We start from the raw sequence: 60,948 nt of genomic DNA on the forward strand, positions 1-60,948 counted from the left end.
ACACTTTCTCCTTTTCTTCGTGTGGTGCACTCTAACACTTGGTCTGTTGGATCTGTTATAAAAAGGGACTGTCAAGTATCTTGGTTCAAAATCCATGGTGCTAGCTGTATTTGAGTAGGGGTGGGAGGAGCATTCTTTATATAGGGAGATGGTTAAGTTTTGGGTTGGTAGAAAAGATCTTGGTAGTACCAAAGATGAGCATATTGGAAGTGGCCACAAATCTTCAAGGCAGCTGTCTGTTCCCTGTGCTGTTGGGTGTGCAGTGAACACCTGCTTGCTGTTTAGCTCCTTACTTCAAAGATGTATGTGAAAATCTGTCTGTTATTGAATAATAACTGCTGAACTGTTAGTTGGCAAATAGCCCAGAAAAGGGATTATTAAAAACTAAATTTAATAAAGATGTCTAGAATCGTGCTTTAGTGGAAGGTTTCATTTAAAATATTTTGGATGCTTGTGGTGACCAGTATGATAGCAGTGTAATGCTCTCATGTAGCACCAGCTACATGTATGCGTATGTCTAGATAGCTGAAGAGGAGGAAGGGGAAGGAAATCAATGAACTGTTTACTATGTTAGTATTCTGTTGTGATTCTCTGCAAGCACTATGCCACTGCTGCCGAGTTGTAAGTGAAATCTGAATTGTGGAAAAAATTATTTTTTCAGCGGAAATAACCCTGAACATCAGGGCTCTGAAAGATACTGCAGCCACTCTTCAGCCTTGCAGGCACACAGGTCTGAAAGAGCAGCTGTCCTCGGGCCGCATCCAACTCGCTTCACAAAGATCAGTGAAGAGTGTCTCTAAGGCTGGAGACGCAAGTGGCGAGGGAGCAGTTTCATCTGAATCTGAGAGATCAAAGGAGTTCAGAAGAGAAAGTTTTTCCTTATTCCTGGAAGGAGATAAACGGGAAGCACGAGGAGTAGTTAGAGAGTCTGTTTTGTAACACTTAACCCTGCTGTAATGTCGTTAGTGTTCGTCTACATTTGGTTCCAATTATACATAAGTACACTTTGGAGTTAAAATGTATAATTTTGTAACTCCTTAAACTACTGATGTTGCATAAGCAAAAGTTCCTAAGATTTAAGCTGTGGCACCCCTCATCTTTAATCTCTTCAGTGTGTGTTTGTGTGTAGCTCTTGCCATTTTCTTCCTGGGACTAAGTCCATGTGAAGGGCCCTCCTGTCCTCCAGTGCATGTTTTCATGAGAGGGCTCTCCTCGTTTGAGCTAAACTTGAGTACATATCTCCTGCTGAAGAAACTACAGGATATTCTTTAATGGGAAGTAATACAGAGGTTAAAATAAATGCTTTTCACAGCTTCAGCGAGCCCAAAATAGCTTGTGCATGTTTCTCTTGTGATAACTTCAGGAAGTGGGGTGATTCCTTCTTCCTCCCTCTCTTTAATATTTTTGGTGAATGCTGTGCTTAAGTGCTGAAATCCTCTTGCCATGAAGAGCAGGCAGCACGGAGCAGGCTTCTCTGAATTTTCCTGGACCCTGACTTATCAGGACCAGAAGTGAGCCCTAAGAAGAAATTGCATTCCTTAGCTTGTTGTACTGCTTCCTACGAAAATTGCCAGTAAGGTCCTTGGTGGTGAGGGTGGCTGACCACTGAAACTGGTTGTCCAGAGACATTCTGGAGTCTCTGTCCTTGGAGATGGTCTAAAAACTGGACTGGATGAGGCCCAAGCAATCTCCTTTAGGACAGGTTAGCCCTGCTCTGAACTAGATGAAATCCAGTGGTTCCTTCCAGCTGGCTATATGCTGTTTCTGCTTTACTGGATAAGCGTGGCTGCTTTTGCCTGTCCCCAGAACATCTGGGAATAAAAGTGGTCTCAAGACACCCAAAAATGGCCTTGAGAAGTCTAAATAAAGACTTCAAAAATTGGAATGCATAGAGAAGCATAGTGTGGGGAAGTGTCTTTGCCCAAAGTCTCATAGCAGCAGGTCAGTAATAGTGCTGGGAGAGGAACATAAGTCTCCTGACTGACAGACAGTGCTTTAGTAGCTAAAGGATGTTGTCTTTAAACATAAAACCATCTCCTTTCCCCACTCAACTACTTTCAGATCACTTGGCAACAGAGACTACTTTTACCTTCTGAAAGATCTTTTTTTTTGCTTTATCTGTCATATTCATAGGGTTTTCAGTACTAAAGAACAGTTTATTGCATTGACTTTTTCAGGAAACACTGAGAACATCAGATCTGGAAAAGAATTTGGTGAAATAAAGACAAGAGCTGCAAAGGAAATTTTTAGAAAGTGATGTTATTCCCAGTTTGCTGCATAACAATTAATCTCTTATTTTTAAGAGAGGAAAAGAGCAGAGGAAGCTGTACACTGAATCCAAGTTTGAATCTCTTTGTTTAAAAAAAAAAATCACTTGAAGAAAACTTTTTAAAATCTGGAAGCTGAGAAAGAACACAGATCAGCATTTTAAAGAGTACTATGGAAGAAGTTAAGCTGTGAGTTAACTGCATCTGTGTTTCAAATCCAAATGCTACGAACAAGGCACCATTCAGATCTTCGGTTATAAGTTATGCTGAATTCGTTATGCTGTGTTTGTTTGAATTCTGTTGAGAGGAGAAAAAGAAAATCATGGCAGATTAAAAAAAAAATCATTACTCTTGTTTTGGTAACTTGTTTTTGATGTGATGAAGCAGGATTCTCCTTTCCCATCTTTTTTTTTTTTTGCCTAGCACTTATGGAGGTTGTCTGCTAATTATTAGCAGCTGTGAAACTATGGAGTTACATAAGCATAACTAAAAGTCAGTGAAGCCTTGCATCATTCAGCAGATCTGTCCATTGCTTATTCACCACAATAACAGATTGGTTTTGTAACTCACTTGACACAGGTATCTAAATACTAAGAGGATATCAGCAGGCATGGAAAGCTGGGAAATCCTTTAAGTCATAGAAATCAGATAGGATAATGTGTTATTTTATTGTCACCACAACCTGTTGTCCAATTATACACGTGCATTGCTGTTCTGTGAAGAGCTGTGTGTCAGAGTAAAGCCCTGTAACAGCTGAGCCTGCCAGCTACATAAAGCTGAATTGTCTGGGTAGCTTTGCTTGGGAGATAGCTATGGGTGCTATGCCTGGCTGCAGTGGAAGCAAGACAAGTGTGAGTGCTTGTAAATGTATCCCAAATTAGCCATGCTCAGTGATATGGCTGAATACAACAAACTTTTAAACATTAGAAAAGAAGTCTTTCCAATGGGACATGTGTAGAGCTGAGAGCTTGGGATTTCTTGGCAAGGGAAATACCTGCGGTGCGCATGAGAGCGTGCTGGTGTGGACAGCCCAAGGCTGGCAGGTCCAGACTCTGCCTCCAGGTTTGTAACGCTGGCTCAGCACACCGCAGGGCTTGGTTAGCAGCATGAGTTTCTTCCCACTGAACCTTGAGGGTATATAAAACTCAATCTACTGTAGTTCTGAGTATTAAATCATAGACTATGTAATGAATTTTCTGATCAGACTCTGGTTTTGGTTTTAGATTATCTTTTTGTCTCGTCTTCTCTTTTGCTGGTTTAAAGATTTCCATAGGCAAGAGAGACTGTGAAAGGGTGAGTGCAGTGTTATCAAATGTGCAAAATATGATCCTTAAAATACTTCTTCTTGGGAATTAAGAAGGTAAAATTAATTCCAGCAGATACAGTGTCCCTCCAGACCAGTCTGTGCACCCAGTGGCTCAGAGCTGTGCCCTGGCCCCTTTTTCAAGAAGTGGAAGAGGAGGTTGCCTGAGCTTCCTTTTTTTTTTTCTCTCAACTCTTTTCTTTTTCTTTCCTCTCTTCCTTTTTTTAAAGCAGTGATGTGAACAGTTAAGTTTGAGAGCTGCTGCCCTAGATCAGCGGTGTCTCTGCTATTTCTGCTGGGAACAACAGACAGTGCCTCATTAGCTCACCCCACTGGCAGGCTCTGAAAATGGTGGGACCTTATAGCCATCCTCAAATTACGCTGGTCCCCGAGGAAACATGTAGGTGCTTGGAGGCAGCTTGCAAACTCCAGCTGCTGAGGTAGCACTCCAGAGCCGTAAGAGGGTGGCATGAATCAGGAACCTTCCCTTTATGAGTAGCCTAAACAGGATGGTAACTGGTTTTGTAACTAGCATCAGCTAGGTAGCCTTTCAATAGAAAGACATGGATGAAAAATATTTGGGGGAGGGTGGGAAGGGAAGGATTGCTTATTCTCCCCCTCACCTCCTACCTGAGGAAATGTTCCTCAGCTAGTAATTCAGGGATACTACTTTGACGCTCTTTTGGATCAATTTGGATTGCAGTTTGGCAAACATGGACAGCATCAGCCATGCAGTACTAAGCTCTACAGTCCTCTCCAATTTACCCCAACTCATCAGTCCTCCCATGGCCATCACATCGGTCACTGCTCTCCTCATGTCCTGATTTACCCAACATTGACTGACCCACTTTGCCTAACGTATTTCCAGAATTTTTTTTCTGGCATGGAAATGCAAAATATAGAATTTTCACTCTTACTTTCACATCTGAAGCTACTGAAAACAGTTTTTAAAGGAAGCATTAAATGTAAACCATAAAGGGTGCTGTGTGTTGCATATGTTGTAAGTAAAGAAACCACATGCTCACGCACATAAGTGAGTTTGCATGACTCAATGTATTGATCTCTTTATATGTATCTTTATTTGGTGAGATGGTCCTTCTTGTTTTTCATATGGTCATACATCTTGTCTTCGATTTCAAGATGTCTGAGATAGGAAATGCATTTAACCACCTCCCAGTAGAATACACTTTCTATTCCAATGGGATGCAATGAAAAATCAAATTATAGCAATGTGGTGGTAAGGAAGGTATGCAAGTATGACTGTTTCAGTTTTAGAATGCTATTCATCTGAGGCCACAGAGGCAACACTTACCGGTATATCATCGTTCCTGTCTGCAGGTTGCGTTTTCAAACCACCCCGGATTAATACTACTTTGAAACTGAGAGAAAGATATTCCTTAAATGTACAACTTTTCCAATCAATAGTTCTGGTGGCAAGATGGAACCTGAAATTCTCAAATGGCAGCAGACAACCCCAAAACTTTGTTTTAATACTAGGCAGCAACAAACCACAAGGAAGTAATTCTCCCTTGGACCTTCCTACTGTATTTTCAAATACAAGTTCTGCATTTGATCTGAATAGGTGGCTTAGGAAGGGACAGGAAACTTGTTTCATGGCACGACTTACTTTAAACAGATTATTCTTAATTGAATTGACTAGCATCCCTTGGGTGTAAATGAACAACTCATGTTCTTGTCTTGTTTAGTTTTAATATATGTTTAGTTTTAATATGACGGTTGGACTCGATCTTAGAGGTCTTTTCCAACCTTAATGATTCTATGATTCTAATGTCAAATAAGATGATGCTTTTTAAAGTGAAGCCTCTTACTCTGAAGAGTTGCTGCATGCTTATACTTACTTGTCCCCTTAAGACCAGAGCAATATTTATTTCCTCATTTATTGGTTATCCTCTTCCTAGCAGCTCTCTGCAGGATCAGTGTCTTCAAGTTTTATTATAGCTTTTTCTTTTTTTTCATTTGTGCGTCCTTAAAAAAAGTGTGCATGCTGACTGGAGTCAAGAGGAAGACAAATTAACTTGAGCTGCTATAGGGAACTAGAAAATAAAGTGTTCCATAACTGACAAACAGCTTGAGATGACTGGACAAGTTCCCTCTTTATTCATCTAAAATGTGCCAGTTGTTTAGCAGAACTTCCCTGATAATGTGAGTGAATTGCAGGGTAAAACCCAGTTTGATGTCATCATGTGCAGTACTTAAATGAGAACACTGAGGGATTTTGTGCTTCCAAGGGAAAGAACTGTCATTGTTGTCTTCTGGTTTGTGTTACTTTAAAAGTTCCCCAAGAAAGTTTCCTCTTAGGAGGAATAATGGAGTTTATACTTGTTTACAGTAAGAGTGGTATATGACTGCTCTTTTTTGCTTAGACTGAAAGCTTTTATTCTTCTCACAAATATGTTTATTCACCATCCGCTCGCTAATCAGCAAAACTGATGAGGCATTAAAGAAACCATGGTAATGATACCACATGGTATATAATACCCCAGCATTTACAGCTTCCAAGGCCTTTGCTCCAGGCCATCTGCTGTGAGGTATGGACAGAAGCAAATGAAAATAGAATGGAAAAACCCTGCAAGAAGGGAAAGTAAAAACAAACAAACAAAAAAACACCAAACCAAAACCAAAACACAGTGTATTTTCACCTTCTTCCCTTTCTATAGAGATAAGGAAGTGTCCCACTGCCATTTCTTAGCTAGGCATGACTTTATGCCCTAGGAACTGAGAACAGACACACAAACACACACACACACACACACAAAAAAATCACTCTGGACTCGCAAAAGGGCTGGTAGGTGCAACCCTGGGTCCAGTCCTGCCCTTGATGTGAGGTTGCTGTGGGGTATCAGCGCTGAGAAGAGACCAGTGGAGCAGGATTGCTCCAGGCAAGGTCAGGACAGCGTCTCCCAGGCCTTTCCTCTGGGCTCTTTTCCATTAGGCTTCTGGAGGTGCTCCCTCTGTTCTCTAGTGGACACTGCTGGTTATTTTTGGGAATCACCATCCTGAAGATAGGATCACTCACTCTTCTGCTCTAAAGCTCCAGTGCCCTTGACATCTTTCTTCTAGAGTTTTGGAGGGTCACTGTGATGTGACTGTACTGGGGAGGAAAAAACCCAGAGTATCTGCAGGCACGTTTGATGCAATAAACCTCAGTTCTCTTCAGTGAAATTGTCACAAATTGCAGTCTTGCTTCTCTGCATTTAACTAGGGCATGTTCAGGTCCTGGTTTCTTCATTTCTCAAGAGAGCACGTGACCCCTGGTATCACTGTCATTTTCTGTAACGTGTATCAGTGCAGGATCTTGGACCCTGTCACTAAGGAATCCTGTCTGGTATAAGGGCAAGTGTAAAATAAGGGATTTTTTTAAATAGTTCTTAAGGATATAATTATGGAAATAGCCTCATGGACAATCAAAGGTCTTCAAAACCAGAATTCCTAAGAGTGACGTGAGGTGCTGGCTTTGGCATTAGAAGTTGAGAGAACAGTCCTTGTCCCATCTAGCAGCAAAAAGCCCAAAGTTAAATATGTCACAAAGTTTACTTAAATCCAAACTATTAACATCATGAAACTTCAAGTAGGTATAAACAGCCTGTATCACAGCTGGTGTAGCTGAGCCCCCGCTGGCAGCACGTAGTGACAGGGAAGCGGGTGAAGAAACACCTTTAGACTCCCACAGCATGTGGGGATGCTTGGAGGCATTGCCAATGAGAGCCAGGGAGTGTCGGCTTGCAATTCATCCTCCATGAGGGACCATGCCGGGATGTGCTGGCTCTGCTGGGACGTGGCCCACAGACCAACTGGAAGCATTGGGCTTTAGTGAAATGCCCGTTTCTAATCTTCTCACCTCACCCAAGGGGCCTGTGCTGTAGCCTCCCCCTTACTCTGGGGCAGCCATAATTTTTCAGGGTGAGCAGGAGGGTTTTGGGAGGCCCCTGCTGCTTTCCTCTGTGCTGTTCTCTTAGGTCACTGCCACGGCGCAGCCTCGCAGGGGAGCCAGCCAGCTTTGCTGAATAGTCTAGAAATTGGACTATAAGGCACTTCTGCTCTGTTAGCAGCAACTTTTCAGACAGCCGTGCTTCAAAATACATAGAGCTGGGGTTTTCTGTTGTGCATAGGTAACACCCTCAGAGCCATAAGCCATATACTTAGCTATAAATTTCATTATTCTGTTCTCTGAGTACCTGGCCTTTTGCTATTGGGAGAGGAAAGAAGAAATAAAACACATGCAGAGTGGGATACAGACAGATGATTACAAGTTCAGTTATATTCTTCTGTGGAACTTCTAATGAGGGAGACCTGATGCCAAGCTGCTTTGAGCCAGAATATCATACTACTGCCTCCACTCTCAATCTCAGCCTGCACATTTTGGGGCTTATCCTGGTTGCCTGTTCCCAAGCGTGTTATGAGAACTTGCATAGCCAAGGCATCAGAAGCACAGCTCCTTTTATTTGTCTAGCTGTGGGGACAACAGGGTGTCCCCATACCCTTTGGGGGTAGAAGTGTTGCTTTATGTCCTGTGAGTGCAGTCTCCTGACAACTGACTCAGTTTCAGCTGATGATGAAACCAGGTTTTGATGATTGGCAATATAGGGCATCTTATTTCTAGATCAGCAGTTTATCTCTAAGCCAGGTGAGCTGTGATTAAACATCACTTTCTATCAGGTGTAGCATAGTTTAAGTGCAATGAGTTGGTAATCCCAGGTCTGCAAGATAAAAGTTCCTGCTCAAAAGGGCATTGAATGACTTCTATGCTGAAGGCCATCACGAAGTATTCAGATTGTGAACGAGGATTGAAACTGTTCCCTAATGGCTAACGAGTGATCCTTTCAGACCAGGGCCAACCCTTGGGCATAGTGGTGTGAGCAGTCTGGCTTGGATGTGTCCCATGTAGCTACCCGTTACGTGCGAGTGAGATGTAGGAGCTCTCAACAGGGCTGAATTTTTCACTGTCTTAGGAAACAGAGATCTTTAGTCTCCAAGGCTGTTATCCGGATGCTTTTCATGGACCCTGCAATTCCCTGTTACTTTTTTAACTACTGCTCTCCTAATTCATAGTAATAAACTCTCCTAATTCATAGTAATTGCATAGATAATTAAATGAGAATGTGGCATGCAGTGGATACATGTATTCATATACCGAGCTTCCCTTTCTCCTGTTTATTCTTGGAAGAATATTGTTTTCAATAAATATTAATGAAAAACACATGATCTGATCTTGCACATGATCTGATCTTACTCACCTTACTCAGGCATTGTTCCAATCAGTATGGGATTGCTGGCACTTGTACCTAAGCAAGAAATAAAAGATCTCATCCATTATACAGCAGAGAAGCTGCTTCTATTTTATAGTTGCCCAGCAAGTATGCACAGACTCTAATCTGTGGCTATATTTGGCATCCAGATATTCCTGGTGTGGAATATACCACCCATGGGAAGAATGCAAGAAATGGACTAAAGTTCCCACTGATTGGGACTTATTTTCCCTTTAAAAAAAAGTAAAAGGGCATAAGCTTTGGACAGGATGCCCCTACTATAAAATGGTGCACAGCTCTTTTGTCTCCAGTGCAACTGTGCCAATATATAGTCCTGTATTATCCTGCTTGTAGCTAGCTCCCTTTCTATCTTCTACCTAATCACAAGTTTTCAGTGCTTCCAATATGAAGATTCAGGATGTAAAGGGGAAATAAACTAAGCAGAAGTAACAGCTTGAAACTGTATGGCCTGTGTCAAATGAAAAATTGCTCTTGTCAATGAATATTGTTTTTCTGGCTTTAAAATGTGTGAATGTTGTGGTAGGTCATGATTTCTAAGGTGTAAATTTGTTTAGCTTTGTTCGCATGTACATATATGTATGTGTGTATATATACGTACGCAAATGCTGATGGGAAGTTTGAATGTAAAGTATTATTCAGATTTAAGTATGATCTTTTAAAAACAGTTGATGTTTTCTACTGAAATAACCAAGTATATAAAAATTCTTCATCCAATTGTTCATGACTGAAACTTTGTAAACTTGAAGACTCGTGCTAATAGCTAAAGACAAATTGCTCAATATGTCATGGTTTAACCTCAGCCAGCAACTGAGCACCACACAGCCGCTCGCTCACTCACCCACCCCCCCAACCCCCTGGTGAGATGGGGGAGAGAATCAGAAGAGTAAAAGTGAGAAAACTTGAGGGTTGAGATAAGAACAGTTTAATAATGGAAATAAAATAAAGTAAAATAATAATAATAGAATATACAAAGCAAGTGATTGCACAGTGCAATTGCTCACCACCTGCCGACCGATGCCCAGCCAGTCCCCGAGCAGCGGCCCCCCCGGCCAGCTTTCCCCCAGTTTATGTACTGAACATGATGTCACATGGTGTGGAATGTCCCTTTGGCCAGTTTGGGTCAGCTGTCCTGGCTGTGCCCCCTCCCAGCTTCTTGTGCACCTCCAGCCTTCTCAGTCAGTAGAGCATGGGGAGCTGAAAAGTCCTCGACTAGTGTAAGCACTGCTCAGCAACAACTAAAACATTGGTGCCTTATCAACATTGTTCTCATCCTAAATCCAAAACACAGCCCTGTACCAGCTACTAGGAAGAAAATTAACTCTATCCCAGCCGAAACCAGGACAAAATTTCTTTTAATATCGCCATCATAGCAATGCTTATATATTGAAAAAGGTACTGGAAGACTAGGCATGCCATCAGCGAAGCATAACAAACACTGCTCTAGAAAAACAGCTAGGCAGTTTTTACTGGGCAAAAAGTGTTGAAAATACTCTTTGGAAAGATATACATTGTTTCTTATGTTGGTGGACCTGTTGAATAATCCTATATTCTTTGATCAGATCAAAGAGAAGCTGTGTCTCAAGCTTATTGTATAAAAAAGCTACAAACTAAGAAATTAGATTTTATGTGAAATTAAGTATTGTAAGCAATGACTGGCACCATTCCTTTTAATAAAACTTCCTTTTTGGTTCCTGAGAACATATTAAGGTTATTAACAATATCTATAATGATATGAAGAGACTTCCACAAAGATAGAGTTCTCCTTTTAGAAATATAACATATGTCATAATACATGTGCCGTGCAGAACTTCTCTTCAGGAGTCTGTTGATGTCTATATCATTGGGGCAGGGAGGACAAGTAACTTTCTGAGAGCAAGGTCTGTCACTTCAGCAGTTTTCACTCAAGTCAGGAAATACTTAGGTGTTTCTACGCATGTTACGTTTTCTTAGTAATAGCTTTTATTTATGTGGCTGTCCTCTGAAAGGCTAAAACCTGTGGCTAAAACCAAGGGTGATAGCTGAAAATGGAGTGTCTCATACGCACGTAGCTGTATGTAAGGGTGTAAAGGGTTTTGTCCCAGAGTTTGCTGGGTTTTGTTTTTGGGTTGGTTTTTTTTTTTTTTCCTCCTGGTTTCAGACAGGACTGGAGCAGTGTGAAAACTGTTCATCTTCCACACACAACTGACTACAGAGGGGAAATTTGCCAGAAAATTTTTGACCATCAGATTTTGTTCACATCCTGGATGAAGGACAAGATAGATTCTCTGTTTTATCTGGTATGATTCTCCCACCCCCAAGGAACGTGTTAATATTTCATCGTTCTGAAGAAACGTAGTGGGCAACATTAAATATTTACATGTCTCTACAAAGTCACATGGATGCCACCAGGATACCTAGCTCTACATCACACATGCTCTAATTCACCCCAAACACCCACTGTTTACTAATCTTCAGCCCCCATCTGTGCCGATAATGAGCAAGAGGAAATGGAAACAGCAGGGATTATATGCTACTGAGAAGTCCCAGTTTCCATGCCCGGTTGTAATTCTTTCAACAAACTCTTGCCGACTGTGCTCCTGCTTTGAAGTTTGAACACCTCTGTATTAGTGCTTGGCTCTGGCGATTTGGCAAACAGATTTGGGTTGTGGGGTTTTTTTGTAGTTGCATATTAGCAGCTCCACACGATGGTTTACTCTTGCACTCACATGTGTTGTGCCCGTTCGAGATCAGGAGCACTACAGATTGTTTTGCCCAGTCACTGAGATGTTAATTGCTCATATTTGCTGGTGACAGGTACCAGATAGAAAACAGTCCCCACCTTATCCACTATTGTCTCTGTTTGTGTATAGTCTTAGCCATATCGGTGAAGGGTGTGAGTTTCCATATAATGAATGCATAGGGCCCATTTTTACAAGGCAAGGGGTATGTGTGGGTTTTGAATGCTGGGATTCAACATGCTCCGTTAGCCTGGATCACCATGTCCAGTATACTCAAATGTGTGGATGTAGGGTAGTGCACGTTTCTAATCTAAACCAAAAACCTCAGAGCCCGTGGTTGCCTTTTTACCCCCATAGCACAGGACAGCAAATTATTTTGTAAATAGCTTTTCATCTGTGTCTGTTAACATCCCTGTGTAGCTTATCTGTCAGGCCACTGTGCAACTTGTTATTGCTGCCGGGGTGGTCCTTTACCATAAATCAAACGCTGTTTGATCTCGTGGCAAGTGAGGGGAAGTCAATTTATGGTCTTAAAAACAACTTGTGCCATCTGCAGGGTTACTAGCACATGTCTCCATTAGTAGTATGGTACCCAGGTGTACATAAGGAAGAGCTTCAGGTGTGCTTTCCACTCAAAAGGTAAAGAGATGGTTTTGTCTTGTGTATGTACAAGGTGAGATACAGCATTAGTTACAAGCAGTTGGCTTATCACATAAGATTACTGCCAAAAATCCTGTCGAGGCTTCAATCCTCTGGAAGGTGCCAGTCAACAGATTCCTCATGTGTGACAAGGATGGAGAAATAAGCGGTTTGTTTACAGAGGACAGAATTTATCAGGCTTCAGATATTTCCCGTCATGTCTTAATGGTCCGTGGTCAGAGCTGACAGATCCTCTGGTGTCTGCGGTGGCTCAGCAAACCCTGCTGCGCGAGAGCTCTGTGGACACGGCGAGTCCCCCCCGTGTCACACAGCTGCCTTTGCTGTCCCTGCAGCGCCTTCTCTGTGGCCCTGCTGAAGGGCACACTGAAGTGCCGCTGCACTCTGAACTTGGTTGAAGCAACACCCTGGGAGGCCATTTTCCTTGGGCATCGCTTAAAAGCAGCTGGGAGACTGCTGCGAGTTACCTGCTGGGTGAACAAATTCCTCCCATCTTGAACAACCCCGAGTATCTGGGGGGATATAAAAGTACATTTGCCCCACCAGCACAGCTCTGGCACGGTCCAATATATGCGGCTAGATCCTCACACAGCTCTTGACACGTTAAAAGTGACTTTGTAAACGTAGCCCCTTCTTAAAATGGAGAGAAATAACCCGTCTCTTGTGAGGGATTCGGGCTGTCTGAAAGCCCCTGGGCAAGCAGCTGGGGGGAGGACAAAGAGGCAGTGTGCTGAGGGCAAACATGGCCACTTCCTGAACTCTTCAACTTCCCCTCGGCGCCTCTGAAGCTCGGGGTCCAGCATATCGCCTCTCTGCACGCTTACTGAGGGGAAAATGCTTAAGCTGCATGCGTCTCGCAGTGCTCTCAAGTGTCTTCCAGTGTAAATAATACCTTGGCCATTTGGCCCAAAACTTTAAATGGGGGCAGAGCAGGTGCGTCTGCAGACATGTGTTTGCACATGCAGTCCTGCTACAACCGCAGGAGCTCAGATGTGCATGCACAAGTAGGCGTGTGCGCATCCAAAAAGAGTCTGATGCAAAAGCATCCATTTTGTGGACTAGTCTTTTTTTCAGTCATACATGTATTTCCTTTTGTGTGGGTATCCTCTGTATGTTTACACTTAAAATAGTTACATCTCTTAATAGATGGGTGTGATTTGTTCAATACTTAGCTGCTGAAGTTCCTTGAATTGGAAAGGTTTGTGCTGGTCTCCCTTTGTCAGCCTGAACAGATCCTCTCCTTTCCCGAGCTTGTACCTTTATCCAGCAACTTTTTGTACTGTGTCTGCCAACTTCCAGGGGAGGTAGGATTATCCTTGCACAGTTACTCTTGCATAAGCACAGAACTTGGCAGCCGACGGCCCCTGTAGCTGGCACGTGCTGCTCTGTGAAATCCTGTTGTTTGTCACTGCCTCTTTGCCAGAGGTCACTACTCCTGCATCTTTGTGGGTAGGAGGGATCCTCAAAACCATTGCCACTCGATTTTCAGCAGGATCAGTCTTTGCTTTAACCCACCGATAAAAATTATTGGAGCTATTTTGGCTTGTTTGATAGTAGTAAACTAGTGAGCGGTGGTAGGAAGCCCCGAGGCAGCAGGTGGGGAGGTAATCCCTGGTTGGTGGTCACCGGGAGGCTGCTAACAACACTGATGTCCTCATCTGGCACAGTTTAATTCAAAAGATGACATTTTTAGTGAAAACCTCTTAATTTACGTCGAAATTACATAGAATGCATCAACCAATGGGCAAAGAAGAAGGTCCCATTGGTTTCCTCTGAGCCTCTCACCACTGAAAGCTGTGGTTTTATGTTACAGCCTGGGTAGCAGCAGAGCCAGCTTCATGCTAGCAGTTGTCCCCTGCTGCCTGAAAGTGAGAAAAAGAGAAAAGAGAAAAAAAACCTAATCAACTTTTGAACACTAGATCAGTTCCTTAATACGGTCCATGGCACAGGCTGTAGAACCACCATGCCAACACACCTGAGAAAGCCATGGGGCGCAGTGGGAGAAGTGAATGGCAGTGGGAGGACAGCCATAAACGAGTGTTGCTGCTGAAAACTTTGCATCCCAAATGTGCAGCATCACTGTCTGTTCACTCTCTTCCTGCCTTCAGGTTCTTCACACCCACACTTAGGTACAGCTAAATCCAATCAGTGCTCCAGCACAGATGTTTGCAATCAGTCTCCAAGGGAACCTCTCTGGCTGTGTAACCCATCCGCCTTCACTCTGTCCCTGCCAGGCTGATCAGTGCCCGAGGCACTGGCTGTTGTTTTTTCAGCTCTCACTAAATAAAGGGACATTTAATTGATTTCCACCCCCGCCTTAGCCTAACTGAAGGGTCTTTAACATGCTCCACAAGGAGCATCTTCCAGCAGAGCAGTATCTCCTTGCTGACCCTGGTAAGACTATTCTGCCTCTCCTCTGACATGGTAGTCTTCAAACTATCTCCAAGCTGTGTCAGCATTTCTGGTGTTGGTACCACTTAGGATTAGATTGCCTTTCCAAAATTCACGTGTCTTTAAAAAAATTCTGCTAAAGCACCACCTATTGACTAATCCTGTAAACATACTCTTCTAATCCAGGACTTTACTGTCCTTCCTTTTGTGACGTATGTTCAGGCTTGTTTGTCCCATCACTAAATGACAATATATGGATGCACGCTGCTACAATGGAGAAGAGAACCTCTACTCTTCTGAAGTCATAAACCATTTTTCATGGGACTCAAACTTCTGTGAAAGCTGTTTGCCACGTTGAAATGAAAAATATTTCTGAAAATTGCCGATAACTGCATCTATTCGAATACATCAATTCATTACCACTCTGAAAATTTGATAAACAAATATCCTTGAACTGAAATTTCCCACGCCTGCAGTGTAATTACAATCTCCACTATTGCATTTGTTTCCTCTTTAAAAGAAGAGGGGGGACAGTGAGCATACTGTAACAGAATCGCATTCAGCGTTTGGTATTAATACAAAGAAATAGTACAAAAAGGTCCATTGAATCATGGAGTGACTCAGAAGGCAATAGAGGAGGGCTCTTTGGCTATGCAGAAATGTCAGTGGTTCAACACGAGAGCAGAAAGCTCTTAAACATGCTGTGAGGGACAGTTTCTTCATCTGGTTTTTAAAAGTAAGTGAAGCGAGTCTAGCAAGGTGTGGTGAGGAAGTGTGGTGTCACGTGCAGCTCTACAGGAAACGAGATTGAAGCTGCTGGGGAAGTTCAGAACCGGGTGACGTCCAACGGATTCAAATAGCACAGGTTAGTCCTCTTAAAATGTCTCTTTAACCATCCTACAGGGGTTCTGCGTACGTATTTTCACAGATTTTTGGCGGGGGGGGAATAAGAAGTGGTCAGTATGGCACTTGTGTTAGCAGGTAGCGAGCGACATGGGCTTTCAGAGCAGGACCTTACGGGGCAAAAATGGGAAGCTCTTCTGTGAGTTAGCTTGGTTTGTGAGAAGCTTGGAGCCTGCCTTGCTGTACAACAGCAGTATGGACCTGAGTCACGTTAGAAGTGCGAATGAAATCTTCTCAGTCTTGTTAAGACTTTCATATAATGAACAAAAGGTCTGGATTTTTAATAGAAGTGTTCAGTGTTAATAAATACCAGAAAGTGCTTTTCCAAGCGCAGGTTAAAGCTATTGACTATAGCGAGAACTTATTTTGTTTTGGCTGTACTAAGTATATAGGTGTTCTGTTGGAGTTTACTGGTGTAGTCTCTTGTTAAGGTTTTCTCTCATTCCTGGTGATTCCTGTTGAGGAATTCCATCCCAGCTTTTCTGTGCTGGAGGGTTTTGGCTTGGGAATGCACCGTATCAGGAATGAAACAGCACCAGTTTGGTGCTGGAGAACTTGGGAACTCTCAGAGGGAGGCTGTTCAATGGGATGTACATTTTGTATTCCTGCAGAAAAATGCATTCATTACTTTTAAATATTACTAGGCAATTGTGATTAATTAAAAATTTTGAATGCAAAGTCGGAGTGAAAGTTAAAAAGAAAATAAACTTCAGGATGATGAAATGTAGAATATTGTAGTAGTGCTTCACAGAACCTGAACTACAACTAAATCCCAGCGCAGGGCACACGTGGTGCTGGGAGAGCGTGGGGGGAAGAGGAGGTGACAGCTGCGCAGCCAGTGCCAGCAGCGGCGGTCAACGGCAAAGGTGCTTGCTCTGTGCAGAGACTCCCTGGCTCGCTAGGCAAGGTCACAGCTTGCCAGGCGGAGGGGCTTGGACTGTGGAAGTGGTCATGCTCTAACACTAAATGCAGCTGTTGGGGATGACAGATGCTGTACCAAGGGCATGCCAGAGATTACAATCAGAGATTTGAGTGTCAGGCAAGTATTCCTAAAACTGTCCATACTTCTTCCCAAATCTTTTTAAAAACATTTCCCTGATTCTGTAGAAAAACAGACTAAGTTGCACTGCTGTTTTACCCTCCTCATACCACCTAGTGCATTCACCCTGATCTCAGCGTAAACACATCTATGTAAAATGAATGCAGCGGTTCAGGAAGGACCAGGCTGCTCGAGCGGGGAATTCCTCACCACCTCCTGCCCAGGGAGGCGGATGCTGGGTCTGGCTCTGCTGCGGGGTGCTGAGGGTCTCCACAATTTGGGAATAGCAGGGCCACGTTTCTGGCAGTTTACAGCTCTGCGGGTGTCACTCTCCGCAGCCTTGCAAAGCTTGCTCTCAGGTTTTGAGCTTTGGAGTTTCCCATGCAGAAGGCTCTGGCCTTAGCTGGGCTTCTCTGCTTCTGTAAAACCGGCAAGTTTTGCAAAGAGAGCCAAAGTTCTGCCCAAAGTCATCCTTTCTGCTTTATTAGGGTTTATAGCCTTCCCCAGAGCACTGTGAAACTCAACTCTGTTTAACTAAGAATGTGATTTAAAACCAATTTAGTAAAATCCCGCTGCAGACATTTTCATTTCAGCCTAATCCTGCCTTATAGCGGCTCATCTCAAAGAGATTAGGAGTTGTTTTAAGCTAAATATAATGGCTCGTAAATAATATATTTGAGCCTCCACACAGTGGTTTGCGCCAGGTATTTGAAACTGAATTAAAAAATAAACTGATACACTTTCCTAAATAAATAAAGCCTAACACTTTTACTCTGCTACCAGGAGTGAGCACAGGCAACCAGGACTGAAAGAGGAGGGAAAGAGCAGGAGAGGGTGTAGGAGAGGGGGAATTTCTGAATGCGCCTGTTCCACCGGCTTGCATTATGAAAACCAGGGAAAGAATGTTTCTTTCCCTAACAAATTAAAAAGGAAATCTGCAAAAAGAGGAAAGGGAATAAAGAGTACAGACTAAACAAAAGGAAATAAATATGGATTGGAATGAGAGAGAAAGAAACCAAAAAAAGAAAATAGTAAAAAATGGAACCAGATGGGGACAAATTCTGTGCTCAGGAAAAAAACCCTTCTCTTTTACTGAACTTCAGAAGGAAGGGAGACTGTGTGTATGTGTTTGCACATATTCATAGCATCTATGGAAGAAAATTTCATTTTTCTGTATGATTTTTTTTTTTAAATTATTTATTTTGGTTCCTTTCCCTTGGACACCATTAGTATAAAAGTTTGTAAGTTTGAGAGAGCTTCAAAGTTAGATGAAAGCAACTTTAAAGTATCCTTAATTCTGCAAACAAACAGAATAAACCACTCAGAATGCCACTTTAATCACTGGCCAGTTTTGCTACCCAAAAGCTACTCAGCTGCATTGCTCTGTTAACTTTGTGTCCACCGTGCAGTTGGCTCAACAGCACAGGGTTGTCCTACTCTCTGCAAGGGAAAAAATAGGAGTTAAGATGCAAACCTGAACTGCACAGGCCAGCTTCAGAGAGTTTATAGCAGGATCCCCTTGTGGGTTTCATTTCACCACATAGTGTATGCAAAGGTTTCATACCAGGGACAGATTGGAGTCTTGAGACTTTGATCTCTAAATAGAAGTAAATCCATAAAATGCTGAATGGTTACTGTTCTTATATTTTATTTTAAATTGACTGGATTGTTAAAGACATTTTGTTGTTTTAATATTAAATACATCAAATGGACAAGGGTATCTTTTGCTGGGACATTATTTGCAGCACGTCTCTGTCACATCTTGCTGGCCGTTCCCTCCCCCTTCCTTCCCCCCACACACTTGAATGCAAGTTCTGCAAATCATTTCTGTAATTAGCTGTTAAAAGCATCTAAAGCCTGAAGGAGGTCGGTTTTACTTTTGTGTAGTTGATTTGTTTCAGCTTTTGCATGCGTTTTTTCTCTAGCCTAAAGAGAAGCCTCCTTATTACAAAGCTGGTCGGTGAACCATGGCTCTTCTAAGAGGAGCAACTGTAGCAGTGGATAACTCCGTTCAGTCTTACCGCCACATCCATCCACACATGTTTTTAGGCTTTTCTGCTTTCAGTCCACCATTTATATTGGCTTTTACTATGCTATGCTGAAGTCGGGGGAATTATCTCAAATTTGTTTGAGAACGAATCGGGCCCTTTGGCCTCAGGGACTGATATGAAGAGCACAGTCAGTGTATTTTCCTGTTCTGATTCCTCTTTAGATGGAGGCGGGCTCCTCTTTACATGCTGCCAGTTTCCCGTGCAGAATTTCTACTTACGCAAAGAAGTGCATAATAGATACATACCCAGGCTCTGTGGTCCCCAACGTTTTGGTTTCACAATTAATAGTTCTTTTTTTTTCCTTCCTTGCAGGAATGTGCAACCTGGGAAATATTATTGCAATCTAATTAACTTCATCAAGTGTATGCTGGACTGAATTTGCCAGGCCTCCTATTCCGTGCAAGCATCTCTCCTGCTGGTGACGAGGTACAGAGCCTGTGGGGTTTGCACCGGGAGAGGGACGGGAGTGGGGAGCAGTCACTGTGTGAGCAGCAGCACAGGGAAACATGTCTCCGGCGTGTGTCATCCCTGGCCTACAACAGTCAGAAGCCATAGAGCCACCTCATGTCTTGATTTGCAGTGTGACAATATAGGAGTCATTCTTCTCCAGGGCAGGATTAATGGCAACGCCAGTTTACTGACACGCTCTGATATGGCACACCTTTCCTATTGTCAGATTTAGGTGCCTTAGGTTACATCAAATTTTCTGCCAAATCCACAAGCTTTTAACATGTGCAGCGGGCTTTTTTTCATTCCAGTTGCACAGGACTAACAGTGGAGTGATTTAAGACTTCACAAGTATGTCAGGAGACCTAAGATATGATTTGACCAGGCACTCTGAATTTGTAGTTGTCCTGACTTAGAGCAAATGACGTTACACTTGAAAACTGCACAGTGAAGGCTGAAATGTTCAGAGTTTGGTGCTAATGAACAGAAATGGTATGAAAAGGTCCACTGAGACACATAGTGAATCAGAAAGAAAGAACAGCGAGTTTACTTTTTAATTTTGTTTTCACTGCAGCAGAGGCTCAAGCAGAAAGCTTGTGCTGTAGATAGGCTGCAACGTGCTGACCTAGAGCTGGTGCCGTCCAGCAGATCAAATATTATTTCCTATCTCAAATGCACTGTGTTGTAAGCCCTGACTGTGGCTTCTTTGTGATTAGTGGGCCAGGTAGAAACTGATGCTGGGAGGGTCCCAGAGGCACTTGGGATTTTGGTTCTCTGTAGACATGAGCACAAAACCATTCTGGGCTTCTTCTTGATAGGGCCTATTGTGGGTTGATGCTTTGATGTAGTTTCAGCAACATGCTTGCTTTGGAAACGACAGTCTGGAGAAATCTGGGTGCCGGGCTTGGGAGATGTGAGAGGAAAGAGTTAGCCCTAGGAGCAGACAAATGTCTCACTTCATTCGTTGCTCCACAACTCATACTGAGCATGAACAACTGCTGCCAGGATAAGGATTGGTGCAAAGCCTAGTATTTGGAGAGTTACTCCACATTAGAGGACCAAAAAAGATGGTACTACTGTGGGATCAGTAGCCAAACATACCTGTTAGAAAGGATGGCCTGTTTGCAGGAGGGAGACATGCGTATAGGGAAAATATGAGTATTTTTAAATTGACATTTATAATTTATTTCAAATGAGTAAATTGGATGCTGCAAAAGAACATACAACGCAATACTGATATAAAGATGGTGAATTGTGTCACCCTCACCCATTTCAAATATGATACGGGGTTATGGAACGTCCTAGGAACAGCAGTAATGATGAGAGATGGACCAAATACAGCCCGCGAGGAAAGACTGGAGGAAATATGATTGCTTAGCCTAAAGAAGAGAAGATCAGAGGGGCATGTAAACAGTTTTCAAATAGCCATGAAGGGGAAAGGAATAAATTATTCTGCACATCAGTTGTAAATAGGATGAGAAATAGCAAATGAAATCATGGCAAAGGAGGTTTAGATTAGGTACTGGGAAAAGCTTCATTAGCTGTAAGGCTAACAAAGTAGGTGACTGAGGGATATTGCAGAATTTCCATCACTGGAGATTTTTAGGGAGAGAAGAGATAAATACCTGCCAGGAATTACATAATTGATAGTGACTCAGGGGAGGGGGAAGGGTAGATGCCCTCTTCCAGCCCTGCTGTCTATCGTTCTGTATTTCAGTCTCCTTGTTGACAGTGACTTTAAATTTTTCTGGTTATTGATAAAAGCTGAATAGTTATTTTAAAGGCAATAAACACTTCCATATGTATGGTACAGTATATCCTGTACTCCACTTTTCAGGGAGGGAAGGTGACATGCTGTTCCTGAGTTTCCTGAGGAGATTTTGCTTTTCTAATTTGGGAGTCAACAAATAAAATGACTGCATTATACTGTGCACTGCGGGAAAGTATTGAGTTGTTATCATTAGCAGCTGGCAAGGTAACGACCAGATCTTCTCCCGGCATAAGAGGGAGACCTGAAAAGGCAAGCTGTGCTGCTTTCTCAGGTGAACAGTTGTGGAAAGACAGAAAACTGCTCATTTTTATCATGGATCTCAAAACGCTGGTACTAATGGCAAACTTCAAAGTCATGCTGGCTGTGCAAAACCAGTTTGGTCTGCATTGAACAGCATTTCCTAATAGCAAGTTTTGATGGATCAGGGCTCGCCTGAAGCACCGTTTGGCTGCAGAGTTCAGGCTCTGTTCACACAGCAGACCCGGTGCTGCCGTACCCCTTCTGCGCAGAAGCGGGGGGCGCCTTCTCTGCATGCTGGTGCCTGGACCGGCACCACCTGTAACGGGTCTTGGCAGATACAGACGAGAACAGTGATCCTTGCACGATCATTTGTTTGAGGACTGCCAGTCATCAGGACTGCAGTTTAAGAGAGAAAGTAGACTTCATGAGAGTAATAATGTCTTATGACCCGGTAAAACCAACGCAAAGCTTCCTTTCAGCTGTGGGTTTGATCCAGATACAACGGCTTTCTGAGTTCGGAAAAAGTTTTCTTTTTATCTGGAAGCTTGTGGCCTCAGATTTGAAGTGGTTCTTAACTCTCCGTTTAATTACCAATTCTGGTTTTGAAAGCAGAGATGTTAGGAGTCATATTTCAGTCTGCCATATGCTAAACTTAGTCTTCAAACTTACTTAAAATAAACCCAGTTTGGTTTTGCCCATGCAAGCTAGCCAAACCATTCAGCCAGTTTGATCAGGGTTTCAGCCGTATTTACAGGACTCGGCAGATGTGATGCTAACTTTAGGTAGGGTTTAACAACTGCGACAACCACTCTTATTACAAAGAAATTAAAGGGGAAATGGGCTGCCACCCTCCAGTACCTGCTGTTTCAGGGCACCTGCACTGAGCACTCCAGCCTGCAGTGACCGATTTGTTTTCTTCTCTGAGCTTTTGGTAGATTGGCATTAGCAAGGACAAATTTGCAGAGTCTTGTCGAGTAAGAGGACTTGCTGATGAATGTTCTAAAGAGGAAATGCAAGCATTGAATGATGGTATGTGGCTGCTTTTGGTTTTGTGGGTATATTTTTTCGTGGCAGTGGTATGCCATACATTTTTTTTTTTTTTTTTTTTTAGATTAAACAGCACCAAACTACTACTTTTTATGCAAAAAGCTGCATTTGGAATACAAGCAGGAGCTCAGCTAGACCTGTTGTCTTGCATGGAGGCAAATAACGTCCAAACCCAGCTGCTCCCTGGGCTCCCAATGAGCTCCTGCACAGCCTGTGGAGCGGGCTGTCTCAGAGCTGCCAGCTAACACAAAGGTGTGATGCTGTCTGGGCACTGCTTCCAAAAACCTGGCAGGAACCAGGAGCCGCTGCCGGCCCCGGAGCAGCTGGCCGGGGCACCTTGTCTCTCCTCGAGCAATAGCTTGCAGCTCCCACCTAGTTCAGGCAAGATGTGGATTTGTCCCTCTTAGCGTATTCACCTGCCTAGCATGTCCGCCTAGGTCTGACCTACGCAGGCAGCTAGATATGACCTCATGTGTGATGTCACTACAGTCCCCTGAGCCCCTGGTAAACCTGTGCCCTCCAGGGCAGGCCCCCACATGACACATTGCCTTTGACTACACTTGCTTCATGGAAACACTTGGTTGTCAAAGGTTGTGGAAAACGGTTGGAGATACAAATACTTAAAATAAAATGCAGATAGCTGAATGGAATTGCTTGGTTTAAACTAACAATGACTTGGGCAAACGCTCCCTTTTAATGTGTGTGGACTTTTCCAGCTTCACAAGTAGAAAGTGGGGGGTGCTGCATGTTTCCTCAGCATCCAGCCCAGGTTGCTGCAGTAGGCAATGTGGCTGCGCTGTTTTCCTTCTCAGGAAGGCAGCGCAGGACATGCCTCCTCTTTGCGTAGGGGAAGATCAACTAGTTCTTGTGCTAAGCCGCGAAAGACTTTGCCCTGCCTATTTTTTTGGCAGAATCCATTAATAATCATTCTTTCCAGCTTCTCGTCTTCACTCTCTAGCTAAGTACTTGCCATGTGCAGCTGTAAAAAGTTGTTTCCAAAGAGAAATAAATTGGAGCAAAGACTTCTGTAATCGGAGACGTGGAGGAAAGCAGAAGGGCGTTTTCACTTTGTTGTCCTTGGTTGCTTTTGGTTTGATTTGTGCCATGCTTTAAACTAGTCCCCTTTACAGGACTTTGGGCCCCCTTGCTTGTCCACATCTGTGTCCTCCCAGTCTCAGCTCTAGTGGCACCGACTTGCCCCGTGCCCCTCCTGGGACCAGGGGATGATCAAGGCAGTCATGAGTCAGTAAGAAAGCCCTGTGCTGGGTCAGCAGTGCCATGTCAATACACTAGTGAAGCTAGGAAAACATTAACCTCTGGCAATAGGATTTAGATGCTTGAGTTGGAAAATTTCTGTTTGGATATCAAAGTTAATGATTGCAGTTATAGTTTTTCAGGACATTTTTATTGAAAAGCTTCTCTAATTAAAACCATCAGTTTATCAAAACCTTTTTTTTTCCCCTGAAATCAAAGGTGAATTCGGCACAAAATTTAAATTTCAGGTATTAGAAAATTCTAAAATTATCTTTTAAAAGAAATTTAAAATACGTAAAGCAAATGTAGGCTCTGCTGAAATTTGCGCTTCCAAGAACAAAATCGTTTTGTTTTTTTTTTAATTCCTGATTATGATAGAAATCTCTACATGTCTCAAACTTTGACAGGACATATAATTAGTTTCCTACTTCCCTCTATTTTTTTTTCCCCAAAAAAACACATTACTAAATCCTGTAGTATAGCAACACACACAAATTTTAGTGCCTCTCCAGGTAGAACAGGGAATCTAAATTCCTAGACTGAGTTACCCTTCCATATGACATTAGAATTGCTTTGAGTTTAGAAGAACCACAGACTGATGCAAAACAGAACTTGTACCTTGCCATCTATTAGATAATTGCCAAAACAAGTAGAGAAGCGTATTTCATAAATGAAATCTTCAGAAGTTATCTTTACTTATAGGGCTTTCAACTGGACAATGAAAACCTTAGATTAGGTATGGACAGCTTAACTGTGTGTCTTTACTGTAGGTGTTTAAATTGGCATCATCTGCTGCAGATGTGTACTGTGTACTCAGATGCATATGTGCAAACTTCATAGTCCCAATATCAACGCTGAGTCTTCAACCAAAGTGCCACGTGTAAAATCTGAACCCTCTGTTTCACTGTTGTCTCGCCTATATTTCATAAATATCTATATTTCATATATATCAAGTCCTGCTGCAAAAGTAGACGAAACTCCAAGATTTATGTAAAAATGGCTTTACAAAGCTATTTTGAGTTGAATTTTTGTTGTAGCTCTACTCTAGTAAATGAAATAAAATGTAATTGCGGTTGGTCAATACTCTGATCTCTGCTTGGCTTATAATGGTATAAATATGAAGAATATTAGTATCGCCTGGATTTTACTCTTTGCATTTTGGCAGCTTATTTATGAAATAATTGAAAGATCTCTTAGCTGTACCTTTCTTTTCCAAGCGACTTTTGACATTTTTTCTTGCCAAAAGGCAGTGTTGGAAATACTTAACAGAAAAATTCATCCTTGTATTACTCAAGATGTTTTCCAGATTGGACCAAATGGAAATTGCTGGTGATAGGAACAGCGCATGAGCATCGCGGGTGACTTGCACACATACAAACTCAGATGCTGAGGGCTAAGGTCTCTCCTGTTACACATGGAGAGGAGTTCAATGCACTGTGGGTTAGATTTTTACTGCTTTGCAAAGGGCAAACTAAATCCAAACAGAGGAGGGACAATTTCAGGTCTGTGCTTCCACGGCTCCAGCTGTGAATGGGAGTCTGAGATAGCAGCCACCTGGGTGTCAGGCTCCTTGCCTGGGGATCTCTCTAAACACCAGTCCACCAGTTCCACCTCCCTCATGTGGTTTCGATTCAGGAGGATGATGTGGAGCTTACCTCCAGGCTGGCCAAAGAGTGAGGGTGTCTCCAAGCACCCTCCTGCCTTTGCTCCTCCACCCATCCCTCCGGTTGGCCCCTGGCTTGGAGGTGACCTACAGGGCGGTCACTAAACCACTAATTTGCTCTAGAGCTGCTCTTCCCAAGAAGCAAGTCTAGAGCAGGAGTTCCTCTGCAGGGTTTCTATACGTATTTCCATTAGGTAGCAGTTTGTTTCGTCCAGTAACTGGTCTTGGAGGCGGGGAAGTGCTGGTCAGCTCAGAATAAGGCATGTGATGGATTCAGTGGCTCAGTATCGCAGGGGGAAAAGACAATTCTTCGTCTTCCCTGCTGGTAGTCTGCTTTAGCCCTAGAGCTTCAACTGGCAGCCCTCATCATTTATCATACAGATTCGCGTTACTACTTTTGGACCATATCTTCCTCTGGTAGAAGTCTTCGTAGGTCTGGAGTGAAACTAGAGCAGTTCCTATCAGCTAAGGACAGCTGGTACATTTTTTACTTCTATTAAAAAAATAGACTTTTAAAATGAAGCTCTTCTTGCTATAGTAATAAAGGTGGTGGATCAACACAGTTAATACGGGTATGTTATAAAATCTATGTTTTTTAAAATAGAGAAAAAGATGGTCTGATTTAGTAGATTTTATATATGATACAAAGAACCAAACAATATAGAGACAATGGCAACCTTCAGTCTACTTTACTTAATGGTCTTCTGGTCTGTTAGTTTTGTACAAGCCATCTAAAGATAGTTTTTGAGTTGTCTTACCGGACAATTTTTAATAGCAATAATGTATTGCTTTCTCTGTCTATTTCTCTGAAGTAAGTTGCAGGAGAAGTGTCTTGCTGGATTCCAACCAGGCAAATAATCTGGTGGTGCAGGGACATAACATTTTGGACTTGTTTTTAATATGGATTAGAACAAGACATCATTTGCCAGTACTGCCAGGATATTAGGTGATCGTGTAAATTCACATGTGAAATGATGTGTTTTCAGTAACACTGTTGCTTTTCTTTGTTGCTTTTAAATGAATCCATTTCAAAGCAAAATATGTACGGCAGGATATTTAAGATTAAAATGAATCTCTTATCCTTAATTCACCTTGGGTTTGGGGTTTTTTTTGTATTGCTTTGGATGCAATTTCTGAAGTTTTGTAGACCCTTTTGAAAAGATGATCACCTTTTGGCCACAGTATCTGAGTAGTTTGGGGTGAGCTAAGGTTGGCTCTAACATGAAGAAGGGGCGATTGAAGTCCTGGAGTTTGGGAGGGGAGCGGTGGTTTGCTGGAGCAGACCCTCTGTTTGTTTCAGATTACTTTTTGCCTCCTCTTTTCCCTCCCCTTTTATTATTTCCATCCTGATTCTAAAATCTCTTCAGCAGATTTGTTTTTATATCGCCGAGAACCTTTAAAAATAATTACTGAAACCATAGCAGCCCATCTGAAAGCTTTCTGAGACGCAGTATGAACTACAGAGCAGGCCAAACCTCAGAGGGCAGAGGCCCTCTTCCAGGCGAGCAAGAACGGATGCTGCGAGTTGCTTTGATTGCTTGTGCAAATGGACACTTTGTTGTCCAACTCCCTGCATGTGCAGATACCCAGCCTACATTGCCCAGCTTTACATGCATCAGGGTTTTCAGGCTTTGAAAGTGATATTCATTTTTAATTACTGGAAGCTAGTTATTACATAAATTATGTAAGAGAGTTTCATTTTGTAGCTATTCTCAGAGGAGGATCTATGATAAAGTACCAATCATAGTAAATACTAAAAACTCTTAAGTATGCAAAGTAATGGTATATTTTGTGTATATTCATTTATACCTCAGTAAGCTGAAAATTTTCCATTGCTTTATTTGCAGACTTGCATTAATTCCTTTGGGAATGTGAATTATAAAAAAGTAATTCTTTTGTAACAGCCCAGCAGAGTCTACAAAGAACTTAACTTTCCCTGGCCATGTTACTGAAATAAGCATTTAAATGACAGATCAAATGCTATTTCATAGCTTTTTGCGACAGAGGTCAGAGAAGGTTTGCGAACACAGGGGATACAAGTCATACGCAGAATGAGTCCTCATTTCGTATCTAGTCAGTGGGTAAGGTCTGACGTGAGTTTCTATTCAGTTTGTGGTCTGTGAGCAGGGCACAGAGGGAAGGTTACGGGGAGTTTTTCAATAGGTCGTGGTCCTTTGAGACAGATGACGGTATATCTAGCTGGTTGCTCTCCCCAGGTTCATGAAGCAAGATGCCAGCAGTGCTGAACACAAGTGATGGCATCTCTGTGCAGGCTGTGGCTGTGGTCCTTGCTCCACCAGCCTTCTGCACCCAAAAGACAGTGTTGTGGGAGCCAACGCCAACCTTGATTGCTGACTGTGACATTCCTCAAGTTCATTACTTATGTGCAAATATGATTCAATGCCTCGCAAATGATCTGGTTTAATGACTAACCCTGAGCTACAGTGCAAATCCCTGCACAGCAGAGAACATCAAGAGACTTCGCAGTATGTACTCTTCTTAGTCTTTAAGTCTGATCATCCCAAATAATTCAAACACTTTCAGCAAAGTCATGAGGTACAATGGGTCTCATCCAGCCCCCTCTGAAAACTGGCCAGAGCCTTTCCGTGAACTCTAATGAGAGTAAAATCAGACTCTCCGTCTCCACCCATTGTAGTGGAGGTTTGGAGTCTCAGCACTTTGCAGCCTCAAATCATCCAAAATTAACTTTTGGAATGGAAAATAAGATTTTTTTTTTTCTTTTTAATTAAAATCTCTACCAGACCTGGTTGCCTGTTTCTCACAAAACTGATTTTTGGGGCTTGCCACTCTGAACCGAGGCTTTTATTGATGGTAACCTGGCTCTGAGGTAATATTCGTTTTTCCAAACTGTCTTTGGTGGAGCAGGCTGCCTTACATTATGCAGATCTGGGGTTGGGTTTTGTCTTGTTTTTCCCACACTCCGGGCAGATCAGTCTTTGATTGCTCCTCTAATGACAGGTATTCAATTTACTTTCTAATTCATGTCGACACCTGGGCTGTAAAAACTCTAATGCACTCATGCTTGTGTAGTTGCTCTTTCCCTGCTGACTGCCCAGGCCACTTAACTTTTTGTTTGGGCTTTTGATGTGAAATCTGAACTAATCTCTGTGCACTGTAGTTTTTCAACATTCTTATAGGAATATTGCAATATTTACAAGAGAGAGGGATTGGAAAAGGGTGTCTTAAATTCATTCCACATGTCTGGCCCTTATATGCCTCAGATTTCTCCTTTAGAGGTAGTCGCTATTTTAATATTATTTTATAGATACTGGCTTTAGTAGACCAGTCAGAGTTCACTGCGGGTTTAGTAAGACTTAGTTGATTGTGATGAAGAAAACACTTGATGTTTAAAAAGCCTATCTGAATGCTGAAGCCAACTGAATTCTAAACCTACGCCTACTGAGAAGTAAAATAATCTGACAGTGTGTGAGATCCTTAATCCTTTTCTGTATGCCTTCATTATAGTAAAATGCTTTCAACTGCAGCTTCATGTTGTCTTGCTGGTCAGAAGAGAAAGGTGAATGAAGACAGCTTCAACAATGGAGTTATGCAGGTCACAACGTTATTAATTTAGTGCCCAGGATGTGGAAAGGATGCGGTGTGGAGTGTCCTAGAGCTCCCATCATGTAACCCATGACTCCAAACAGGCTCTTTTCATCCCAGCCTCAGGATTTGCAGAGAGAAGCCTCTCTCCTTATAACCACCGCCGTGAAGGGGACCCACAGCACACCGGTGGGCAACCATGATCAGCAGAAGTCCAGCAAAATACCGGGGCTTGCTCACCGAATTTGATTCCTATGACTTCTTTCCATGCTGGCTGAAAGTTGCAACAGCTCAAATGTCCAAAAAAACCATTCAGACTAATTCCTGATACTTTTTGGCCTGTTATGCCATAAAACAGAGGAGGGAGGGGGAATCTTCCAGACTTCTGTCAACTTGATTCAAGTGGCAGAATTGCTTTCATGCTACAGAAAGGAAACAAGTGGTTAGACCCGTAGCATCCTCAGAAAAACCCCCATGGAGCAATAGGTGGAAAGGCAAAAGGCGGGGATGCTAATGTGAACAAAAGTTATTTTCCCATGGTAACAAGCTGGGGGCTTCGAAGGCCAGCCCATGCCTTTCTGTCTCTGGGTCACCAGGTGTGGGACACCAGGGTCCCTTTCTGCCCTCCGCCTGCCGCTCTGTGCAGGCTGCCTGCCACCGTCAGGCCACAAATGACCCTGTCCGGTTGAAGAGCTGAGCGGCACCATGTTGTGAGGAAAAGCTGGTGGAAAGAGTCCTGCTCTTCAGGATTTTTTCCACCTTAATGGAATGCTTTTTTTCCTGATTTAGGACTGAGTAAGCTGGAGGCAATACTCAGAAATCCTTAATTTCTGAACTAGCCTGTTCACCCTACCAACAGCTCCTAGAGCTTAAGACAGCTAAAGTTTTGGGGAGAAAGCTGTGCAGCGAAGAGCGTGCTGCCGAACAGCCACATGACACTGAGTGATCACCTCTGCAGTAACGAGACACTGGAAAAAGCAGCCCCATCGGAGAGAAGCTCTTGAGCTATGTATTAGGAACAGTATTTTGTGAACACAAAATGTTCACAAGGAGGAACAGGAGAGGGAATAAGATGGAGAGAGACACCAGGTCCTTGTTTCCCCGGGTATGTTGTCCCTATGTGGAGAGGTTGTCCCTACAGCCTCTCCAGAGCACCGTAACAAGGGTCCCTTTCTTTAGGGCTGCACGCTGAGGTCGCCTCCAGCCTGGGTGAATCCCTCGCTGGCTGCGTTGGGCAGCGTGCCTAGGATAACACAGCCTTGTGCGTTGTTTCAAACATTTGGGTTGACTAAAGGCTGCCTTGGGTGGTAGGTGATTGAATATTGCAGGCAGCTGTGCTCTGGACAGCTGAAGTAAGAGCTCAGGCACAAACAGCTCGGTCCTTAACCATCACTTCTGCCTGGGAAAGAGGGTGAAGCTGTTTGCTGCAGGGCTTTTCTTTGTGGAGGGGTTGCGGGAAGGGCTTTTCATTTTTTGGCAGGAAGGCAGAGGTGGGGAGGGGGCTGTAGGAGGTTGCAATGTCTTAAGTTGTGTCCTCCTGTCCCGAGGGCTGGGATACAGCTCAGTAACTGTAGATTTCTCTGCTGCGTTTGGCCTTGACCTCCTGCTGAGGACTGACACACACGTGCTTGTTTTAAAACACTGACGAGACTCCCTCCCGCGGTGCCCAGTGCAGGGGCTTTGGTCCAGGTGCCATTTGCAGGGCTGAGGTCCTGCTCCCCAGGGCAGGGCTGCTGCGGCAGGGGGCATGAGCCGACTTGCAGAGTCTGAGCAGACAGGAATATTTCTGTACCTCTCCTCTGAAAGCACTGGCTGAAAGAAATTATAGGAGCAGGGATTGGATGGAAGCAATTTCTGATTTCAGTGAGTCAGAGAGATACTTTCTGCTATAGTGTATTTGCTCTTACATTATTAGCTTTTCTCAAGTCAACATCCAAACACTTCAACTGACCTAAAGCTTTGCTGCTTCTTCCAAATAGTGACTATATTGGTGACTGGGGGCAGTCCTCCAAAGCTAGCCATTGCCTATGATCCTCTGCATATCTTGAAAAATATGTCACTGGAAAGGAAAAAACTTTTTAAAATACTTGGATTAAAACAACATTCTGACAACATAGTGGCCTGTTTCTCAGCTGTAATTTTCCATGGATGCAGCACCGCTGGATTTTTGCCATATAACTCCTGGTTGCCTTTGACAGATGAGGTTTGCTGGATGCAACTTGCCATGGACCATGACTGCATCTGGCTGTTACTGCTCTTGGCGACCCATGGTCGTGTGCTGGCTCAGTGGTCTGATAGTTCACTTGTCACTGACACCCCACAGTAACCTGCTTTGTTACTGTTTTCCTGTGACGGTAAGAAGTAGATCGAAAGCGTTTAGGGGGTTTTAAGACCCTGGGGAATTGCTCAGTATGAGCTGCAGTCAGTGCTGCCTGCAGGGTCACTGTGCTTGGCTGGGTGCTCGGGGGTGAGGGACATGAACATGAGGGGTGGAGGAAGATGGAGATGCTGTAGGATTGGCAAGCCGCGAGTGCCTGGGGTAACATGCACAGAGACCTGTGAAAGCACCTCACAGCATCCTCTCATTGTTTTCCTAACTAGTCTTGTGCTTTGTTTGCTGTTGTCGTTATTTATCTCACTGCTCCCACTAGCCCTCCAGCACCTGCACCTTTCACATAGCTCAGTTACGCTGTTGTATGAGGTAAAAGATTAAAACTCTGCAATTTATTGAAAAGGGTATGTCTAAAACGAAACAGACAAAAAAAAAAATCATCTCTCTGCACCCTATGTAGGGCGCACTGTGATACTGGCTTGACATGTGTTTCTTCCCCCAGAACTGCCTCGTGCATTCCTGCCAGAGATCTCCAGGCTCTTGCTTTCCTCCTCTCTCCTTTTTGGCCCCTGACTGCAGCAGGATGGCATTGGATCCCCCAAGTTGGTCACTGCCAAGTTTGTACAGATGCAGTTCCCCGTGGCAGATCTTCCTGTTATTGCCAGCTCCTGTGTGTCATTCAGGTTGGGGCTAAGTCCTATTTTGGGGCCACAAAGACCTCATCCGCTTTACACATGTGCCTGTGAATACAGCCTATCATCCATCACCCCTCCAACGGCCATTCGTGGAAAGAGAAAGGAAGCTCTGACTCGGGATCCAGGCAAGAGCTCTCCGGTACATCGCTGGCCACTTTCTCTGCCCTGGCATTTTGCGTGTTTTTCAGTCTGGGTGGAAAGTCATACTCATACCACTCATTTCAGGTACTGTGGAGAGTTTCTTTGAAATGCAAAAAGTCCCAAATAAAGTTGGCTTCCTCTCTCTGGCAGCGGCAGCTCCCCAGAATTTCCCTGGGCCTCATGCATCCAGAGTAACTTCTCGTCTGTTGGTCTCTCTTTTGGCTGTCTGGTTCTCTGCAAGTGGTTTTAAGGGTGAAATGTTAGTGCCTCCTTTTGCTACCACAGCTTCCTCTGGACAGGTTAGGACAATTTGCATTCTCACACCCTTGTAATGTCCTTTCTCAGGCCACGTAGTCTTGTAATCCCTGCACCAAAAGGAGCGTTGTCTCAGCCAGAAAGCCATCCTTAAAAGACCAGTCAGTGATGTTAAAGGACCCAAAAGTACTGAGAGTAACGTTTTAAATGTCCCGCCTCCTGAGCTCCTGGGCTTCAGAAGGTTTATCCCAGTTAGGAGGAGTGCTGAGTATGGGGCGGTTACACAGCAGTCCTGTGGTGTCTCAAGTAGATCTTGTATTGGGTTACTTTAGCACCTGTCAGAGGCTTTGCCCTACTCTGTGTGAGTGACTGAGGCCAGAGAGTCTCCTAAATATTCTTTCTTCACCACCCTGTAGGATAATTCCTCTTCAGTGTATTCAGGTAGTTTCATGCTGCACTGGGTTTGGTTTGGTGTCCTTGTTGAATTCTTTAGGGGTTTAAAACCATCTATCTTTATATTTATTTATAGTTTTCTATATTTTTAGAAACTTTAATAAAAAGAGAAGAAGAAAAATATCTGATATTTTTCAGATGGGATTTACTGGCACGGTGTTGCATGGGAGGAGTGTCTTCAGCATCCTCTAAAGCTCTCATTCACACCTTGCCACACTCCCGCACCTGATTCTCTTAATGCAAACAGCCCCTTTGGCCTTTGGAGGATACAGTGGTGTAACACGGGACATGTAGACTTACTAATGGCTCGGGTCCACCAAGGGAAGTGGGAGCAGGGGGACTCGAACAAACTTCATAAGAAAACACGGTAATGTTTTTTTATCAAAACAGTTTAATAGTTCTGTCCTCCATTAAAAAACGGTTCATGAAAAAATATTGTGGTCTGTATGAAACTGATTTTAAACGATTTTACAACTACTTTGTAATGTATTTATAGTTAGTTGTCCTTTTTGTTTTGAAAGCTACCTTACTAAAGTACTAAAGTACTTTTAGTACTAAGTACTAAAATCTACAAAACCTAGCCCAATTTCCTCAAATTCAGATTTTTAAAATTTTCCTTTCTTTCATTAGCAGGAAGTAATGCATTTTGAAAAAACCAAATCAGTACTGGTTCGAAAGTTAGGTCCTTTTGCAGAGGGCCAATCACCATTTTAATTGGCGACTTTGGGTTTTTTTCCCCTTGAGTTCTATCACTTCTATTTTATTTCTACAGTTGTTTGTTCCTTCCTCTTTTTTTGCTTGGAAATTAATCATGCAGGAAATGATTAACCACAGTGAGCTGTCTGTCTGCCTCTGACTCAATATGTTTAAGAGGGGGCTCCCTGAAGCAGCTCAAAATGGCTGACTAGATGCAAACAGCGCACTTGCAGTCCAGTTGTTCACACTGTCCATCCTACATTAAATGTCGCGTTTCTTTTCAGCATTTGTAATGCTCCTGAAATGATTTCTGAAGTACCAAATTAAATCTGAAATGCCCAGAATTTGTGCTTCACGGAGTTTGGTTTAGTGCCACTTTTGCTTATTGGTCTTTATGAATTAGTTCGCGGCGCAAGGGGCTCTTTGCAGAATGCATCCTATACTGTCTACTATACTTTGGTTTTTAAATGAAATTAGTTTTTATCACAATGTGTTGTATATCATAATATTTTAATACCATTTCTGATAGTGACTGCCGGGTGTGCCTGGTAGCTTACAAAAATCAGAGCTTCCTTATGCGATCGTGTGATTTACCTGGGATTAGGTGGGTATCTCGTTTGCTAACAGCTGGCGTGGCTTTCTTAAAAGGCAGCAGATGCAGGCTGTGTGCACACCCCTCTCGAGAAGGTTGTCCGTGGGTGCACCTGGGTTGTAGCTGAGGCGGTGCAGAGCGAGGGTAGGGACTGCGGTGGGGTGCCAGCTCATAGCAATGGCAGCCCCGATTGGGGCTGGACCTCCGGAGGAAACAGCGGTGTGCATGGCGCTGCTGGCGCCTGCCTCGCAGCGGGAAAACAGCTGCCGCCACTGCTGCCAGCTGTGGAAATCCTTCTCTCTTGCTGACAATACAGACCTTTGTGTTTGGGGCTCAGGGGCTGACGCTGTGGTGTACATGTGCGGGTTAGTTACCATAATCCTTTCTGCTGCACCACCAATGCTCATCTAGATATAACATTTCTATATAGCTCCTTAAAAGCTATAGGTGCTGCCTAGAACATATGCAAGGACATGCGTCCTGGGTTTCAAAGTACCGATATGTCTTCAGTCTTGGTCTTTTGGAATTGGTTCCTTTTCAACACCCTGCAGCACCGAGTGTTATAAGCAGCTTGGTTGTTAACAGATTTGGTAGATAAAATTTATTACTGGGTGGATCAGTTACTCTTTCAGGTATTTTATAGTGTCAGCTGTTAGCAATTGCACGTAATGTCCATTTCTTAAATCCAGCTCTTTCCCACTGACCAAGAGCAAATAACGAACTGAGTCCATTGCTGAAGCATACGACAGTAACCAAAGCTTTCCTCTAACTGCAGAGTTACACTTAACATCTTAGGACATCTCTATGCTCTGCATAAAACAGCGATCCTGCGAATTAGTGGTGAACAAAGCAGCTGCAGAATTCAAGTTTAGCGTTGTGCTGACTCAGCTGCTTTGCATCTGCAGCCCGAGAGGTGCTGCTCATCCCAAGGGTCAGCCCCAGCACTGTGCTGTGTGGGCAAGCCCCCAGGTCGCTGCATCTCTTCCATACATTATTCTTCCTACAGGCTTACAGTGATCAAATTTAAAACTCCAGAGAGCACCAATTTTTTTGCTTACAAAAAGTCAGACAAAGAAGTAGATTGTACAAAATCTAACAACTGAACAGCAAGGGTGAGTTAGAGCTTCAAAGACAGAGGTGCCATTTCTTGCTGCAAAGTTTCAGCTTGAGTTTCTGAAATTCTCTTTCTCAGTAGCAGGAGCAGAGTCAGAGAGTAACAAAAGTAAGAGTGAAGCAGTGTCGTAACTTATGTTTTAAGCTAAAATTTGACAAACTGGGGTGTTTTACTGGCTCTGTAAGTATATGCACTGTACTTTTGTGTGTGGGCACGCAGGTTTCTGAGTCACGCCACTCTTTTCTGATGGCTCCTAAAGGAAGTGTGTGCTCTAGAACATCATGAGTAAACAACTCTGCAGGATGCTTGCATTAAACTTCAAGCCAGTTCTGCCTGAGTTTGACCTATTATAGAAGCTTGTCCTGTGCTTCCAAAATGCCATTTTCTAGACCCCCCTGGTAACTGCCCTGGGGGCTACAGGGCTTGTTCAGCAGTAGCTAAATGCTAAGCTCACCAGTGTGCAGCTGTGTACTTAATTTCCACTCCTGTCCTGTTGAGAAAGCCCTTCAGTACCAGAAGAGGTACTAGCTAGTGTGCAGCTGGTGACTACAGGTACATCGGAGGATGTCATCCCTCTGGAAGATGGGATAGGGAAAGAGGGGATGCCCACTGCCTTTCTCCCCCTTACCTCCTTGTAAATAATGTGTGCAGGGAGGGTTTTGGAGAGGCTGGATGTGTCCATGGGTAGTGGCTTCCCCTTAAGAGAACTCAGGCTTTGAGCATTACCCTGGTTCCCCTCTGTCTCCACCAATTCCTTAAGAAGCTGATCCAAAGCAACCCAGCTGAAAGGAAAAAAAGTAGAACAGACCAGCACAAGCATGCAGAAAGCAATCGCTTAACTGACAGGGAGGTAGATGAGTTATGGCATTTGCAAAAATACTGCCTTTTAGAGAAAGCGCTTCATAGGCCAGCTGCATTCAGGTCTGAGCTGCCTTAAGGAATTAATTTAAAAGTCTGATATCAAACCAAACTTTATTCTGCCTGCTCCAGAAACTTTCCCGCGGCACATGGAGTGCCGAGGAGACTCACTGTGCATTATCCAGACTGCTTTGGCCTCCTACCAAAGCAGCGCAGAGAGCAGAATTTCTCTTTCTCTTTTTAATCAGTTGAAGGAGTTAAAAGCTTGGTGAAATAGCCTAATGGCACAGTTACGCTAGAGACAACTGCAGCTGTGAAAAGGCTGTGTTAAGAAACAGGATGGTTGTGGTCTGCTGTAAGAAATAATTTTCCTGTTGACTGTTTTTTTTAAACAGGAAGCTGAAGAACAAAGCAGCATTAGTCTTGGTGCTTTTAATAGGCTTCAGATTTCAAATATTGCATTTAGGATAAGCAGATCGGGAAAGGATAGGGCTTTGTGCAGAGTCTTATGTAACGACTGAGAGCTAGAAATACGGAAGACAGGACCTGAATTCAAGCAGATCCTCTGAACGCGAAGCTGGTGCTTCTCTGGAGACACCATAAGATGCACAGTAACGCACTGGAGGACTGATGAGAGCGCGCCGGTCCGTTTGCAGGACTTTGCGAACGCGTGTGTTTGCACAGCACTGCGTAGGCTTGGCTTCACATAGTTTCCTCTTTGTTAGTCAGTCTCTCCGTCCGCCAGCTTCCCCTCTGCTCTGCTTGCTCTTTCGCAGTAACCGGAAAGAGAAACAGTTTCTGCAGTACGGGAGAAGAAAACCTGCAAAGACTAGAGACTCTAGTCTCACTTTGAACGTGAAAGCCTCATGCCACTTTGAACTCCATTTTTTTTTTCTAGATAGTCAGCCAGAGCTAGGGGTGATGTGTTCAACTCCTTTCCAAGCCCTTTCCTCCCTAAAGATCTTAGACAAAATCCATTAAAGTCTTATTTCTGAAAAGCTTTCTTCTGAGGAAGGTAGCTCAGCAATTTTTTGTATGTGTGTGTTTATAGCTGTATTCTAATTCTTTTGAAGCATGAGCATCTGACGAGATAAATCTGTACTTCTAACCATTTTTTTTCTCACACACATACCATGGATCATCTCAGAGCCATTACAGACTTTGTAGGTGGTGACTCACCTCAAACCCTCACTGCAAATGCCATTTTGTTCCATTCAGAACATTTTCCTAATGCTCATTTAAACTGTAAAGGGTACTGTACCTAGCATGAAGTTGATTTGGCAGATACTGTGCTATTACAGTTCTCCTTGGTTTTATCAAAAACAATTAAGTGACTTCAGAAAGTAAGAGCTGTGTATTCTTGTAAATAACTGACTTGGGGACCTCAGCTGTTAGCCTAGGGTTGTCTGGAAAATAACCCTTATTCCTATTTCCACTGTGTTTACCTGTCTGGCGCAAACATTATACAAATGGTGGCAAATCACCGTTACTAAAGCTGGCTGAGGTGAATGGGCAAGAGCAAAGCACATGCTGAAATGCCGTAACACCATTAGAAAAGCCCTGGAGCCTCCGATAGGCACAGTTCCAGCGAGCAGTGTGCCAAAATGCCACAAAAAGCCCTCGTGACTTGAAAAAAATTCCTTGATGCTTGTCCTTTCTTTTTTTTTCATTTAATATTTTCATTGCAATGAAGTTCTACATCTCAAGTGTGACCCTCCTAGGATTGCCTTAGGTTGGAAGTTCTGCTTGGAGTGGGGAAAAGCAGGAGCCTGGTCTCCAACAGGGAAGCTCGGGGAAGGCTGAGCTTTGGCAGCCAGGCTTTTCCCTCTGCAGCAGCCTGTGGCTGAGAGGCCAGGCTGCCTGCTTGCTCTTCCTCCTCTGGGAAAGTGCACAGAGCGTGACTGTGTGTGCCGCTCCTGAGGAGAAGGAAGGTGCATTCAGAGGTGACGATGGAGCTTGGAGTCTTCAGAGCAAGCAGGGAGAAAGGAAGAAGCATGTGTCTTTCCTAGAGCTCTGCTGTTCCACCCTACCCATAAGGGGGGGGGGGGGCGGATCTTCCAGCAATTTAAGGGCTCTAAAATGTCAGCATCTCTTACCGAGTATGGTCTTATGCCTTCTTGAAGTAAGAGTTGGTGGTATAGCTATGGGATTATCCTGAAGTACTTCCACAGGAACAAGATTGTTGGATTAAACAGAGTTCAATTTTGTTACTGCATTTTCGTGTATTGCCATAGCAATGCATGGGTTGTGTATGTGTGCAAAACTGGGTATGTATGTCTGTGAGTTTGTATGGCAATGGGGATTATGTAGGGAGCCCCCGTTTCCATGCAGCTGGTTTCCATACAATGAAACATGAAGTGCTTTTTACAGATTATTTAGACTTAGAAAATGTAGCAGATAAACCTGTTAGCTGCAAGGATGTTTTTTAGCTGAGTAGAAATTTATTTATTAAGGTTTATTAATCTCTGGGCCTCATGTGTTTCGTGTTTTGCTGTGCAGGTTTCTTAGCAAGTCCAGACAGAGCTCAGCCTTCCACCATGCCCGTGCCTCCCCCTCCAGCTCCCCCTCCGCCCCCAACGCTGGCCTTGGTAAGTTTTACAGGAGGTAAATGTACCGTACTGTCCTTTGTTGCTGCTTGTCGTATTGAACGGGACATCCAGAGGCATTGAGGTGTGGATGAGGGTATGCATGATATTTGGGGAAAGCTCTCCAACATTTGTTTACGGTTGATAATTGATCCTACAAGAGGGACCATCACTTCCGTTCCCTTCCAGGGCCCATATGGATGTCACTAGCCACATTGACTCTCCATCCTCCTCTTCCTCCCACACTGGTAGTTTGATCTGATGTAGGGATCCTGGGTGGAGAGGCACAGCTCCTCAACAGCTCATCTAAGTCAGGGGAATTGAAGTCTTGCTCTCCCCTTGACTTTCTCCAGCCATGTACTCCCACCTTCTCCCTTGTTCTACTCTAGTACGTACATTACCCAAGCTGGAAAAAATCAATCCTGTTGTTTATATTTGGTAAGGATAGTTCTTAGCTAGCATAGCTCCCTCAGCCAGCCTGTGGTATCAAAGCACAGGACCCACTGCTGGCACAGCATGGTGGGTGAGACTACATCGGACCTTACTTAAGTCAGCCTAAGCAGGAACAGAGCTTGTGTTTGCCCTCCGACAGTCAGTCACCTCACTGACAAGAAAGAAAAGGCTTCTTGAAATGCCGTTGTAAAGTACTCAGATGTTTTCATAGCAAAACCCTAGCTGGTTACACAGATAGGTTGGGCTGTGCCACTGAAGAGTCTTTCCCTCATTTTCCACCACAAGCAAGATACAGACTCTGTGCTTGGTCCCTCCATGGCAACTCTCACCACTTTTCAGGAAATTTCCGTAACATGATCTGATAAGTTAGAAAGCTTTTCAGGAACCACCATTTCCTAGAAGAAATAACCATATATACATGCATGTGTGTGTGCATATATGTGTATGGTTTTGGGTTTTTTCTGGTTCTTCCTTGAAAAACTGTGTCCTCAAAACATAAACTGAAAGGAGAGGACCATTGAGACAAACCTCATGCATCTAAAGGTTTTATTGGGTCTATATGAAGAGGTCTATATTGTTGAAGTGGTGATTGCCATTTTAAAGTATTTCTATCAAAACTAAAATAGTAGATAAAGCTCCATCTTTCTTCTGATTTATCCAGAATTTGTATATTAGGAGTTTTCATTACAACTTCCAAGAATGTCCACCTTTTTGTATAATCAAATTATGTGTGTAATCTGTTCTTGTTCAGTCTCCAAAATGGCAATTTGCCACAGATGTGCCCTGGCTTTAAAAAATCAGAGACTCTAAGTCTTGAGTCAAAGAAATGTGAATTCACATAAAAGTGTTCTGTTTCTAGTGAATAGTGTGGGTTAGCATAGCAGCAGTGTTTGGGGCCTCAAGTCAGTAACAAGGCTGGCTACCTCTAACATCATTCACAAAAGCAGACACGGCATGCTACCCACTCCAGTGCTGCAAAAACAGAAATTGAGGTCTCAAGTAACTACCATATTTGAGCAGAACTTTATAGCTAGAAGTTGAGGTTTATTTTGCCTCCTCATTTTTAATTTTATTTTGCAGGCAAATACTGAAAAGCCATCCCTAAGCAGGTCAGAACAAGCAGGGCGAAATGCTCTATTATCTGATATTACCAAAGGAAAAAAGCTAAAGAAGACTGTTACTAATGACAGAAGTGCTCCGATTTTAGACAGTAAGTATGATTCTGCATGTTGGAGTTTCTGTACTTGTGAATGGTTCTACAGATCTGAATGCTCAGAATTATTTTATACATTATCAGATGAACTGCCATGAGAGAAGTAGGTAAAATAAAATGCCAGAAGTTGGCATGCATAGGAGCATGCTACCCTGCTAGGAGCTCTGCTGAGGAGCTGCAGCAGATCAGGCAAAAAAAGCCCCCGTGAGGACTGAGGAGAGCACAGAGACTAAAGTGGAATTTCAGACTCTACTTTCGCATAAACAGTATAAAAATAAAGGCACCCCTGGCACGACACCATTGGCTTGTTAATGGCCCCAGTGCCACTTAAAGCAAAAGCAGAGCCAGGAGCCACAGCCCCACCTGTGTGTCACTGCTGCATGCAGTTTTGCCACTCTCCGAGTGACTCAGGGGTGTTACCTTTTTGGCTCAGCCTTGTTGCTCAGCCTGCCCGGCAGTGCTCCGGCACAAGGCAGCAGCTCCACTTACCTGAATGGAGACAAGGTCTCCATCCAGCTGTGCTGCTGCTGTGTCTCACTGTACATCTCAGCAGGTGCTGAGAGGAGGCTGGAAAAGCCCATGTAGCAAAAGTATTGGGAAGACAGAACAGAAACAGGAGAAGAGCGAGGAACAAGGGCCGGCTACGTCAGAGGAACAGCGTTTATTGCCTAGGGAGAGAAGACACTTCTACAGATTGATCAGCAAATGTTATACATTTGATACAACCTAGTCCAGGTCTGGCCATGCAGTTAAAGGCTGGACAGCGATGAGGAGGAAAGAAGAAGGAAGATAATGAGGAAAGAAGGAAATGCCCAAAGGAGTGTGACCAAATAAGAATAATAAAAAAAACAGATACAGTCCTGCAGTCAGCCAGGTACTTAGTTTTTAAACGCTTGAGTATTATCTCTGAAAGCAAAGTTACATGTTCTAGCTATTGTAATGAGCTGGAGAAAAGCATTAAGGGGATTAAAGGAAGGGTAAACAGTAATATTAAAATGATGTGGCCTATTATCTTGTTTACATGAATTAACAAATCATGATGAAAGACTAAACCATAGTAGCTGCATTTCTCCAGAGGTTCACACCCTGTGTGAGTCAGAGCTGAACTGAGCTAACATGCTTGAGAAAAGAGAAGGATGATGTGAAACATTCCCCCATGAACACATTCTTCCTCTTTTTTTCTGGGTGGGATTATTAGAAGTGCTTTTAATCCACAGGTTTTAATTACTTTAAAGTCAGTGAAATGTTTACCCACCCAAAGTTGTAGAAATCGAGATACCAAGAAATTAAGCAATGGATCTTCAGCCATGTAGCCCGTCATCGGAGAACTGATTTCCACAGATATCCCAACCTCTGGGCCTGCTCATTTTGCAGTGGTGCTCTGAATAGGGCTCTTCCCTGTATTTGTAGTTGTGGAAACACTTTCATTTTACTTTTACCATCTCAGTGTTGTCACAGCAGAAATATTGACATTAGAGAAATGGGAGAGGAAGGGGGGGCTGATAATATAATTCCTGCCTATTGGAAACATTAACAGCTAATGATCCTGTCACTGTGTTTCTGGACCTACAGGAAAGTAATCAGAAATGAAATCTCTTTCCCCACTAGGCTTTGTTTAAATAAGTAGATATGTTGCAATATCATCAATAGTGACAGAGTTCTGTGCGCTCCCAGAAGTGATCACCAGAGACACCTCCAAGAGGAAGGACACCTCTCTCTTCCTCCTTCCTTCCTCATTTCCCGTGACATTGCCCTGTCTCTCGGTTTGCTTATGGAGAAGTGGAGGGGAAGGATAAGAGAGCAAAGGTATGAAGAAATGGGAAGCAGCTACAAAGATGCTAACAAAGACAACACGATATTCTCAGAGGTCCCATCCATGCTCAGTTCCAAATTCTCCATAGCAACTGTTTTTCTGCTTTCCAGTCCAGAGGAGACTAAAGGAAAGTGATGGCTTAATAAAACACAGTGGCTATGTTTATTGCACCACCTCTTCCATGGTGCAATAGTGGTGGTGATGGTAGCTGTGATGATCCAACCTGAACAAGGACTTGTGTGTTTTGAAAGCTCGTCCATTTTTCCCCAGCTACAAGCATTGCTCTAATGAAAGAGATGACTTTGCAGGATCAGTCTTGCTTCTCTGCCTAACGTGGGGGATTTTTTTCCCAACAGAACCCAAAGGACCTGGTGGAGGTGGCGGCGGTGGCTTTGGAGGAGGTGGCGGTGGCAGCGGCGGGGGTTTTGGTGGTGGCGGTGGTGGCAGCTTCAGTGGCGGTGGACCACCTGGCCTTGGAGGCCTTTTTCAAGCAGGAATGCCAAAGCTCAGATCTGCTGCGAGTCGAGATGCTGGTAAGAAAGACCTTGCAGTTCCAGTGTGAAAAAGTAAATGAAATGTAATTTTCAGCTTGAACTTGTTTTATTCTTAATACTAGGTTTTATGAGGGAGAAGTGAGACTCCTCTTTCCACCCATCCTCCTAGTTATTGATGAAAACTAAAGATCTCAGAAATGTTGAATTGCTACCTGCAAGGTACAGTCAGGCAGATTAGGTCCTGCCTTAGCTGTGGGTGTGCAGGACCAGAGGGGAGCATAAGAGGATTCCAGGTTAATTCTCCCTTGTGCACCAGGAAAAAGGATCTACTTTCCAAATGGAAAGTACATCTGCGTCAGCTCCACAACAGCATGATTTACCACTTAGGGAATGCATGAGGCATCCCAGCTGGCTGGTACGCACACTGCAGTTGGAGGCTTGTCTGGGGCATGCACTGTATTCTTCTGGCTGGCAAAACAACTGCCCGAAGCCTCGTGCCCTTCGAGACGAAGGAGATCTGGGGCCAGTGAGTTTTGTTAAGGTTAAGGATGTAGGATTTCATGCTTGTTGAAGGAGGACTGGGCAACGGGGGTTGTAGGGTATTACAAACCTTACACATTTTATAGACTAACGTAATTTTTCAGCACATGTGTACAAAACAGTCTCTTGGAGCTGGTATTTTTGTTGTGTCACAGTCTATTTTAGGAACTTGCATTAATACCAAAGTTTCTGGCATCACAGAACAGTACTTCTTCAACTGCAGGGCTGGCTGCCTTCTTCCTGATGTGCACAAGTACATCCTTAGATAACAGCTACTAGAAAGGGCTGAAAAGAGCCTTTTGCCAGACTGTTGTCATTAAATATCATTTGAAAGCTAAGATTTCTTTGCTTTCAGGTTGATGGTATCAATACCTGTTCTTGACCGTTTCTTCCCTCCCTGTGTTATTGCTTGCTGTGTGATGGCTGCATCAGTTGTGTTACCTTGCAGCCACTTTGGTCTCTCGCAAGTTGTCCCTCATAAGCATTACCAGGATGTAACCTGCTACTCCGGAGCGGTTCCCCAGTGCTATCAAAATTGCTGCTAACTGTTCCTGGGTGCCAAGCCCTCAAGGCTTGCGTGCCCCGTGCCGGGGCCGACCCCCTTCGTGTTTGCGGTGCCTTAGGACGCAGCCCGTCAGGAAGCCGTTGGGCGAAGCCCGTCCGATGGGTGCTGATGCCCTCTCCTGTGTCCGCAGATGCCGGGGGAGGCCGCCCGCCCGCCCTGCCGCCCGGAGGCCGCTCCGCAGCCGCCAAGCCCTTCTCACCGCCGAGCGGCCCGCCGCGCTTCCCGGGGCCGCCCTCGGGGCCCCGGACCTCCGCTCCCGAGCCGCAGAGGAGCCGCATGCCGCCGCCGAGGCCCGACGTCGGCTCCAAGCCCGAGGCCGTGCCGCCCCCGGTGCCCAGCACCCCCCGGCCCATCGCCTCCAGCCTGCACAACAGGGGGTCGCCGCCGGTGCCGGGCGTGAGCCGGCAGCCCAGCCTGGGGCCCTCGCCCCCGCCGTTCCCCGGCAGCCGAAGCGCGGGGCCGGCCGGCTCCCTCCGGCAGCCCGGCCCCAGCACGGCGCCCCCATTCTCCGGCCGGCCGCCGCTGCCGCCCACCCCGGGCCGGCCGGCGGACGACAAACCGCCCCCTCCGCCGCCCCCCGCCGGTCACAGGCCTCCCGCCGCCCGGGAGGCGACTCTGCCCCCGCCGCCGCCGCAGACCAGCAAGCCGCCCGTGCCCGCCGCCCCCCGGCCCGCCCTCGGCGCCCCGGCGCCCCCGCCGCCCCCCAGCAGGCCGGGGCCGCCCCCCGTCCCGCCCGTCCCCGGCGGCAGCGACGAGATGCCGCGGCTGCCCCAGAGGAACATCTCGCTGGGGTCCTCCTCGGCGCCCGGTGGTGGTGGGGGGCGCTCCGGACCCCTGCCCCCCCCGCCCAGCGAGAGGCCCCCGCCGCCCGTCAGAGACCCCCCCAGCCGATCAGGTAGGGAGCCGGGGGGCTGAGGGTCCTGAGCTTGGTGGGGGTTGAACAGATGGGCACGGTGGGATGAAGTGACGATTATTTATGGAAAGGGGAAATTTTCGGTTTGCCCAACAGTGGCGTTGGCCGTGCCCCTTGGAGCGTAACCCAAAATCTTCAGCTGGCCTGCCCTGATGCAGCCCTGCAGGTGCTTCGCCTGCTGTGACCCAGAAGGAGCACCGTCGGATCGCTCTGACTGGGGCGTCGCTTTTTCGCCATGTGCGATGCACAGAAGTGCTGGAGGAGCACGATGCGGCGTGGGGCAGCCCCTTCCCCTGCGAGCTGCTGCCATGCACGCACCTGCTTTGCATGGGCAACAAACAGTGCTGTTAAGCACAAGGGATTCTGCAGTTGGAAATCAGGGTTTACGGGCACCACGGTGGCTTAAGGAAAGTCACTGCGCATCACCAGCCTGCTCACGTGCACTTTTGCAAATCTCAGTAACTTTCGTTATAATTACTGTAATTAAAAGGGTTGCAAACGGGGGTTTCCCCATTATGTTCTTCGATGCAAAGAAGCTGTTTTATCTAGCTTCTGATAGGTGACAGCATTTGCCTTCCTGAGTCAACCAGCGTGAGTTAATGGGCGTTCTCGTGAATGGAGGTTTGCAGAACCTGACCTTCTGCGTGTTGGGAGACACGAACACTTACAGCCAAATACAAATTATTTTAATGAAAGACCTAGCCAACAGTTGTTAAATGTAATGGCAATTGTTACAGCGTGCCTAACTCTTGTTACTCACCATATGCAGGTTTCAAATGAGGCTAAAGATAGAATTGTCTCCTTTGAGTTATTTCATAATATACTTTGTCCTCTGTGACAGCTATTGTTCATAACTTCTAAGAGTTGCACATCGTAACTTAGCTCTCTTAATACCTGATGGTTCTCCCTTTGGAGGTGAGAGAACTTAGGCACAAACAGCCAGGCCCTGTAACATCGGGAAGGAAGAAGCGTTGCCACAGAAGGCAACGCTGGGAAGCTCCATAGAGTTGCCTTTCATTTCATCCTTTGGAATAAAAATCTGGAATCATCTCAAACCCGCACAGTCCCGGACAATAGAGATGAATGTAATGGGAGCTCCCATAGGTGACAGCCATCCATGTTGCTTTCTAGCTCCTTGAACCAGCCTGGATCTCCTATAGCACAGCACCTGCAGCAGCTGTGGAGCTACAGAAAATACTGGCCCCAAAACTGTGCTTTGTGGAGCTGGTTACCAGCCCAAAGGATGGCACAATGCCAGCGCAGCCTGCAGTAAACAAATCAGAGAAATCTTGTCCCGTTTGACTGGGAGCATGGATCAAAGTTGCAGAGAGTGCAATTATTCAGACACTTCCAAGAACTTCTTCCATGATGGCCTCTGCTTCCACCGGTGCTTTCCTTGTTGGCTCTTTTCTGAGGCAGATGGTTTTAGCAAATCTGCACTACCTTTCTGCTGGCTTAGTAAGTAGAAGGAAGTCGTAGCAATAAACTATAAATGTAAATACTCCTGTTCTGAAGCGGTTCAATATAGATGATGGGGTTTAGGTAGGTTTAGAGAGAGAGCAAGCAAAACTATGCTGAAAGTTGCTAAATGCTTCTCATTCTTAGAAACCATTCCCTAAAGGCAAATTTTAGTAATTTGTGAAAAAAGAAGAGGGAAAAAAAAAAAAGAAAAAAAAATCCACAAAGTACAGCATGTTTCTTGAAGCATGTTTCAATGCTTGTTGCTGGAGACACAGTATCTGCTGCTCTCTTTTTCAAAATGCACGTCTGTAGCTAATTTTCATTAGGACAAGGAAGCATTTCATAGAAATGAACATAATTGTCAGTTGCCCAACTGTGCCAAACAGAGGTAGCGAGACCTTTGAACACGCATAGCCCTCCACACCCTCTGCTTCGTCTCCTCGTGTCCTAACCATGGGTACCTCTCTCCCTGGCAGCAGCAGCTTTCCTGCCTTTATTTACTGGCTTCTCTCGGAGAAGTGCTCTTCCCCTGCCCTCAGGACAGCCCTGGTCCTGTGTTACATGGGCTGTGCCTTTGTATTTGACCAGTCGCCACACCAGTTACTCAGATACACAGACACTGGGAATGCCAGTCTAGGTGTGAGGTCTGTTTCCAGTTTAGCGGGAGGTGGATATGCTCCAGCTACTGAAAAACCTGGCATGCAGCACTTACGTTTATAAATGAGCGAGCTGATGCCATGCTGCTTAACGCTGCCACTTCTGGGCTGAATTCCCCTGTGCGCCACCGCAGACCCTGGCTGTGACACCCAGAGGGGACCACCCCTACGGACAAAGAGCCTCTGAGGGTAGCAGAGCTCTTCTGCTACACGTCCTCTTGCCTTGCAATGGTACATGGAAAGGAAATGGGCTATGGTTTGCACCTCCATAGTACTCTGAATTCCAGCTGTAACTTCTGCTCGTTGTGGCCGACGTAATTTAGAGTCGTTTAAAAGTGGCTTCAAGGACCAGCACCTCTAGAGAGGCTTCTGTAGCTGAGGGAAATGGGAATATGGGCACTGAGGTGTATTTGTGCTTAGATGTGCCCTGCTCCCCTGATTTCTATTCTTCAAATCAGCACCAACTCCCTGGAGAGCTCTGGAGAGCAGGGAAGTGGGTGCTGAAGGTGATTCCTCCTTCGGGCCCCAGGCTAGCCCACACTCTCCGGTTTGTTAGCGGGAGGCTGTGGGATGCAGGCAGCAGCTTACCACCGGCAGAATAACCCCTGGTGCAAACAGTGTTTGTGTGCTTGCCTCTTGTCTTGCTCCAGGCCCCCTCCCACCACCTCCTCCCATAAGCAGGAATGGAAGCACTTCAAGGGCTTTGCCTGCTGCTCCCCAGCTGCCCTCCCGGGCAGGGCTGGACAACCAGAGAGGTGGACCACGACCGCCGCTTCCCCCCGACCGGCCGGGCTCGGCAGCGCCGCCGCCACCACCACCGCCTTCATCAGCTGTCAGAAACGGCTTCCAGGATGCAGGTGATGGTAAGCCATCCTCCCAGTTGTTTGCCTTTGATAGAGACCGTGTAGCAACTTTTGGCCTTAATACGTCAAAAAAGGTTTGGGACAGAGGCTTTGTTTCTAGTGCAGACCTTTGATTTCTGGCCAACAGAGGTGTCATTTGGGTCTCGATTAACCCTGACAAGTAAGAACGGAGTAAATATGCCATACATAGAGCAGAACTGCAAAGTTGTCAATACAGTCTCCAAAATAACCCTTTGAAAAATAGCATGGAAAAAAAGAAATGTATTCATCATGCTTTGCTTTGCTACAATGCAGAAATAAGGCCTAAGGGGATTGTTCTGACTCTAATACAAATTCAAACTGTAGCTACACTAAGACTCTTTGGAAGTCAGAACAAGTTAGATGATGACTCAAAAGCTGAAAGCTGAAAAACAGATGAGGGAAGAGATTGTCAGAACACTGCTGAAAATGTCAAGTATCTCTCTTTTTGCTAGTGTTTATTGAAAAGGTGAGGTCCAAGATTGCTGTGTTTTAAAGGTTCATCATGCTTTTCTTTTTAATTGTTTTCTATTTGCAAAGGACAGATGAATCTTTCAGCTAACTATGGGAGGCCAAAATTGGTATTTCTAACATTTATAAGGTAGAAAAAGCAAGCAGAAAATAAAACTGTAACTCACGCTTTTGAAGCATCTTCACATATCAGATAAGGCAGGTGGGTCACAGACACGCTTTTTCCTACACAAGTCATTTGCAGGGTTCAGAACCTGCAGCTCCTTTACACACTGGTTTCTAATTGCAACCATTGGGAGTAAACGTAGAAAAACTGGATCCCAGCAAATAACCACATGTACAATTGCTGGGCAAAACTTACTCAGCTGTTCATTACATTATGCAATAAAATATAACAATATTGCAAGAAAGTTATGGTTGCAAAGTCCTGAAGCAACCAAGTGAAGAAATGACAAAGTTTAAGATAGCCCACACTTTCTTCCTTGGGCCTCCAAATTCAAGTGCAGAACAGAGCTCTGTAAACATTTCCTATTATTTCAGTGAAGCAACTGATCAGCTTGCTTTATTCTTTAGAATCCTATAGACTCAGTAAGTACATCAATAGGGCCCCTGTAGTCTCAAGAGATATAGTTTCAACTGATATTTTTCCATTTTTGACACTAGTTACATACAGGTTTCTCTGTCATCATAAATTCTATCATAATGGCCCCAAATTTTCTTTTTCCTGTATAAAAATTAAGAAAGAAAAAACACCACTTATAGGTCAGTGTGCTTTTAATGATGCTTTTGAGCTCTGTATATCAACGAAGTATGAATATCAGAAAATTCTATACCCAGGAACAAAATACTGTTCTGAAGTAGGAGTTACTAAGCATTTCTGGTAACATGTATGTATGTGTGTGTGTGTTAAAAAAGCAGATCTATTATAAATGGAAGGGAATGTAGCACTTATTTCAGTGGAATTATGGCCATTTTCCTGATCTGTGATTTTGTGTTAAATTGGCTAAGAGATCAGTTAAAGTTAATAAGAATTTTCATTCTCAAACTAACCTAAAGCATCTTCTTCCCTGACTTCCCAATAGGATGCTGGTTCAATACTCAGCTATGTAAGCATTTTGCAATATAAAACGTGTATTAAACATGATGTTAATGTCAATTTACTTTCCTGAAGCTGTGTCACAAAGCTAACAAGTAAATTGCATGGGATTTCTTTCAGATGAATGGGAAAGCAGATTTTCTTTTCATCCTATATCTGATTTGCCACCTCCAGAGCCATATGTACCCGTGAACAGAAGTTATCCCAGTAAACTGGCAAGAAATGAAAGTAGAGGTAAGTTTGTTCCACCTCTGCCGTTGGAATTTCAGCGTTATCATCCTAAAAACAATGTGGATGGGGAAGAGACTGGATGCTGAGGTTTCAAAACTTCTCAGGCCAACAGCCTGGTCACCCTTCCCCACCACAGAGAAAAAGCTAAATGCAGGTTTGCAGGCACAAGCCCTCTTAAACTTGTATTTGAGGGGGGAATTGTTTGGTTTTTAAGTTGGAACATGTATTGTAAGAGACCACCTCTGCCATTATAGTTAGCCCTTCTGCTACAGGCAGCCAGAACCACAAAATCCCCAAGGACTTCCTCCTCACTTCCAATCTAAGTTCATGCACAACTCATTTATTCTTGTACCAACATCGTTCTTGAGTTTAGTTATCCTCCCTCCTTGGTGTGTTAAACCCCTAATATTTTTTAAGACAACAGTCATATCCTCCTCTCAGCTTTTGTTTTGCTGGGCTGATTAAATCAGGATGTACTACACTCTGCTTCCAAGCTATGTTCTCTGATCATCAGGGTTGCTTCTGTATACATTTCAGTTTGATTTTGTCTTTTTCAATCAGTGTTACATGCTGTTCCAGTTCAGGTCTCAACCATGTCTTCTACAGGAGCATAAATGTTTCCTATCTTCATTAGTGGTATTTTGCCTGATACAACCAAGGATCAATTTACTTCTTTCACAACCAGGGACATCGATGGTTCATAGTCATCCTGTAATCATCTGTACACTCAGATGTTTCTCTCTCTCTCCTGTTTCCAAATGATGAGGTTTTGGTTTGGAGCAGAAATTCCTGTTAGTCTCTGACCCTTCACTTTGCCCTGTTAGCTTTCATCCCATTCGTATTACTCCATGAAGAAAGGCAAAGTAATATATGTGCATTTTTTATGTTTCCTTTCATGAGTTTGCAATGAAAATCTTCATATAGGGAAAAACATGAAGAGCTTTGAAATGTTACTGTGTTTAGAACTTGCCACTTTCATTGAAATTTGCATGTGTTGCAAGTAGCACTGAGAAGGTATGTGTTCACATAAAATAGTAAGGCTAACAAGAGCTATCAATCTGTTTTAAGAAGGGGACAAAGGACTAAAATACATATGCTTTCCAGACATTTGGGGATAGCGTTAGTTAAAAACTTGCTTTTGCACTGTTTGAAGTTCTGATGTTGTTTAATAAACTAACCAGAAACTCTACAAAGATTTTTTAGTAAAATGGCCAGGCAAGAAAATGAGTAGACCTTCACCAGTTACTGAATTAATGGCTTGGATGTAAACTCCCACTTTAAAAGAAACCAGGAGGAGTAACACAAAAACCTTTCTTTCTCTTTTAGGTGGCTCTGGCCGAAAAGAAAGAGGTGCCCCCCCGCTTCCGCCTATACCAAGGTGAAATGAGTTCTGGCCCATCTTTGGGCGACGTCTGTTTTCAAATTTCCTTCGAGTCAGCTCTCCTGTCCACATCATTGGAAAGTTGTCTGGTTTGCTTTATTTCCACTTTTGGCTTGTCAGCTGGAATAAACTTCAGTCTCTATTACAGAAGTAATAGATGCGGCTTATGAACTATAGTTGCTCAAAGCTATAAATTTTATTTGCTTATACTGCAGGCTGTCATGAAAGGCATTTTGTGGACCATACACAGCATACGTGCATCATGCTTACCGTGTCCAGCCCTGTCCCCTTGAGAGCTCCAGAGGAGGTCTGGCTTTGAATTTAATGAGAGCTGGAACAAAGCTGTTTCATTCACTTGGGTACAGTGGCTGTATTATTTGAATTATAAAATACAATCTATTTTCTGTATAAAAAACAGTTGCTGGGGAAAACCGTGTAGCCAAGAGTCCCCTGGATCCTTCTTTGCATGCCTAACTTGGCCCATCTGCTTCTGCAAGCCATAGACCTACTGCACGATGACCAAGAGTTCATCCTAAACCTTTTCACTTCAGCTTAGCCAAGCAAATCTTATTTTAAAACAATAGATAGCACATCCCGCCCCGAGAATGGAGTGTGTCTGGCCTTGTTTTATCTGCGGAGAATCTTCCAAAGAAAAGCACAAGTGAAGAATTCAGCAGCATAAAAATAACTTATTTTTAATTCCTCTTTCCTTGTTTTTTAATAGTGTTACACTGTTAGTCACCTAATTCTTTCCTACTCTGATGCGGACCAACCCACAGTCATCCGTGTCCTGGATTATTGTAATGCCCTTTACCTGAGACTGCATGCGAAGAGTCCTCAGAAAGTAGTCTTGGTGCAAATGCAGCAATTACTGTAGTTGCAGGCTCCCTCCGTAAAGCATTGCTAACACCAGTGCTCCACAGACTGCTTTCCAGTTGTTTCTTTGGTACAATTAAATGATGGGGTTTAACTTAAAAAGCTTCCTGGGGCTTAGGTCACAAGTCTCAGAGAGATTGTATTTGACTTGTGTAACAGAAGAGCAGCTGAGGTCAAAAACGTGCGTAAGTGAAAGCCCTTTGATGTAGTGGAGGAGGTCTGGGGTTTGTGCGTTCAAGTGGGAGCATCAGCTCCAAAATTTGCTGTCTGCACTGGTTCGGGAGAAGTGGGAAGATTTGGCCTTCTGAGTTTACCATGAAGCCTGTCCTTTCAAACTTTGCCGAAAGGAGTCTCCGCAGAGAGCTGCAAGGCTTCCATTAATAGAAGAGAGAGTGAAGTATTCTAACATTGTGACAATTGGTTAATATGTTTAATGGCTTTTGAATTTTGTGTATGAGAAAAGAGTTCCTCGTATGAGTGCATTTTACAAATGGATCTAAACGCATATAAAATGCCTTTGGAAATTAGAGGAAGATTATAATTCTGGATTTGAAATATTGCTGAACGATAGCTCTTTGTTAACTGGACTTCTGAAGGTTAGCTCTGAAAAATTTCTCCTCTGTCTCCTCAACAGTTTCTGTTTCTTCAACATACTCCTTGGGATCCCTACCCAGTCTGTATCAGCAGCCATGCTTCACAGGGTGTTGCTCAAAAAAAAAAAAAATAGAAAAACTAGTCATGTAGGTTAAGAAAATGTTTCTCTAGCATGGGAGACATGATCCTAAGTACGCTCTGCGGCTAGAATGAGGTCAGTCCTTGAAAATCTAGGGAATTTAGCCAAAGAGAGTCTGGACCCCACTGAAGCGTTTGTGCATAGGGCTTTTTGCTCTGTCAGTGGGCGTGGAGGGGCAGATCCCCTTTCTGCCCAACAGCCTGGGCAGTCACAGTGAAGGGGATGAGAGAGAGTTGGATTTGGCCAGATCAAATTTAATTTGGCCTTTTCAGTGTTTGTTTACAAACTCTTGTTAGCTGTGATAGCATTTGATTATGTACCTGTCTTTTACATTTTTATATCTAATGACCTATTTCAAGTTACTATTTATGGTCTTGAACCTGCAATTAAATGCGCAGGCGCAAAGATGTATCTACATCTAATTGCAGGATCGTGGCTGTAAGAGTTTCTTAAACAGATATTAGTGGGACCTCCATGTGACAGGTACACCTTGGGATCAAACCTAGCGCAATACTGAATTTGTATATGTATTTTATGGATGTCACTTAAACAAAGTGCCTGTCTCTTTGGGATATTATTATGTGAATAGAAGTCCAAATAAGATTTTTAGGATAATAACTTAAAGGATAAATTATTGTATTCATGTTTTTAAACTGAAGCACTTACAACTTTCTAAGGAACAACATTCTGAATTTAAGAATACAGTATTTCAGTACCTTGACCTGCCAAATCCATATTAATATCCAAATAGCTATGCAGCCAAAAAAAAAACCCTCTAGAAACTATACCTTTTTTGTAACTTACCTGCTTCCAGCATGACTGTTTTACTTTGAGTAAGTCAATGAAAATGCTGCACGTTGTTCTGCCGACTCTCTGCATCATTCGAAATATCCTATATCTGATCTTTTGAGCAAGGTTTTCTGACCAGAAATTCTGGACCACTACCAAGACTTGGCAAACCAGCTTCAGTCTCACTTTAAAATGTGCTGTGTAAAAGGCGCTCAGTCAACAAGCCAAGAAACCTGAGCTGCTTGGGTTTGAGCACTTCTTTGTACTATAGAAACCTCTTCAGAATGGATATTTGGCATATATGTAAAATAGCTTAACAGTGCAGAAAGAGATATTTTTTCACCTAACAACAACTTTACTATTTATACCTTTTGCTATAAAAGTCCCTAGAAACATTCCAGAACAGTGCAGCATTTTATCATTCAATATATTGCTTCATATATCAGTAGCTAATTAGAATATCATCAGTATTTATTTCACTATGAAGTGTTAAAAAAGAAGAATGCAAAACATATTGAACCAGTGGTGCCTTATGACTTTTTTTGTCAACTTTTCTGTGTCTCACTAGAAAAATTAATAGGCGTTGCTCTTCCAAGTCCTAATGTAAATAGTGCCAACGGTAGCATTATGCAGTGTTTGAGCCAAGTCCTGCTGTTGTAACGTGCTCTGTCTGCTAACTTCAGATTGAGCTCAGTGTACGGAGAGACTATTGGATCAGTCTTCAGGTGAGATGTCGGTGGGCACTGGTTAACCTCACAATCAATTGTTGGTATTGCTCTGGAAATTTAACCCTTTCCCAAAACCAGTGTCTCACTTTGCAGTCCATACAGCCCAGCTGACTTCAGCGTGGTTGCATAGGTTATTAGAGGACTAAATTTGATTCACTGCTCGCATATAAGATTGAGTGGGTTTGTTTCAATGGCATTGTATTATAAACCTTCACACCTCAAACTATCTTTTTATGTCATCACTAGACTCGCATTGTGTGACAACAGCCACGGATATTCATTTTTGTTTAATTCAAGTCAGTAAATAAAATGGGAACAACTTTTGTACCATATGGCAATAATTTCTGCTCAATATTTTTGGAAGAAAAGCACATGTTATGTTTGTTATGACTTTCTGCACCAGCCAATGGGAGAAGAGGTCACAGTGATTAACATTCAGAATTGTTAAAGGAAACGCAGCTTGTGATTCAGGAAGCATGTATTTCTGTAAATGAACTACTTAAACAAGGTTGCAGAGTTCTTGTTTAGAAGCCGGCATTTCCCAACACTAGAAGGATCATAAGAACGATTTTTTTTTTCTGCAAGACTGAACTATTAAAGTTCCTTAAATTGTCACTTAAAAAAATGGACGGTAGTTTCTCCTTGCAACAGCAACTGTTTACATGTCACTTGTAGAAGTAGGTCTCTGTTGGAGCAGAGGATGAGGGAACTAAACTGCTATCATGCTTCACATATATTGTAACACAACAATTTTGTATGCAAAAGTATGCAAATAGAAAGGGTACTTTTTGCCTTGGAAGCAAAGAATGGAGTTGAATGATCCAGCTGGGATTACTTCAAGCAGAATGTCAAATGTCAAGAGACCTAGAGGGGGCCCCTCAGCCACAGGAAACGAGAATAGCGCTCAAGGAAATACAAACCCATTGGCTGAATGTTGCTGTCAATACTAGAGTACAAATCACGATATAAAATGCATGGACGTAATACCACATCACAATAGTGTGAACACCGTTGTCTCACAGTCAGGTGCAAACAACCTGTTACGGCGGTACATTGACTCTGTATGACATATATTGTATGAACTTTCATCTTTCAAACGGTATTCACCAGAAAATAAGGAGAATCTCTTACCTAAGATACCCGGTAACACATTAAGTGTAGCTAGTTCATGGAATGATTCTTCACGTACATTAGGAGAAAACGGGGATCTTTTAGCCTGTAAGGTAGAAGTGTCTGGACCATTCAGTTAAAATGTAAACCTGGAGCACTGGCAAAAAGGGGAGTGTTGGAGTTAACTCAGCAGAAGCAGGGCACACGTATATGTTCTTAGTGAGTGAGTATGCAGCAGGTAGATAGGCGGACTAAAAGAAAAAAATGGAAACGGCACGTCTTAAAAAAGGGAGTAACCCTTCAGTATGTTGCCATTTTGAAATACAGTTTGTCTGTGACAAATGTTCTTCAGTGTAAACTAATGCATGCAAAGGAAGACCTCTAAATTTGGACTTCCAAAGCCACACGACTATGAAAGAGAGAAAAAAATAACTTAAAACATAGGCTGAGCAGAAAGCAACATGTTTTTATCAGATGCGTAAAGTTTGAGCTTTTTATAAAATATTAATCTAGTTCTGTGAATATTTTTTTGCTTAACATTTATTTTGTATGTGATTTTGTTCTCCTTATTTTTCTGTCCTATGCCAAATAAATTTTACTTTTATTTAATTGGTGGTGCAGACTGTTACATTGAGAACAACCACAGTTGCTTCCTTGACAGAAACACACGTCGGCTTTAGTAGGAGCGTAACAGTGAGCCTGGCGGGAGCTGGGATGGGTTGTTTTCCTCCTCTCCTGGCTGCCCTTGCGCAGCAGCACAGCGGTAATGCTCGGAGGACTTTGGGCCTCCATACAGTGAAGATTAGACATCTGCAGATAAGGAGAAATAATGAGTTGCGTTTAGGATAAAGAATGATTGAAAATCTGTGGTCAGTGATGCTGTACTTGTAGATGGCTGTTGTGTGAGCTATGGGCATTGGCTCTTGGCAGGGCAAGCCAGGCACTTGCCATGGGGAGGTGACATGGAAAATCACTCTAGTTAAACACAGATTTTTGTTCCTCTTATCTCCACTCACTAGGCAGAAGGCTGCCAGAGAATATCAAACAAATGAAACCCTCCTTTTGACTTTGGAGCCCTGTTCTTGATCTTGGATGTTAACCTTTTCAGGTAATTTGGACCAGGTTCATCACAGAAAGGACCTTTGATAAAAGTCCAAAGGAGGCTCAGATTCAGGCTGCACTTCCAGCTTCTCCTCAGAAATTAGAAAGGTCATTTAAAACCCCAAGCTAAAAAGCTCTGTGCCGTAACTCATCTATCTTGCAAAGACTTAGGCAGCAGGTTTACTCTTACACGGATGGTGGATCCTTTGACATCTGTGGGCACTGCTTGTTGATTCTTTCATTTTACAGACTGACTGGGACAGAGACCTCAACTTTTAAGTAAAAGGCTACAGACACTCATGGCTCAGATGTATCCTAGAAGCCCACCGGTCCCGGTGTCTGGGCTATATAAATGGAAGAGCCATGACGGAGGGCGGAGTCTGGGAGTTTGTGAGCTGTAAAGGAGCTGGCTCAACCGGCTGAGAGACCTTTGTTTGCAGATTTTAGTGGCAGTAGCGTGGAACGAGCGCTGGGAGGTATGAATCTAATGATCAGCTAGTAGGACTGTCTATCTCATGTTTTACCAAAGGAAACATGGTTCTTTCTGGTTTTCAAGAAATTAAATTACTTGCTTGACTTCGGGGAGAGGGAACTGAACTGAGCATGCTGTGACCTAGTCATAACCACAACATAGTCTTTCCTCCATTTAACTGAAAAAAATGCTGTTGCTTTAAAATAAACCCACAGACTACGCTGTAAAACAGTTCTGACTGCTCCCTGCAGTTGGAGGAAGGCTCACGTGTTGCACGCAGCACACACAAAAATATCCAACTCCTTTGATCATGGTTCAACAATTTCCAATGACCTTCCTGCCTTGTATGTACAGGCTGCTCCCTTCTGCCCTCTCACCTAGTCTGACTCCATTTCACATTGAAAATAGTAAATTGGTCCTAGCCAATTGTCGACTTGGGGGCTAAATATTGGCCCATACATCTCTGTACAACAATGTATTATTTAGGTTAAGTAATGAAATAGATTAAGAGCCTTCAGGATTTGTTTTTCTCCGGCTAACAGCAAGTATAATGAGCAATTCTTAACAGCTGTTTCTGCTGTCTTACGGTTCTCTGAGAATTACCCAAATATGTAACATGATGTAAGCTTGATTCCAAGTTTCATTTTCTGTTACACTCTTAGAGGTCCTATACATTTTATTTTATACATAATGAAACTGTGTGGTTTACACTTTTAAAAGAGCTCATCCTTTTCACTTGTTGAATAGGACTCTCTGTAATCCTCCTAAAAAGTTCATACTTACTCTTCCAAGCTGTGGGGGTCTGGTGCACACAGTGGCATGCCAACTTTAAAATCAAGTAATTTTTTGTCGTGAGCAAAAATGTTTCTCCCCATACACATTAATTTCTATGTACAAACAGAGCTGTGCCTGGGTGCTACTCCCCCTTTCAACTACATCACAATAAAAATTTTGCAGAGCACATGGGGGCCTCGGTAACCTTTTCTGTACCCTGCCGGTTGTTATGCCTTTGGGGTATCTGTGCTGCTTGGTCTACGTGTGTTTACACAAATACAGACTGCTAATGAAAAACTTTGGTGAAGCATAAAAGTAAACAGGATAGCACTTTGTCTCCACACCGTAGATATTGCAGCAGCACTGGGAATAAAAAGCAATACGAATAATTTCTGTTTCTAATGTGAGCTAGTAAAAGCCTCTGAGCACACGGATTACATCCACTGAGTAATGTACAGGTCTTATAAAGACACCTCTGAGCAGAACGATTGTTTCACATTGTAGGATGATGTACTTGGCTTCATCAGCAGTAACTTGTCTTTTCTGTAACTCCTGAAAGCATTCCTCTAAGAATTAATTAATGCTGCCATAAGTCTCAGAAGATGCTCATCTGACAACTCCCTCGCATTGCCTTTCTTGTGTCTAGGAAATCTCCTAATACAAGCTCCGTTAGTCCAGTCATTTGCATCCTAGCAATGTAAGTGCACTCTTCTTGTGTAGCAGACCCATGATAAGCAGCCCTGCTATCACTTCCCAAAATGAGGCAAAACTGCTTGTTGTCTATCTTACAGTCCCCAAAGGCTGTAAGGTGGCAGCTTAATGGAAAAGACAATCTCTCAGTTGTGTTAAACTTTCAGTTTCAATAGTCAAAACTCTCTGGGAAAGACTGCATAACGGATTCCTTCTGTAGTGGATTTTTTCAATTGTTAATTTAAAAAAAAAGCGCTACTGGTTTATTCCATTCTTTCATAGGTAATGGAAACAGATATTTATATGTTAAAATTTTGATACCCAAGGGTCTTCATTTCAACAGAATTAGGACACAATCATTTGAAACAGTTATGAGCCTGCACACTTCTGTTATTTCCTGCATTGGCAATCAGGCTCTTAACCTATCTAAAAATTTCAACAGCAGTCCAGGTACAGAAATAATCCTGAGGAAAGGATGACTGACACAAAAATACTTCAATTAAAACACAGAGAATAAATTGGGTGGCTGCTGCTAATGCTACCTGTGTCCAACATCAATCTGTCTACTGAACAAAAACATCAGTTCAGATAATCACTACTTCAATCTTAAAACACGTATTTATGGCTTAAGACACAGCTTCTGCAGAAGCTACATTCAAAATGCAAAATAGAAATCTATCATGAATGCTGTCTATATGATATTGTCAAACTTTCTACTCCACTACAATAGGGTACTTTTTAATTTTCATAATTTTTCCTCTCTGTTTTTACCATTCTTTCTTTCTTCCTCAAATAAAAAAGTTATTTCTTCAAGAATGCTAGGGTTTAGCCTACATAAATACCTTTCTCATTTTGAATATGGAATTGTGCTTGTTGTTTAGTTTTTTGCTAGAATACAGCAGAAATCTCTGCCTAAGCACCTCTAAGGTAAAGGCACGCAGTGAGGCTGAGGACAGAAGGGCTGTTGGTTGCTCTTCATCCTTCCTCTCACCAAAACAGGAACTGCTGATCCCTCTCTGCAGCCAGGCCAGGGCTTTATCACTGTGCAAGTCCCTTTTCAAAACCATTCCCTTCCCAAAGGGGACCGCTTTGGCTACGTTTTACATTTACTTGTGTGCATAATTGTTTGGCTCCAAGCTTGTGTGAACACCGTACCCGATAAGGTACATAACCAATCCCCTTCTGAAAATGTTTTTTTGTATTCACACAAAGATGGGTGTTTAGGTAGTTCTGTATCTCACATCCTACCTGACTTGAAGTAAGCATGTGAAAATGAGTCTTTCCTGTCCTCCGTTCTAGCAGAAATTTTAGTAAATTCAGAGTTACCGGTGAGCCCTCACAAGCCCTGTTGAGCAGCAGAGGGCACAGGGCAGCCCATGCAACTGAAGGCCAAGCACTCTCAAGCCATGAGAGCAGAAGGTGGCTGAAGCACTGAGAGCGCTTGTGAAGAGAGCGAGGTAAAGGCTGTGGGTGAAAGTCTAGGCTTAAAACCCAGCCTCTGTCATATGTATGTTGATACTGGAACTAGCGTACCTCCTAAATAATGTCCATTGAGCTGGTTGTCAGAGACTGCAGAGCCCGTTAGTACTTTCTGTGCTGCCCCAATGCCAGCCCTTGCTGCAGACTGCTCAAATCCTTCTGTTGATGGTTTTTTTTTCTCCCTATTTAAAATAGAAACTTTCACTTCTGCTATTTGGCCAGTAGCTTGGGCTACTTATGAAACTCTGGGACCTTTGTTTGAAAACATACAGATATCCTGTTCATTTCCTCTAAATATCTAGTTTATTCTCCTCAACTGCACCTGCAGGACTTCTGCTGTGCCTTCATCCAAATGCCTATCAACTGTGGGGTTGGTGTGTTTGCTCCAGATCATTGCCGATTTAAAACCAAAAATCCTGCTGTGTGCTTTAAGAGAATCACCACACACCCTCCATGCCAGGACCTTCATTCCTCCCTCTCATATACATACTGGCCACTTGTGTAGCTGGGAAGGGGAAATGTAAATCCATTTTTTAGCTGCAAACATTTCTAATGTAAGTCCAAGTTCAAGCATGCATCATAAAATGAGAAACTTTGTATGCTTGTGTTTGCTTTTAACTAAGCAGGTGGGAATAGGTATTATGCACCTCCAGCCTAGGAATTTCTCTTTGTGCTGAGAAATACTCTGCCTCTGATGCAAGAGAAGCTTTCTGTCCTCCAAGTAATCTAAACTTTGATTCTAAGCCATCAGAGGCTCGATACATTATAGAAGAGCATGTTAGACTGTCAATTAACAGCAAGAACATTCCCTGCAATCATCACCAGGGAATTTTATTTTAAACACTTGTTTCTAGAGCGCTCTTTTTTTAACAAGCTTGTATTCCCCCCCCCTATTTTCATACAGGAAATTATTTATTTTTATGAAAGGCTCTAGTTTCCACAGCAGATGACAATTACGAATCCAAATGGCATAGTTTGCCAAGCCCTGCTGAAGCAAATGGGTGAAATGAGGGCTTCCCTGAAGCCGGGGGCATCGCTCGCTGACTTCAGCTGGATGAAGGCAGGGGATGCGGGCACAGGGCTGCGAGCGCTGACTCAGCTGCAGAAGCTCATTTCAAAACCACCTTTGCTCACTCCCTCGGCAGCGTGAAGGTAAGCTCCGTGAGCTAGCCGGCTTGCCGACTAACCGCCTTTTCGTCCTCTTTCCACTCACTTCTGGCTTTGAATCCCTGACTCCTTCGAAGTTGCATGGCTTGCTTTGTCTAGGGGCTGCTTCCTCGCTTGGGCGGCAAGGGTGGCATGTTTCAAGGAGGGCGCTAGGTGGCACTTTTGGCTGCTTTGCTTAATTTTGCGCTTCCCAGCCAGGCGAGGGTCTTTAACGTCAAAGCTTAGGGGTTATGTCACTTGGAAATGTTGCGCTACTATTTCATTGCTTGTATGATAAGCAATTCATAAGCTGTGGTCCTAGTATTTAACTACCAACGATTTTGACTGTATGGTTTTGCTTATGAGCATATGGCAATGTAGAGTTCATCATTTTAGGAACACTACACGCTGTTTCACTGCTGGTACAGCAGCGTGTTCACTCCAGCTGTATACGGCCTGATCCTCCACGCAGTTGCACAACTCTTAGGCAAGTAAAATTCCAGTATTGTCATAAAAATGATGCAACAGAATAACACGTCTGACTCTACTCTGTTTCAGT

The 60,948-nt window shown here is 43.7% G+C and overlaps 1 protein-coding gene across 1 annotated transcript; it reads left to right on the forward strand.

Annotated features, from left to right (window-relative positions):
* The first annotated feature begins 31,783 nt into the window (after positions 1 to 31,783).
* On the forward strand, positions 31,784 to 55,328 carry WIPF1 (WAS/WASL interacting protein family member 1). Its single transcript, XM_076342585.1, has 8 exons — positions 31,784 to 31,854; positions 38,238 to 38,326; positions 39,857 to 39,986; positions 42,159 to 42,335; positions 43,532 to 44,296; positions 47,082 to 47,294; positions 49,000 to 49,113; positions 50,437 to 55,328. Exons 2-8 carry the CDS (start codon positions 38,276 to 38,278, stop codon positions 50,490 to 50,492), a joined length of 1,506 nt encoding a protein of 501 aa, XP_076198700.1. The 5' UTR covers positions 31,784 to 31,854; positions 38,238 to 38,275; the 3' UTR covers positions 50,493 to 55,328.
* The last annotated feature ends 5,620 nt before the right edge of the window (positions 55,329 to 60,948 follow it).

Source organism: Aptenodytes patagonicus, chromosome 6, assembly GCF_965638725.1.
Source record: "Aptenodytes patagonicus chromosome 6, bAptPat1.pri.cur, whole genome shotgun sequence".
NCBI classification, from domain to species: Eukaryota; Metazoa; Chordata; class Aves; order Sphenisciformes; family Spheniscidae; genus Aptenodytes; species Aptenodytes patagonicus.

Excerpts from the sequence above, each read along its gene's own strand:
- WIPF1 (XM_076342585.1), top strand. The coding sequence starts at position 38,276 with ATGCCCGTGCCTCCCCCTCCAGCTCCCCCTCCGCCCCCAACGCTGGCC. Across the intron at positions 38,327-39,856 it reads CGCCCCCAACGCTGGCCTTG|GCAAATACTGAAAAGCCATC; the intron begins GTAAGTTTTACA and ends TTTATTTTGCAG. Across the intron at positions 39,987-42,158 it reads AAGTGCTCCGATTTTAGACA|AACCCAAAGGACCTGGTGGA; the intron begins GTAAGTATGATT and ends TTTTCCCAACAG.